Source organism: Lagenorhynchus albirostris, chromosome 17, assembly GCF_949774975.1.
Source record: "Lagenorhynchus albirostris chromosome 17, mLagAlb1.1, whole genome shotgun sequence".
Classification (NCBI taxonomy): Eukaryota; Metazoa; Chordata; class Mammalia; order Artiodactyla; family Delphinidae; genus Lagenorhynchus; species Lagenorhynchus albirostris.
Genome location: NC_083111.1, coordinates 24352329 through 24423734, shown reverse-complemented (window position 1 = coordinate 24423734; position 71406 = coordinate 24352329). Strand labels below are relative to the sequence as shown.

General features: G+C 37.7%; 4 protein-coding genes across 13 annotated transcripts in view; all 4 read left to right on the top strand.

The window, feature by feature from the left end:
- The window catches only part of ZFAND1 (zinc finger AN1-type containing 1), a 28260-nt gene extending 5435 nt beyond the window's left edge, over positions 1-22825 (top strand). For 3 of the 8 annotated variants that reach the window (XM_060128175.1, XM_060128172.1, XM_060128179.1), the window contains 5 exons: positions 954-1078; positions 1166-1257; positions 2033-2154; positions 19356-19511; positions 19602-22825. In XM_060128175.1, coding sequence (XP_059984158.1) covers positions 954-1078; positions 1166-1257; positions 2033-2154; positions 19356-19511; positions 19602-19772 — 666 coding nt within the window. In that variant the 3' untranslated portion in view covers positions 19773-22825. The remainder of the gene's footprint in view (positions 1-953; positions 1079-1165; positions 1258-2032; positions 2155-19355; positions 19512-19601) is intronic. The other 5 variants (XM_060128177.1, XM_060128178.1, XR_009536467.1 and 2 more) reach the window with 4 other exon arrangements.
- Positions 22826-23058: 233 nt separating this feature from the next.
- SLC10A5 (solute carrier family 10 member 5) lies at positions 23059-24714 on the top strand. Its single transcript, XM_060127874.1, has one exon. The coding sequence runs from the start codon at positions 23398-23400 to the stop codon at positions 24712-24714; it is 1317 nt and encodes a 438-aa protein (XP_059983857.1). The 5' UTR covers positions 23059-23397.
- A 6651-nt stretch (positions 24715-31365) lies between these two features.
- LOC132507942 (inositol monophosphatase 1-like) lies at positions 31366-40554 on the top strand. Its single transcript, XM_060127723.1, has 6 exons — positions 31366-31431; positions 34431-34493; positions 34873-35006; positions 36832-36936; positions 38130-38175; positions 40429-40554. The coding sequence occupies exons 2-6, from the start codon at positions 34431-34433 to the stop codon at positions 40552-40554; spliced, it is 474 nt and encodes a 157-aa protein (XP_059983706.1). The 5' UTR covers positions 31366-31431.
- Positions 40555-47060: 6506 nt separating this feature from the next.
- Positions 47061-68185, top strand: IMPA1 (inositol monophosphatase 1). Of its 3 annotated transcripts, none has more exons than XM_060128043.1 (9): positions 47061-47128; positions 50128-50190; positions 50570-50703; positions 52529-52633; positions 53827-53872; positions 56126-56234; positions 58349-58457; positions 65499-65650; positions 66517-68185. In XM_060128043.1, the coding sequence occupies exons 2-9, from the start codon at positions 50128-50130 to the stop codon at positions 66630-66632; spliced, it is 834 nt and encodes a 277-aa protein (XP_059984026.1). In that variant the 5' UTR covers positions 47061-47128; the 3' UTR covers positions 66633-68185. The 3 variants fall into 3 exon arrangements, with proteins under 3 accessions (XP_059984026.1, XP_059984025.1, XP_059984027.1); XM_060128042.1 differs by having other exon boundaries at positions 47063-47128; positions 50073-50190; XM_060128044.1 differs by lacking the exon at positions 47061-47128 and adding an exon at positions 47561-47602.
- The last annotated feature ends 3221 nt before the right edge of the window (positions 68186-71406 follow it).

The following is a 71406-nucleotide window of genomic DNA, read 5'->3' as shown; positions in this document are numbered from 1 at the left end:
TAGAAACCTGGCTACTTAATACTCAAAATAGCCTGAGTGATCTGGATTTTTTTATCTCATAAAAGCTCTTTTTCCTCTGATGTAATATTTGCTAGTAATACAGTATTAAATACAAAATAAAGTATATCGTTGTGTGGGACTTCCCTGGTGACACAGTGGTTAAGAATCCACCTGCCAATGCAGGGGACATGGGTTCGAGCCCTGGTCCAGGAAGATTCCCACATGCTGTGGAGCAACTAAGCCCGTGCACCACAACTACTGGACCTGTGCTCTAGAGCCCACGAGCCACAACTATTGAGCCTGCGTGCCACAACTACTGAAGCCCACGCGCCTAGACCCCATGCTCCGCAACAAGAGAAGCCACTGCAATGAGAAACCTGTGCACCGCAACAAAGAGTAGCCCCCGCTTGCCGCAGCTAGAGGAAGCCCGTGCACAGAAATGAAGACCCAACACAGGCAAAAATAAATAAATAAATTTATTTTTTTAAAAAAAGAATAGTATATCATTGTGAAAACTGTCTTTAACCCTCTGTATCATGGAAAAACATATAATTTTAAGTGTTCTTTTACATGTATTTAAGCCTCTAAAACCAGTATAGAAAGTAGATATGACTTGCCATTTGAGGAGTGATGAGCTGATTACCTAAGCATATTATTATGGAGGCATCTTTGTGTAGTATGTTACAAAGTAGAAGACTAAAATTATGGAGAGTAACTGAGTAGTCATTTTAACTTGACTTAGAAGATAAGTACACCACAGTAGGAAAACTCTGGAAATGTAGAGCAGTCAGCACAGTAATCATTTCTTACATGAACAATTTTTATAATCTATGTGAGAATGTGTGAGTTTCTCTTATAAGTTTAAGCAAAAATGATATGGATATCCAGAATAGATTTGTTGATTTGCTTTAAATGTGAAATATAATATCATGTCCCCCATTTTACATTTTCAGGTTACTGTAATTGAGAGACTGAAGTCAGATACACATACATCTTACCCATGCTCATTCAAGGACTGTGCTGAAAGAGAGCTTGTGCCAGTTATGTGTCCTTATTGTGAGAAGAATTTTTGCCTGAGGTGATCACTGAGACCATTCAAACTCTGTATATCTGTTTAAGTCATATGCAAATACATGAACTAGTGTCACTCTTCTGTTGCTCATAGACATCGTCATCAGTCAGATCATGAATGTGAAGAACTGGAAATCCCTAAGTCTCGTATGGCTGCCACTCAGAAACTTGTTAAAGACATTATTGGCAAGTATCTAGAAAGCTTGTTTTGTTCTTTCCCTACTGCTCTATACTCTATATGAGTTCCAGAGCCCTGCTTCTCGTGTCCGCTTGCCAGTTATGGAAGGTGTTGTTAGCAACCCTGATGGTTATAACTTGCTATAGATTTTGATGACATTCTTGTGATAGTATTTCTCACAAGGCTTTCCAATGAAAATTTGGAAATTCTATGGAAATATCCTACCAGATGTTCTCTTTTGCTGGACCATTTATATAAGCTGGTTAACCATCTTGGCTAAAAATTGTATTCATGAGGCTGAAGTAGTGGTTTACATTCTTTAAAGACCAGAGTTTAAGCCCAGTCAGCTGTCCTATGAATGCTGCTGATATTCTGACATATGAGGAAAGAATGTATCTGTGATTTAGACCAGTCTGTCTGCTACCATGTTAGTTCAGCTGAATTTTCATTTTATATTAAGGGTATTACTTTAAAGTAAATTAAATTAATCAAATTAAAATCTTCTGTAACCAAATCTTAAAGTTCTCTCTAGAAGTATTAGTGATTGCTCTGGATTAAATAGATTTAAGCTGGAAAGAGGCACATAACTTGTTTTTGATGTGGAAATCACTTAGGTCAACTCAGTGGTATTTTTCCATTGATCATACCTATAAAATGAATGTGGTCTCTATATATCTCTATAATATGTAATTCATGTACATTTCAGGGCCATAGTTAATAAAAATAAAACTCTGGAAAATGTAAAAGTTCTTATTTGCTTGTATGCTTACACTTATTTCTTAGATTCCAAGAGAGGAGAGACAGCAAGTAAACGACGGAAAGGTGCAAAAAATAGTGAAACAGCTGCAAAGGTAGCATTGATGAAATTAAAGATGCATGCTAATGGAGATAAATCATTGCCACAGGTTGGTCTTAGAGATTTTAGAAAACAAAATGTTCTAAACATAGTTAGAGCTCCCTTTTTACTCTTCCCTCTCATTAAGTATGAGAAACTTATATGTATCATTTCTACTATTACATGGCATCAGTCTGCATAAATAATACATAGTTTTTATGAGTTTTTCACTTTATAGAAACAGCAGTAAACCATATGTATCCTTCTTCAACTTTTTTCTTTTACCCTTGGTATCATTTTTTAAAACTTTATCCATGCTGATACGTTGAGTCTTGTTCATTCATTTTGATAGCTCACATTTTTCTGTAGTGTGAATATCCATTTATCCATTCTTTTAGTGAACACAATTCAGATTTCTTGTCCAAGTTGTTTGCTATTATAAACTGTTCAAAAGTGAACATCCATGTGTATACTTGTAGGAACATTTCTCTAGGGCAGCTTCTTTAAAACTCCATATTGCCAATTACATTTTCTATAACAGTTCAGTACATATGTACATACATACATACCTTAACACAGTTTCAGTAAGTAACTGATGTGTATGTGTATACCTTATGTGTATGTGTATTTTCTGATATTTTTTATTCTACTTTAAAGATTGTTGATTTTGTATCCCCTGAAGGATTGAGACCATCAAATTGAAAAATGCTACTCTAGGGAACATACCTAGAAATAGAAAAGCTGGATCATGGGGTTTGCTCATCTTCAGCTTTACTAGATATTTTCAGCCTTTTTTTTTTTTTAATAGATATTTATTGGAGTATAAGTGCTTCACAATACCGAGTTAGTTTCTGTTACACAACAAAGCGAATCAGCCATATGCATACACATGTCCCCATATCCCCTCCCTGTTGAGCCTCCTTCCGATCCTCCCTATCCCACCCCTCTAGGTCATTGCAAAGCACGGAGCCAATCTCCCTGTGCTATGCTGCTGCTTCCCACCAGCCAACTATTTTACATTTGGTAGTGTATATATGTCAATGCTACTCTCACTTCACCCCAGCTTCGCCGTCCCACCCCGTGTCATTCAGTCCATACTCTATGTCTGCCTCTTTATTCCTGCCCTGCAACTAGGTTCATCAGTACCATTTATTTTTTAGAGCCCATATATATGTGTTAGCATACGGTATTTGTTTATCTCTTTCTGACTTACTTCGCTCTGTATGACAGACTCTGGGTCCATCCACCTCACTACACATAGCTCAATTTTGTTTCTTTTTATGGCTGAGTAATATTCCATTGTATATATGTGCCACATCTTCTTTATCCATTCATCTATCGATGGACATTTAGGTTGGTTCCATGTCCTGGCTATTGTAAATAGTGCTTCAATGAACATTGTGGTACATGTCTCTTTTTGAATTATGGTTTTCACAGGGTATATGCCTAGTAGTGGGATTGCTGGGTCATATGGTAGTTCTATTTTTAGTTTTTTAAGGAACCTGCATACTGTTTTCCATAGTGGTTGAATCAGTTTACATTCTCACCAGCAGTGTAGGAGGGTTCCCTTTTCACCACACTCTTTCCAGCATTTATTGTTTCTAGCTTTTTTGATAATGGCCATTCTGACCAGTGTGAGGTGATATCTCATTGTAGTTTTAATTTGCATTTCTCTAATAATTAGTGATGTTGAGCATCTTTCTATGTGCCTCTTGGCCATCTGTATGTCTTCCTTGGTGAAATGTCTATTTAGGTCTTCCACCCATTTTTTAACTGGATTGTTTGTTTTTTTGATATTGAGCTCCATGAGCTGTTTGTATATTTTGGAGATTAATCCTTTGTCTGTTGATTCATTTGCAAATATGTTCTCCCATTCTGAGGGTTGCCTTTTGTCTTCTTGTTGGTTTCCTTTGCTGTGCAAAAGCTTTTAGCATTTAAGTTTAATTAAGTCCCATTTGTTTATTTTTGTTTTTATTTCTTTTACTCTAGGAGATGGGTCAAAAAAGATCTTGCTGTGGTTTATGTCAGTGTCTTTCCTATGTTTTCCTCTAAAGTTTTATAGTGTCTGGCCTTACATTTAAGTCTTTAATCCAATTGGAGTTTATTTTTGTGTATAGTGTTAGGGAGTGTTCTAATTTCATTCTTTTACATGTAGCTGTCCAGTTTTCCCAGCACCACTTACTGAGAGGCTGTCTTTTCTCCATTGTATGTTCTTGCCTCCTTTGTCGTAAATTAGATGCGCATATGTGCGTGGGTTTATCTCTGGGCATTCTATCCTGTACTACTCATGTAAATTTCTGTTTTTGTGCCAGTACCATACTGTGTTGATTACTGTAACTTCGTGGTATAGTTTGAAGTCAGGGAGCCTGATTCCTCCAACTCCGTTTCTCTTTTTCAGGATTGCTTTGGCTCTTCAGGGTCTTTTGTGTTTCCATACGAATTGTAAGATTTTTTGTTCTAATTCTGTGAAGAATACCATTGGTAGTTTGATAGGGGTTGCATTGAATCTGTAGATTGCTTTGGATACTATAGTCATTTTCACAATAGTGATTCTTCCAATCCAAGAACATGGTATGTTTCTCCATCTGTTTATGTCATCTTTGATTTCCTTCATCAGTGTTTTATAGTTTTCTGAGTACAGGTCTTTCGTCTCCTTAAGCAGGTTTATTCCTAAGTATTTTATTCTTTTTGCGCAATGGTAAATAGCAGTGTTTCCTTACTTTCTCTGTCTGATTTTTTATTGTTGGTGTATAAGAATGCCAGAGATTTCTGTGCATTAATTTTGTATCCTGCAACCTTTCCAAATTCATTGATTAGTTCTAGTAGTTTTCTGGTGGCATCTTTAGGATTTTCTATGTATAGTATCATGTCATCGGCAAATAGTGACAGTTTTACTTCTTCTTTTCCAATTTGTATTCCTTTTATTTCTTTTTCTTCTCTGATTGCTGTGGCTAGGACTTCCAAAACTATGTTAAATAAGAGTAGAGAGAGTGGACATCTTTGTCTTGTTCCTGATCCTAGTGGGAATGCTTTCAGTTTTTCACCATTGAGTATGATGTTTGCTGTGGGTTTGTCATATATGGCCTTTATTATGTTGAGGTAGTTTCCCTCTATGCCCATTTTCTGCAGGGTTTTTATCATAAATGGGTGTTGAATTTTGTCTAAAGCTTTTTCTGCATCTATTGAGATGATCATATGGTTTTTATTCCTTAATTTGTTAATGTGGTATATCACATTGCATGATTTGCATATATTGAAGAATCCTTGCATCCTTGGGATAAATCCCACTTGATCATGGTGTATGATCCTTTTAATGTGCTGTTGGATTCTGTTTGCTAGTATTTTGTTCAGGATTTTTGCATCTATATTCATCAGTGATATTGGTCTATAATTTTCTTTTTTTGTGATATCTTTTTCTGGTTTTGGTATTAGGGTGATGGTGCTTCATAGAATGAATTTGGAAGTGTTTCTCCCTCTGTAAAATTTTGGAAGAGTTTGAGAAGGATGGGTGTTATTAGCTCTTCTCTAAATGTTTGATAGAATTTGCCTGTGAAGCCATCTGGTCCTGGACTTTTCTTTGTTGGAAGATTTTTTTAAAAAATTTATTTATTTTATTGATTTATTTTTTGGCTGCGTTGGGTCTTCGTTACTGTGCGCAGGCTTTCTCTAGTTGAGGTGAGTGGGGGCTACTTTTCGTTGCGGTGCACAGGCTTCTCGTTTTGGTGGCTTCTCTTGTTGCAGAGTACAGGCTCTAGGCATGCGGGCTTCAGTAGTTGCAGCACGCAGCCTCAGTAGTTGTGGCTCGCAGGCTCTAGAGCACAGGCTCAGTAGTTGTGGCACACAGGCTTAGTTGCTCTGTGGCATGTGGGATCTTCCTGGACCAGGGTTCAAACCCGTGTCCCCTGCATTGGCAGGCGGATTCTTAGCCACTGCTCCGCCAGAGAAGCCCTGTTGGAAGATTTTTAATTATGGTTTCAATTTCATTACTCGTGATAGGTCTGTTTATATTTTCTAATTCTTTCTGGTTCAGTCTTCGAAAATTGTACCTTTCCAAGAATTTGTCCATTTCTTCGTGGTTGTCCATTTTATTGGCGTATAGTTGTTTGTTGTAGTCTCTTATAATCCTTTGTATTTCTGCATTGTCATTTCTTCTTTTTCATTTCTAATTTTATTTATTTGCTTCCTCTCCCTGGCTAAGGGCTTATCAATTTTGTTTATCTTCTCAAAGAACCAGCTTTTAGTTTTATTGATCTTTGCTGTTGTTTTCTTTGTTTCTATTTCATTTACTTCTGCTCTGATCTTTATGATTTCTTTCTTTCTACTGACTTTAGGTTTTCTTTGTTCTGCTTTCTTTAGTTGTTTTAAGTGTAGGGTTAGATTGTTTATTTGAGATTTTTCTTGTTTCTTGAGGTGAGATTGAATTGCTATAAACTTCCCTCTTAGAACTGCTTTTGCTGCGTTCCATAGGTTTTGGGTCATTGTGTTTTCATTGTCATTTGTTTCTATGTATTTTTTTATTTCTTCTTCAGTGATCTCTTGGATATTTAGTAGCACAGTGTTTAGCCTCCATGTATTTGTGTTTTTTACAGTTTTTTTTGCTATAATTGATTTCCAGTGTCATAACATTGTAGTCAGAAAAGATGCTTGATATGATTCCAATTTTCTTAAATTTTCTGTGGCTTGATTTGTGATCCAAGATGTGATCTATCCTGGAGAATATTCCATGTGCACTCGAGAAGAAAGTGTATTCTGCCACTTTTGAGTGGAATGTTCTGTAAATATCAATTAGATCCATCTGGTCTATTGTGTCATTTAAAGCTTGTGTTTCCTTATTTATTTTCTGTTTGGGTGATCTGTCCACTGGTGTAAGTGGGGTGTTGAAGTCCCATACTGTCGTTGTGTTACTGTCAATTTCTCCTTTCATGGTTGTTAGCATTTGCCTTTGTATTGAGGTGCTTCTATGTTGGGTGTGTAAACATTTATAATTGTTATATCTTCATCTTGGATTGATCCTTTGATCATTAGGTAGTGTGCCTCCTTATCTCTTGTAACAGTCTTTATTTTAAGGTCTATTTTATCTGATATGAATATTGCTACTCCAACTTTCTTTTGAATTCCATTTACATGGAATATCTTTTTCCATCCCTTCACTTTCAGTCTGTATGTGTCCCTAGGTCTGAAGTGGGTCTCTTGTAGACACCATATATATGGGTCTTGTTTTTGCATCCATTCAGCCAGTCTGTCTTTTGGTTGGGGCATTTAATCCATTTACATTTAAGGTTCTTATCAATATGTATTTACCTATTATCATTTTCTTAATTGTTTTGGGTTTGTTTTTCTGGGTCCTTTTCTTCTCTTGTGTTTCCCACTTAGGGAAGTTCCTTTAGCATTTGTTGTAAAGCTGGTTTGGTGGTGCTGAATTCTCTTAACTTTTGTTTGTCTGAAAAGCTTTTGACTTCCCCATCGAATCTGAATGAGATCCTTGCCGGGTAGAGTAATCTTTGTTGTAGGTTTTTCTCTTTCATCATTTTAATTATATTCTGCCACTCCCTTCTGGCCTGCAGAGTTTCCACTGAAAACTCAGCTGATAACCTTACGGGGATTCCTTTGTATGTTATTTTTTGTTTTTCCCTTGCTACTTTTAATATTTTTTCTTTGAATTTAATTTTTGTTAGTTTGATTAATATGTGTCTTGGTGTGTTTTTCCTAGGGTTTATCCTATATGGGACTCTCTGTGCTTCCTGGACTTGGGTGACTATTTCATTTCCCATGTTAGGGAATTTTTCCACTGTAGTCTCCTCGAATACTTTCTCAGACCCTTTCTTTTTCTCTTTGTCTTCTGGGGCCCCTATAATTTGAGTGTTGATGTGTTTAGTATTGTCCCAGAAGTCTCTGAGATTGTCTTCAATTCTTTTCATTCTTTTTTCTTTATTCTGCTCCTTGGCAGTTATCTTCACCATTTTGTCTTCCAGCTCACTTATTTGTTCTTCTGCCTCTGTTATTCTGTTATTGATTCCTTCCAGCGTATTTTTCATTTCAGTTATTGTGTTATTCATCTCTGTTTGTTTGTTCTTTAGTTCTTCTAGATCTTTGTTAAGCATTTCTTGTATTTTCTCAATCCGTGCTTCCATTCTATTTCCGAGATTCTGGATCATCTTTATTATCATTACTCTGAATTCTTTTTCAGGTAGATTGCCTGATTTTTCTTCATTTATTTGGTCTTGTAGGTTTTTACCTTGCTCCTTCATCTGTGACATATTTTTTTGCCATCTCATGCTTTTTTTTTTAATGAGTGGGATTGTGTTCCAGTTTTACTGGTTGTTTGGCCTGAGGCTTCCAAGACTGGAGTTTGTAGGCTATTGGGTAGAGCTGGGTCTTGGTGCTGAGATGAGGAACTCTGTGAGCCCTCACTCTGATGAATATTCCCTGAGGTCTGACGTTCTCTGTTAGTCCAGTGGTCCAGACTCGGAGCTCCCACTGTAGGATCTTCTGCCCAACCCCGTGCTCACAAATCAAGATCCCATAAGCCACGTGTGGTGGCAAAAAAAAGAGAACAATAACAAAGTAAAAAATAAAATTAGATTAGGAAACTAACAGATATGTTAGAAAGAATGTAAAAATAAAAATATAGATGAATCAACAACTGGAAGGTACATCAGTACTACAGTAGTAAAAAAGAGGAGGGAAAAGAAAAAAAAAGAAAAAAAGAAGGAGGGGGGAAGGCCTTGGCTGTGGAGAGTGGGACCTAAGCAAGGATGAGGTTTGGGTGGTGGGCGCGGCCAATGCTCAGATCCCACGGGCTGGAAAAGGCCCTGGGGGCTGTGGGGGTGGGGCTTAGGCTCAAGGAACAGAAGGGGCTCAGGCGTGCCTCCCACTCCTGGGCTCAGAGAGCAGGGGACCTCACCTGGGAGCCTAGCAGGCTTCCTGGGCTCGAGTGGGAAGAACAGACGCCCTCCTTTCCTCTCCTGCTCCTCTGGTCTGGGGTCTGGGAGGACCTCTACTGCCTGCCTCTCCTGATCTCCCTGGCCTCCTTCCTATGCCCCCAAGGACCCACGCAGCCTGTAGTGGGCTTGGAGAGCAGGGGATCGGCCTGGGAGCTCAGCAGGCAAGTGGGCGGGGCAGTCGCCCTCTGTTCCTCTGCTGCTCCTCCTGGAGGGCCCCTTCCGCCTGCCTCCCCTGATCTCCCTGGCCTCCCTCCTATACCCTCAAGGACCCACGTGGCCTGTAGTGGGGTTTGGAGGGTGGGGGACCGGCCTGGGAGTTCAGAGGCTCCCTGTGCCCGAGTGGGCAGGACAATTGCCCTCTGCTCCTCTCCCGCTCCTCCTGGATGGCCTCTCCCGCCTGCCACTCCTGATCTCCCCAGCGTCCCTCCTATGCCCCCAGGACCCTCATGGCCTGGATGGGGCTTTGTGTGTGTGTGGGTGGGGAACAGCTTGGGAGCTCAGCAGGCTCCCCGGCCCCATGGGCCAGGCGATCGCCCTCTGCTCCTCTCCCTCTCTTCCCAGAGAGTCTCTCCCACCTGCCTCTCCTGATTTTCCCAGGCTCAAGGGTGCTGGTCTTGTCTGGCCTCCACTTCTCCTCCTTCCTCTGTCCCCCTACATCCTACCGGTTCACTCTGCGTTTCCTCCCATCTCCTTGGGGGTTAAAGTCCCCCACCAGTGGCTGACAGGTGCCCTAGTTGTGGGGAGATGCTAACTCCACATCTTCACGCACTGCCATCTTGCCTTCTCTCCTCCTTGTCAACTTTTTATTTTAAGTAGTTGTACAAATTTATCTCCTTCTTTTAGTGTCTGAGAGTTTCAGTGTTTCTTGCCACCGTAGGGTATTATTCATTGTTACCAATCTGATAGATGTGAAATGATACTTCAGTGAGGTTTAAAGTTGAATTTCCCTGTGACTAGTGAGGTTCAGCTACTTTGCATATGTTTATTGGATATTGGGCTTTCTTTTGTGAATTATTTGTTCATATCCTTTGCCCATGTTTTCTGTTGGGTTGTGGAACTTTTAGAAAGGTTTATAAAAGTCTATATATTCTGAATTCTAATCTTTTTTTGATTAAGTATGTTACACAAATCTTCTCTCAGTCTGTAGCTTGTCTTCACTTTGCTTTTGATCTCTTTAGCAATTCAGACTTTCTAAATTTTAATACACTCAAATTTATTAATGATTTCATTAAGATTGTACTTTTAAAAATGTTATTTTCTTACATTTTCCTTTAAAAGTTTTATTTTATATTTTTGTTTAGCTCTTTATTCCATCTGGAATTTAATTGTAAGTAAGTAGAGGTAGAGATTTCTTCCTTCCCCTCCCCACCCAATGGGTTACCTATCGTTGTAACATAAGATATTGAAGCGTTCATCCTTGTAATGACATTTCTGTCATACACCAGATTCTTTTGTATATGTGGGACTAGTCTGGGGATCTCAGTTCAGTTCCTTTGGTCTGTTTGTCTCTCTTTGCATTAATTTAAACTGTCTTAATTATAATAGCTTTATAATAAGTAGGACAATCCTCTCCACCTCATTCTTTGCTTTCAACTGTGTCTATTCTTGGCCATTTATTCTTTTGTAAAAATTTCAGGATCACTTTGTCCTGTTCTGTTAAATGGTGATTTTGATAGAAATTGTGCTGAATTTAAAATTAGAGACAGTTGACATCTTTAAAATTTCACTCTTCCCATTCATCTCCATGGTCTATCCAACTTAATTTAGGTCTTCTTTTATGTCTTTAAGGAACATCCTATAATGCTTACCATACATATTTTATATATCTTTTCTTAGGTTTGTTCTTAGGCTCTTCATAATTTTTGCTGCCATTGTAAATGGTAATTTTTTTAAATTAACATTTTTCTAATTGTTTATTCCTGGTTGTTTTATAATGCCCTTCCATCCAGCAAATAGACTCTAATAGTTCCCATAGTTTATAGATTTCCTGGCTTGTTTTCTGTGCAGTCACATCTGCAAATGACAATTTTGTGAGTTGTTTTTTTTTTGTTTTTGTTTTTGTTTTTTTTCAAATTTGCTTTTCTCTTGCTCTTCCACCTTCTCATTATTATTGTTTGTGTTAGTGCATTGGCTGAAATTGCCACAACAATGTTGAATAATATGAGTGATAGCAGGCATTTTCATCATATTTCTGACTTTTAATGCAAATTATTCTAAAGTTTTGTCATTAAATATTATATTTGCTGTAGATTTTTGATAGTAGCCTTCCTTAGGTTAACAATATTTTTCTATTCCTAGTTTGCTAGGAATGTATATCAAGAATAGATATTAAATTTTGCTGTAATTTTTTTTCCTCCATCTAGTAAGATGATTATGTTGAGTTTTTTTTCCTTATCAATGTGGTAAATTACATTGATCAATTTTTTTTGTTGTGAATCACCCACATATTCTGGGATAAACCAGTTCACTCTGGTATATAATTCTTTTAAAATGTGCTGCTAATCTGATTTACTAATACGTTATTTAGTGTTTTGTCTTCACATTAGTAGCCAACAAATAAAATTAGTTGAGTAGCTTTCCCTCTTCTATTCTTTGAAATATTTGGGTATTATTTGTTCTTGAAGGTTTGGTAATGGTTGTTATAACTTTCAGATTTGTTGCCTTTTTTTTTTTTTTTTTTTTTTTGTGATACACGGGCCTCTCACTGTTGTGGCCTCTCCAGTTGCGGAGCACAGGCTCCGGACGTGCAGGCTCAGCGGCCATGGCTCATGGGCCCAGCCGCTCTGCAGCATATGGAATCTTCCCGGACCGGGGCACAAACCCGTGTGCCCTGCATCGGCAGGTGGACTCTCAACCACTGCACCACCAGGGAAGCCCTGTTGCCTTTTTTTGAGGGGAGAATTTTGAATACTATTTTAATGTATTAAATAGTTCTTGGCTTATTTGGGTGTACTCTTATGTCTTCTGAAATATATTTTGGTAAATAACATCTTTCTTAAAAATTTGTTTGATGTAGATCTTTCAGTTTATTGTTATAAAATTGTTCAACTTATTTTCTTATGTTCCCAAATCTCTATTGTGTCTTTCATTAGTCATTCTTAATATTTTTCATTCGTACTTTTCTTTGATTTCCCCTTGAACAGTCTTGCTAGAGGTTTGTGTTTACTTTTTAAATTTATATTTTAGTTTCTTCAAAGAATCATGTTTTGGTTTTATTGACCTCTCTATTGTTTCTTTGCTTTCTGCTTCGCTAATTTTGCTCTTATTATTTTTTTTCTGCTTTGTTTACAGTCTCTCTGATGTTCTTTTTCTAACTTCTCACACTGAATAATGAACTTGCTTATTTCAACCTACTTGTTAGGTGTATTTTTTTTTTTGGTAACTTTATTTTGATACAGTTTCAAACCGAAAAGTTGCAAGAATAGTACAAAGAATATTTTCATATTTGTTACCCAAATATACCAGTTATTTACATTTTGTCCTGTTTGTTATTTCATTTGCATTCCCTCTCTGTCTGTATGTATATGTGTGTGCATGCTTACTAATTTTTGTTTGGCTTGATGTATCAGTTTCTGAAACAGATGGTATCAAAATCCCACTGTGGCTGTGGTTTTGTCAGGTTTTTTATTCCTGTAACTCTAATAGTTTTGCTGAGTTGTATATTATCAGATACATTGAATTTCTTCATCATTATGTCTTCTTTATGAATTTTGCCTTAAATCCAGTTTTGAATTATAATAATATTGTTTCATTACCTTTCTTTTGATGAATAGTTAACTATTATGTCTTTATCCCTTTATATTCAACTTTTCTTGTTGTTTTATTTTTAGGGTGTTTCTTGTAAGCAGCATGTAGCTGGACTTTGTTTTTTTAATCCAATTTGATAGTATCTTTCTTTTATAGGTGAGTTGAACCCAATTATATTTATTATGATCACATGTATTTGAATGTATTTCTTCCATCTTATGTTTTTTGCTCATCATCCTTTTCCTTTTATTATTTATTTCTCTCCAGTCATTTTTTGTATCGACTGAATTTTCTGTATTCCCTTTCATTCTGCTGGTTTAGAAACCATTGATTATAGTCTTCTTCTTTGCATATCCTTAATATTTCTTTTTTGAAAACTTCTTTATTTGTTTTTAAAATTATAAAGAAACATACTTTCAACAAGGGTAACTTAAAAAAATTGTATAAAGGAAAAAAACTAAACACACCCTCCTGTACTCATGTCCATCTCTGAGGATGGTTTTGCCCCCTTGGGGACATCTGACAATGTCTAGAGACATTTTTGGTTGTCACAACTGGGCATGGGGGTGCTGCTGGTATCTAGTGGGTAGAGGCCAGGGATGCTGCTAAATGTCCCACAGTGTACTAAATGTCCCACAGTGTACAGGACAGCACCCACAGGAAAGAATTTTCTGGTCTAAAATGTCAATAGTGACATAGTTGAGAAGACCTGCTCTAAAGTCTCCAAAAATATTATTCACATTACTTTGCAATTCTTTTATTACTTAAAACATAATAGCAAAAACTTCTATAGCACTAACTTTGTTCCAGGCCCTCTTCTATCACATTTAATCCTCGCAACAGGCTTGTGAAATATGTACTATTATCTCTGCCTAATAGACAAGAAAACTGAGGCACAAAAAGGTTAAGTAACTTGGTAGTAACACAGCTAGTAAGTGGAGAGCTGCAAATTGAAACCAGGGAGACTGCCTCAGAAACCATGTTCTCAACACACCTAACACTTTATCTTGGAGCATGCAGGTCTATAGATAGAACTTCTTCCCCTGTATCATTAATATTTGTGTGTGTTTATACATATATGTACTGACACATATTATTTATATATATATATAATACGCACCCATGTATATATGTGCATATACATGTGTATAATTTTACATAAATGAAAATGGCTATTGGTATATGCATACAAAGACATAAAGAGTGTTTTAGGGTCATTATTTCATAAAAATGGCATGATATTCCTTTAGTTAGCACTTTTTTTGGAATACGTGCTATATATCAGGTTCTGGGGATACAACAGTAGGTAAAACAAACCTGGGGATACAACAGTAGGTAAAACAAAGTCCCTGCCCATATGAAGTTTATATTCCAGTAGGATGAGACCGCTATTAAATATATACTACAATTTCAGACAGTGATTAAGCCTATGGATAAAAATAAAGCCCACTTCAGGTAGGTAAGATATCCTTTTATCTCTATATATTCTTCTTATGAATGCCTAACAGAAATTCCCCCAAGGGAACTGGTATGGTTCTAAATCATTTTCTTTAAAAGCTTGGATAATTTTCCAAGTGGTGTGGATCTACTGTGACTTATATCACCATTTTCCTATTGATGAACATTCACTTCCATTTCCAGTTTTGGCAACTGTGCTAAGAAGTTTCCTATTTCTGTGAGATAAATTCCCTGGAGTGTGTTTTCTGGGTCAAAGGGTATGTGTATTTTAAATCTTAATAGATGTTGCCAAGCTGCTTTACAAAGTTGAAACAATTTACATTTCTACCATCAGTAATTATAATAGTCATCTTTTATTGACTGATTGCACTATGCCAAGCATTGTTTTGTGGCTCTAGATTTTTATCTCCCTTAGTATTCATGACTGTCATGTGATATATTATTATCCTCATTTCACAGATTAGTAATCTGAAGTGAAGTGCTGTTAATATCACTCACGTGGTCAGAGCCTGCCATTCTACCCTGTTTATTATTATACTGCCTCTTGTGGCCATACATGAGAGTACCTTTCCCCTCCAGTGGTTTCCAGTAGCTGTTTATCTTTTAAAATGTATTCCAGTCTAATGGCTGTGAAAAGATATTTCCTGATTGCTTTACTTTGCATTTCCTTGACCACTGTTCAGTTTGAGCATCTTTTGTTATATTCATTGGCCATGTATGATTGCTCTTCCTTGAATTGCCCATGCATATCCTTTGATCATTTTTCTTTTAGGTTGTTATTTTTATTTCATTTATATTTTGTTTGGTCAACTATGGAACCTCTTGGAGTAGAATGGATATTAATCCTTTATCTATAATCAATCCGCTTTGGAATCTTTTTTCAAAATCTGTCAGACATCTTGATTTTACTTAGGTATCTCATTGACATATCAGGGTTCTAAATTTTTCTAAGGTCTGTCTTTCATTTCTGTTTTCTTAGGGTTTTCATTTTTTTATCTGTCTTTAATAGATCTGGAATTTGATTTTAGCATATGATATGAGCTAAGGACCCAATTTTATTTTCTTCTAGTTGATTAGCTAGTTTCTGCGAACCAATTAAAGAATTCATCTTTGTCCTATTGAATTGAAATACCAAATATCACCTTCATGATAAGTTTAAAATTTATTTTTACTAGATCAGTTTTTGGATTTCCTATTCTATTCCATTCATCTATTTCTTATTCATATGTTAATACCAAGTTGATTTGATATAATAACTTTATAGAATGTTCTAATATATGATAATGTAAGTCCCATCCATATTTTTCCATAGTTTTTCTTAGCAGTTTTTTTTTTTTGCTTTATTCATCCATATGAACCTTGTGATTATTATATACAATTTTTTTTTTAATCTTTCGGGATTTTCATGGTTGTCATAATGGGACAAGGTTGTAAGTGACAGACTCCAGCAGATACTGTTAAAGAATATAGCCTCTTTAAAGGTCAAAATGTAGAAACTGAAAGAAATCATTATAAAAAGCAAGAGAGAACACAACATGGTTTTAGGCAAAAATGTGGCTTCTCATATCTTTCAAAGTTTCCCACAAGGATGTTGGCTGTGAATAATAGTGCCTACAGGAAGTGAGAAATCTGCCATTTATGAGAAGCCTGATTTGCCATTCTCAGGAGGATTTTATTACCCACTTGGCCTCTTCCTTTTGATTCTGGGGATTCTGGCTCCTTCCCTACCCACAAGGTGCAAGTAACTGAGGCAAAACCTCCTTGATACATTATCAAGTGATTTCTGTGAAGTTGGGTGAAGTAAAATTCAACTTCCCTGCAGCATCTATTAACAAGTCCTGACTGAGGATCATTCCTGAAGGATTCTCTGAATTTGCATTATATGATATAAATTAATTTTGAGAGAAATGACATTTTTATGACATCATCTTCCTATCTAAGAACTTTACGTCTTCTCTTTTAGATCACATTTTATTGCCTTCTGTAACATTTTATATTTTTCTTCATTTAAGTCTTATTACTCCTTGCTTATTTTCATCTCTAATTATCTTATGGGTTTTCTTTTCTTTGTGAATAGAATATTTCCCTTTACCTCTATTCCTAGTACTTATTGTTAATATAGAAGAAAAAGGTCTTGAATTCTGTATATTCATCTTATTCAATCACATCGCCAAATTCTTCTATTTATTTTAGAAGTTTTTTTTTTTTTTTTTTGCCTTTGACTTCCTAGATATACAATCACATCCCATTGACAAGTGGCTTAGTTTTTATTTTTCAATAATTATATTACTTATTTCATTTTCTTGTATTATATTATCTATAATCTTCAATATAATGTTTTGTAATAATAGTGATAATAAGCATGTGCTTACCTTGAAAATTTTTAACATGTATAATTAAATACCAATTCTTCTCTCAAAATCTAAAGTTACATGGTATTGTATCCTCTTGAATAAGACAAAGAGTTTGACATGGCTTTATGCGGTTGAATATCTTCCATCCCATCATCTTTGTTCACACAGGATTATTTTTAAGTCACTTGCTATTTAAATTTACCAATATATTTTTTGTTTCTTTTTTCCTTAAGACTCACTTTTATTTTGGCTAAAGTCCATTCTTTAGTAGTTCATTCATTAAGAGTCTTTGTTGGTAAACTCTTTCAGTCTTTTGTTTGTCAGAAACTGCCCTAATTTTCCCTCACTTGAACTGGATTATCTGTTAGATTCTCTCAACCCTGAATATACTATTCATTGGCTTCTTTTGTCTATTGTTCAGGAAACTTGTGCTGTAGATCTTATTCTTGTTGCTTTTTGGGTAATTTTTCTTTCTTTTTTTTTGTGTGTGTAGCTTTTAAGATTTTATCTATGATATTTTCCAGTTTCAGTGCAATGTTGCTAGGTGTGGATTTGTTTTAATTACACAGCTTGACCCTTGAGATAGATTTTAAAATCTGACTTATCTCTTACTCTTGGAAAATTATTATTTTCTTTCTGAATATTACTTACTTCTCTTCTGAAACTCTTACTAGACATATTTTAGAGATTTGTAATTTCTATCTTTATGTCTATTTGTGCTGCCTTCTAGATGACTGCTTCAATTCATCTTCCAATCAATTAAACCTTTTTATTGAAGATTATAGAAATTTAGTGTGCTTGAATTTCTTATTTCAGAAACTGTATTCTTAGGTTTTTATATTTCTAATTGGATCTTCATAGATTTTCCTGTTTCATTTCTGCCTGTTTCGGTTTTACAATTTTCTGTTCCATTTTTATGAATATTATTCTTTATCTCCTTGTACATTCTAAATAACTTTTATAAATGTCTTTTTCAAGTTTATTTAGTTTCACCTGCCCAGAATAAGTTAACCTTTAATTTGTTTTGAAATTTCGGCATACAGCTTCTGCATGTTCGTGTTGAGTAGGAGTTTCTTTCTGTGTCTCTCTTACTGTTTTCACTCCACCTCTCCCTGCTAGCAGTCTCACATTTTCTTCCACAGGCCCACCTACCCATGACCTCTATTCCAAACCCAAGTTTGAGATTGACACTTTGTGCTTCTGTTCTATGAAGAGTTACAGATTATTACAGATCCATTTACTGAGCTGGAAGGCTTTGGCTTTGTTCACTGTCAAGAGGTTATATCTGTGCTTTTCTGCCTCCCTGTATATCGGTTTTTGTAAGCAACAGCCTACATCAACATTCAACAGTAACTTCTTAAGCCTCCTTTCCTGGAGTGCACGTCCCACACAAGCTCCTGCTTTCAATCAGTGAGCTGGACGTAGGTGCCCCATCACCATGTGACACTGTTATTTCCTGTTAACCCAAAAGCTCTTCCTCTTCTGGAGCCCTGAAAGCCTGTGGCTCAGCCTGCCTACTGTCACTTTGCCTTTCTGTTTCATTTTTGGATCCTCAGACTTATTTATTTTTTTACTTTTAGGTGAGGGTATATCTTTTTAAATTTCTCTTTCAGATTAATGCTCTTGTTGCTGTGTTTTTGGAGCAAGGACTACGAGGTTATAGAGTTGGCCCAAAGCTTGAATTTCCAATGATTTCTTATTTTTCTTTTAATACTTGTTCTCTGTAATAATGCACTCCACTGGTCTCTAACAAATCTAAATTCCTTAGTGCTGAGATAGAAATTGTGTTGAATCTATTATTTCTTAGAATAATTGTGATCTTTCCCTACAACTTAGGGATCCTCCAGTTATGCTGAAATATTTACTGTAGCAGGAATTGGTCTGTAAAGCCAGCACTTCTTTAAAGCGATTTTAGGAAGAAGGGAAAATCAGAAGCCAATACCTTTGCTCCTCTTCTTGTTTTCTACATTTGTTAATTTTGCAAGAAAGTACAATATAAAGGAAGCATACAGGGTATAGAATACTGGAGGAACCATCTCCAGATTTCTGAATCTTTCTCTTTTGTTGATATGGTGCTTGTCTAACTTTTTTTTTTTTTTTCGTTTCTTTGTTTTCGAAAGCCCTGCTGTCTCTAAATATGTAGTGAGGTCTTTCAGGTGAAAAGAAATGTTATATGTCTCAGGAATCTTTTAATTGTAAGTGACAGAAACTTGACAGAAACCAACTAGCTTACTCAAAGCAATTTTTCTTTTTCTCACATAATGGGGAGTGCTGCACTGATCTGGTCTCAAGGTATGACTGAATTCCAGGACTCAAATGCTGTTGAAAGAGGCCATCTCTTTCCTTGACTTCTCTTTCTGGGAGTTAGACTCACTGTTTTTCATTTGAGGAAACTTTTCCACATTAGTTCAGGAATGGCTGAGAGGCATGGAGGATAGCTGCAGGCAACCTCAGGTTTAATTCAGCAAGACTTAAAAAAAACTCTGGAAAAATATTGCTCCTCCCTGCCCCCAGGTTTTGAATGTAAAATCCCAGGAAATGTAGGTCACATGCCTATTTTTTCATAGATCATCCTGACTAGGGTCTTAGATCCTCTGCCCATGCATTTAGGTGGATGCTGGGGTTCTATGATTGTATTCCCACTAGAAGTTGTATCATTAGAGGGTAATCCTTCTCTGACCAGGAGAAGAGAGGAAGAAATGTCACCAGACAAAAACAGATGTCCATTTCATGTATATAATCTGTATTTTAACTTTTTATTTTTACAGACGGAAAGAATTTACTTTCAGGTTTTCTTACCTAAGGGGAGCAAAGAGAAGAGTAAGCCAATGTTCTTTCGCCAGCAGTGGAGCATTGGAAGGGTCATAGACTTTGCAGCTTCTTTAGCCAGTCTTAAAAATGACAATAACAAATTAACATCTAAGGTAACAACAGGTTATAACTTTTTCCCTAAAAGTTTTAGAATACTCTATAAAGCACGTTTATTACATTATGATGTATCTCTCTCTTAACAGAAATTGAGATTATGTCACAGTACCTCAGGAGAAGCCTTACCTTTGGATCATATTTTGGAAACCTGGATTGCTAAGGAGGATTGTCCTTTATACAATGGTGGAAGTATTATCTTGGAATATCTGAATGATGAAGAACAGTTTTTAACCAATGTTGATTCTTACTTGGAATAGTCATTCAGGGAGTCAAGCTAGAAATCATGAGGAAAATTCATTGTTAATCAAATTCTTCTACTACAAATACTATGTATTTTTTATTTTTAAAACTTGCTTTTTATTTCATATTATGTCATAATTTACATTATCAGTCTTCTATTAAATTGGATTTGAATTTTTGTGTTTTCAGGTTTAACTATGAACTGACATTTAGCAAATTCTCTTATCTAATTAACTTTTATTAGGTTATGCTATAATAACAACAACAAAGATATATTTCTCATTTGGTTAATGTCGGCTTTGATTGGCTGTGACTCTGCTCCATGTTGTCTTTACTCCACAATCTAATATGAAGGAATGACCCCTTTTGGGGACATTGCCATTCTTATGGCAGAAGAAAGAGATGGCTCTTAGAAGATAACATGTATCACTTTTGCTTTACGCAAGACACATGACCAAGCCTACCATCATGGAGCCTTAGTATCCACCTACATCATGATGTATAAATTGATGTGTATACATGAATCATAGAAACTTAGAGGTCATCTCACTCACTCTTCAAAGTTTGTGGATGAGGAGTCTCAGACCTAGGAAGGGAAAATTATTTTCTTGTTGTCACCTAAGTGCTTTGGGGCATATCTCTGATTTAAAAACTCCCTCCAGTAGGATTCACCATTTTATCTGTATCATATAGTACAGATAAGAAGAAAGATGGGATAGCTAAACTACATTACAAGTCCTTTATATATATACCAAAGCAAAACACATGCCAAAAGTAACTACATTTTACCAACACATTAAAATTAATGCTCCTGACTGATGTATTCTATCTATACTCAGCAAAGTACTACTATATAGAAGAAATAGAAGTTATTTCTGTTTGTTATTTGTCCCTTTCCTACTTTGCGATAGACAGGGATAGTGGCTTTAGGTTTAATTAAAGGAATAAACTCACAGTGTTTATTTCATCTCTAATTCTTTCTTCATATTATTTTCATGCAGTGAATGGAGATAACTTCTGACTTCTATCAGCTGCTTATACATTCATTTATTAACCTAGTTATTCAAGTACCTACTAAATGTAAGGATTTGATTCTAACTGCCGTGGTGGATGCAATGAAGAGATGTATACGTACTTAAAACTATAATACAAAGCAGCGTGGCAAGTGCCAAAGAATATATAGTAAGTATAGCTATGTTCTAATAGCTCTTTTATCAGAAACCATAAGACCAGAAGTAGAAATAATATTTAAATATATTCCCAGATACCAGACAGTTTTAATACAAATACCTTAGCATCTGCATAATTACTTGCACAGGGTAGATGACCAACACATGTCCCATGAATTGAACTGAAGCTAAATATACCGGAAAAAATACCAATGCGGGTTGAAAAGAAGGGAAGTAAGGCGAGCAGAGATTGAGCTACACTTGAGACTAAAGAAGAGGTCCTGTCAATGATTAGAAAAGAGACAAAGCAGCATGGAGGGAAGGACTTATGTCATCTGGTCCCAGATAGTGGAGCAAACTAGTCTGTAAGAGACACAGGTGCCAGCATTCTTGGAGGCTCTATGGACGGGAGATCCGGCCTGAGAAGTCTCCTAAAGAGAACAAGATTGTGGGCACGAGAGGAAGTCCCCCCAGTGTCTCGTTTCCAAATTAACTCTGAAATCAGACATCTTTCTCAGGCTTTCTTTTAGGGCTTTCAGTTGAGTCCGCTTAATATAATTCTAGGGTTGGCTGTCCCCACCCCTCCTTAGACTCTTTCTACCTGCTCACAGGCGACTAGAATTACAAGCAGAAAACCCACAAGTAGAAAAATGTTTTAAATTCAGATAAATATCTAACTACAGTATGATACAAATGAGCTTAAGCTTCATATAATCAGCCAGTAAATACACATGAATAATAAATTACTAGATTTTTCCCAGATTTGTCAGATTTTATTCCAGGCAGTTTTCAGATAAGAAGTCTTGGAGAACCTGAAGAAGGGTAAAGGCTACAGATGGAAGGATCTGAGGAAAGTAAAATTTACATTCCTCACCTCTTTGACCTGGGTGACAAAAATTGTGAATTAAGATATTTGGTCACATAACTGTAAAGATAGCTTTGGTTTCATAAAGTTCTTGTCTTATGTTTGTTTTTTGTCTTTTTAAACCAGGGAAGTTCTCTGGGAACTTAACTGAAATATCACAGAAGCGTTAGTTCCAGTCCCTATTTTCAACATTGGTATAGTGTATTTTGTTTTTCTCAGTGTGGTACATGGAAATAAAATTGATGGACTATAAAGTCTATTGTATTTGAAAGATTAACCTACATAAGTCAAAATTTCAAAAACTTGTAAAAATATCCAATAAAAATTGCTTTGACAATTTTTGAGGAGCAAACATCTTATGATCTAAAATACTTAATGTGTAACTGCCATTGTTGCATCTGACACAGATTGTGTCATGATTACAGGAAGGATCTGCTGAAATGATTATATTATCAGAGACTACTAGATCTGTAGGCTCAGTAGTAGATAACTGTAGTGGGGTTTTTTTGTTGTTGTTGTTTTTTTTTTTTTTTTTCTTTTTCTGCTTAGCATCAGAAGCCCCTCCTCTTGTTTGGGAAACAGAAAGCATTTGTGAATCTGTGGGTTGAAGTTCAAAAAGCCTGACTCTTTTCCTTATTCCTTCCTTATTCCAAGACAGGCATATGACCTAAGTTGGGTCAATTGAATATCCTTGCCATAGCTGTGAGTAAGGAGTCGTGTTACTAGGAAGGAATAAAAGATTCGAATTAGTCAGTGGGCTTCGATTGCCCCATTGTGTCAGGGTCCAAGTGTCCAGCAGCAGTGGTCCCTTAACCAGGCTGTACCTTTGGCTGTGGATCTGGCTATGTGCTCTCCCTAGGTTGCCAAGCTATCTGGTAACCATCCAGGAATTTTTTTTTCTACCTAAGGACACCACAAACCGTTTCAGTTTTTGCCTAACTGATACCATCACTGTTTAGAGTCATGGGAAAACCCTAACTAGCCTAAGGATGCTGCAAGGCCAATGTATGGGCTCTGCAGTTTCCTAAGTAATGATAAAGAGCCTCCAAGGCCAAGCTCCAGGAGGGAAGAGTCACCTAGCTTGATTACTGGTATACTCAGCTCCTAGCTCGGGGCCCTAGACCGCATATTAGTAAATTTTTATTTGATTCTGACCTGAATGAATAAAATAGTAACACCCACCTCTAGGCCTCCTCAACGTCTATTTAAAATTTTTGGATCCTGTCTGCTTTTAGTGCAGATTTTCCTTAGGAAGGAACAGAACTCAAAACAAGATGACACTAAGGTTTTAAAATCAAATAAGTAGGAGGCTGTTTTTCCAGTGGCAGAAATGAAGTCAGGAGTAAAGATTAGGTTTCTGCTGTGATAAATTGAACCTGTTAAATGCTATGACTTTGACATTTCGTAATTGTAGGTTAAACCGTTACGTCACTCATTAGATAGCTCTGTATTTGTTTGAAAAGTACAAGAGTCCCTCCTACTGGACTTTGATCTAGCAGAAACAACTGTTACCTAACAACCTCAGACCATCACTGGAACACCTGTATGAAGAACGTTCTTTAGTTTATTTAAATGGTTTTGCATATGTAATTTATTTAAGCCTTCAAAATGATTAGAAAACCTTTCATGGTCCTGCTTTTGTCGTCTGTGACTCTTGGGGAGGCAAGGACATCGTTTCTCAGTTTTCTGAACATAGAAAAGACTGAAATACTATTTTTCACAAAGACTGAAGAAACTGTCGTTGTAAGGTCAAGTTACAGAGGTCAACAGCCAAACTCCAGCTACCTCTTTGTGCAACTAGAAGATCCTAAAATGCTCCAAGTGGTGAATGTGACTAAGACCTTATCAGATGTTACCAACTTTACCATAAACCTGGTGACAGATGAAGACGGGGAGACAAATCTGACCGTTCAATTGTGGGATTCTGAAGGTAGGCAAGAAAGACTCATTGAAGAAATAAAGAATGTCAAAGTCAGAGTGCTCAAACAAAGACAAGACAGTCTTTTCCAGACATCAAACCTTATTGATAGAAATATCCTTATGCTTTTTCTGCCAATGATACTGTTAAATAAATGTGCGTTTGGTTGTAAGATTGAATTACAGGTGTTTCATACAATATGGAAGAGACCTTTGCCAATAATTCTTGGGGCAGTTATACAGTTTTTTCTTATGCCATTTTGCGGATTCCTTTTGACGCAGATTTTGGCATTGCCTGAAGCACAGGCTTTTGGATTTGTAATGACCTGTACCTGCCCAGGAGGGGGTGGGGGCTATCTGTTCGCTCTGCTTCTAGAAGGAGATGTCACTTTGGCCATTTTGATGACTTGCACATCAACATTATTGGCCGTGATAATGATGCCTGCCAATTCGTACATATACAGTAGGATGTTAGGGTTATCAGGTACTTTGCATATTCCTGTTTCTAAAATTATGTCAACACTCCTTTTCGTACTTATACCTGTATCAGTGGGAATAATCATCAAGCGTAGACTACCTGAAAAAGCAAACTTCCTGGAGAGGATCATTAGGCCTCTGAGTTTTATTTTAATGTTTGTAGGGATTTATTTGACTTTCAGAATGGGATTAATGTTTCTAAAAACAGTGAACCTAGAGGTGCTTCTATTGGGTGTCTTAGTTCCTGCTTTGGGTTTGTCGTTTGGGTACTTTTTTGCTAAAATGTCTATGCTGCCTCTTCCTGTTTGTAAAACTGTTGCTATCGAAGGAGGGGTACTGAATAGTTTCTTAGCCCTTGCTATTATTCAGCTTTCTTTTTCACGGTCCAATGCAGACTTGGCTTCTGTGGCTCCTTTCACAGTGGCCATGTGTTCTGGATGTGAAATTTTACTGATCCTTCTGTTCTACAAGGCTAAGAAAAGATGTATCCTTATCATAGAAGAGAAAAGAAAGAAAAATCCCCCGGTCTAACAGTTAAAGCTTTACTGAATTTTCCTACTCTGAATGAGGTACTGTGGGAGATTCAAAGAATATCTGAAATGATGCCTGCTCTCAACTCACTTATGATCTGATTGAAAACTTGACATTAGGGGAGAAATATATACATACATATAATCATATGTGCTAAACACCCAATGAATAGTACAGACAGTTAAATGTACAGGAATTCGGAGGAAGGAGACTACTTTTCAACTGTGTTGGCTTGGAAATGTTCTATAGAGTTGGATTTGAATATAATACTTTATTATGGTCTCTTGAACAGGAAAGAACAATAAAAAAAAAAAAGTCCTCCTATAGTGATTATGATGTATCCCAAGTATTTATGGAAGGGCTGCCCTTCCATAATAGGCATTTGGTAAATGCTCACACAGTGAATGAATATGTAAATTCATATTTGGAATCAATGTCTTAAACTAAATATAGCATTTCTGCTCTCATAATTGTACTTCCTCCTGTCGTCCACGTCTCCCACTAAAGACGTTACCATTTACCCTGAAGCACAGGGTCATCTCTTCCCCCTCTTCTCCTTTCTTCCCTCTTCTTTTTACAGGCAATTTCCTGTAATATCTTTTTATCAGTCTCCTCTCTATTCCCAGTACTACCACTTTTGTTCTGCCCTAGATTGCTGCTTCCCTAAACCTTTCTTACCTGGCTTTTGCCCTCTCTGTCCACTCTCCAAGCACTGGCAGATTAATCTTCCTAAAATCTAACTTTGATCATGTGCTTTCCCTGCTACAAAACTTTTTGCCTCTTGAATAAAGTCTATATTCCTTAGTGAGGCATTTTGTACACTCTGCTCACTGACTTCACCCTAGTGTTCCAGTTTTATCTCCCCTCCCACTTCTTTACACGTAGTCTTTGCTCCAATCAACAGATAACTTGATAACTCATGACTCTGCCTTTGTTCACACTGTCCCTGAAACCTGAGGGGACCACGTCATCTCTGTCTATATTTTGATCACTCTCACAGACCTGGCTCAAATACCACCCTTGCCATGAAGCTTTGACTCATCCCCCTTAGCTACCGGGAACTAAAATTTCCTCTAAATTCTCATCACAATTTTTTATGCTCATAGTACTTAGCCAACCTGGCTTGCATTACAGCTATTTGTGTTCCTATCGTATCCTCCCTATTTTGCTATAAATCCTTGAACATGCAAATTATAAACATAATATAATATGTAAACAATATAACAATATTAACAGTACAATATAATAGTATGAACAGTATAATATAATAATATAAACAATAGAATACCATAACTATTCATTTTGATACTCCCCATAATATGTAGCATATTTCCTGTGTGCTTATTCAAATAAGTGTTGAAGCACAGACTAGGGCCCAAATGAATAGTATGTTCGTTTTTATACCACTGTTGAGTTTTCAAAAGCAATTTTTAGTATCTAGTTCCAGTTTGCACTTCTCTGCAAAGAAAGTGAGGGCATCAAGAAAGAGAAATATCACTCTAAATAATTCTGCTTCCCACATTTCCCAGGCCTTTAGTTATAGGCAAATTACTTAGCCATCCTGTAGTACCATTTCCTTACATAAGAAATGGAGATAATAGTGTAACTCCATCAAATTGTCATAGGAATTAAATGAGATCATATTGACAATGTACTTAGAACAGAGTACATGCTCAGCAAGTGTTAGCTGCTATAATTATTTTACCAGACTTTAAACTTTTGACAGTGATATATCTACTGTTGGTTTGAAATACTAATCTGATAACTCTGCATAAAGCCTAAAACTTCGAGCATTTTCCTATTAGTGTTATTCACCATCTTACTCATAGTATTAGGGAATTTTTGTTCAGTTTGCCAGCTGATAAGACAACCAAAGTTCTTTTTTTCTTATTTCACCAAATCCAGTATGTTAATACCAAGATTCATCAAAGCGCTGGTTTGGCATGGTGATGGATGGTTATTATTCATTTTATAAAATGTTAATTGCCTACATGAAATACTTTACTACTGCCTCCTTTAAATGGAAATCTCCACTTAGGGGCTTAAAATATAATTAAGCTTGCATAAATTTGATTTATGTACATTTTCATGAACATATTTTACTGATTGGGAGACCAGAAACTGCCTTTCTAGTTGCTCTTTATCCTTAACTTTGTGGTCTCGAACAAGACACTTCTCTGCAGTTCAGTTTTCAAATCTGTAAAATGAAGAGATTCAACTGAGGTTTAAGATCTTGCTTAACTCCTAAGCCTGTAATTCTGGCATAAAACTCTGGGACATTAACACCACAGGCAGGGCAATGGGTTCAGGTTGACAAGAATAACCACTCACAGTTGCTGTTTTCTACTTAAAGCAACAACCAAAATATAAGTTTCTTGAGGGCAGGGACCACATATTATTCTTGGAATTCCCTACAGTTTTTAACCAATACTTTTAATTGAGTTGGTGCTCATAAAACATTAAATTAATTAATCATTAATATCTATAGAAGTCAATATCATATACTCTAGGGCCAGATTATGCTGGGGTCTGCAATTTCAGCTCTGTCACCAACTGGGTGACATTGGTCAAGTTACTTAATCTCTCTATGCCTAAATTCATGTGGAAAGTGGGGATAACGATAGTACCTACCTCATGATATTGTTGTGAAGATTAAATGAGTTAGTATTAATAAGGTCCTCAGAATAATGCCTAACACATAGTAAACTCTATAATTATTATGGTTACTCTCTGTATGTTTGATCTTGCACCTTAAAAGCAGATGAATGTGTACAAATGGAATGTATTTTATTTATCTTATAGATGTATCATGGAAGATTGAGATTTTTATGTAGGAAAATTTGTCTAATTTGGTTGGGGATGAAGTTATTCAAGCTATTTATTTATTGTTTAAGAATGAGAGGCATAAAGCAGGCTAACTAATTGCTTGAGTTCATACCAACCATTTGTCCAACAATAATCAGTATCAAGGCTGCAAAGAACAAAAGGCTTTATCTGAAGTCTTAAGAATTGCAATTCAGGAGACACAGATTTGGGACTTCCCTTGTAGTCCAGTGGTTAAGACTCCACACTGAAGGGGGCCTGGGTTCAATCCCTGGTCAGGAAATAAGATCCCACATGCCGTGCAACATGGCCCCCCCCAAAAAAAAAATTTATTTTAAAATTAAAAAAAAAAGAGAGAGAGAGACAGGAGACACAGATTCGGGTAAAACTGAAAGAGTATTGCAGGGGGGAGAAAGGAGCTTATGCAGGCAAAAGCCACAAGATTGTTCAAGAATTATGACTGACCCTGATTCAAGAAAGGAAATATTTGTCCTGAAGGCTCTCATGAGTTATTTTAGGGTAAGGGTCCAAAAAATATCTTGAGTTTCTGGAACATTGGGTAGATGTTCTGGATGCATGTGTTAAGGTAATAAGTGGTCAAAAGTTTCATTTTGTCTGAGACATGCATAAGTCACACTTCCTTGATGGCCTCCTGGCTGGCTCCATTTTAGAGAGCTCTCTTAGCAATACCAACTCCATTTTGATTTTCCTTTCACACGTTTTACACAGCCATGATTGGTTAGACAAAAGATCCAGAGGTAGAGGGATAAGCCATTTTTTAAAAAATAAACTTTCATTCCAACCTTTAATAGAGATGATTCTATGATACATTTTTTTCCAGAACTAAAAACTCTGTCTGTAATTCCAACCTATGTTATGTCAAAACGTGAAATCTTGTTAGGTATCCTGAAGATTCCACCCATAAGGAACCTGCATTTTGTGTTTATAAATTTTTGTCATTTTTAATCAAAGTCCACTGAATAATTAACTATTAATTAAGAAGGTCTTGGTAGGTGGAATCTGTATGTGTTTTTTTTGTTTTTAGTGAAAGGAGTTGCCATTTAAAAGAAGTCAGCTCCAGGGACTAAATAAAGTTAGCAAGATACCCAAGATTGCAGGGGAAGAAATCAGCATGAAGGGTGCTCTTTATTATGCAAATACAAGGCACCTATCACTCATGTAGGTGATGACCAGAGCACTCTGTGGCTTGACAAAGGCCATCCTTCCCAGAACCCCTCCACGAATAGTCAGGTGTCTGGGGAGGTGTCAGGGGCATTGGATCTGGCCTGTCTTCCATTTTGAGGTTTAGCATAATTGGAACCTCTGTCATGGATGTAAGTCCGTTGGTAGGAAAGGATATCAAAGGCCCCCAAGAGGGAACTCCCCATTAGGGAAGTCTGGAACAGTGATCTGATCACCACGCCGGGGAGCAGATTTTGTCCTGGTATAGTGTGTGGCTAAGGCTGGAACCTGACCCCTCTGTAACCCCAAACCACCTTGGCACAGCAGACAGTCTTTGGGGTTGGGAACACCAGCTGCAGATGTGACTATAGCTTTAACAATTGCCCTTTTGGGAAGCCAAGATCAATGCACTAGGTACCAAGGTCTCTGCAGCCATCTGAATCACTCGCAGCACTGGACAAAAATCTTTTGGATTGTGTGGGACCAGTTTGCAACACTGCCAAAACCAGATCGGAGCACTAGACCTCCCTGTGTACTAGAGGATTCTTCATTTTACTTTCAGTCAGGCATTTGAAAGCAGAACAACCTCCTTGGACTGAAAAATCCCTGAGTTACTTGAGGACAATTGTAAAGTAGCAGCTGAGGCTCCTAGAAAAAGATTGTACTTCTTGCTCACTAGAGGTAGGAAGCTTGAAATGGTTTTAATTTGAAGGAATGAGATATTCTATCTACTCTTCGATTACACCGATTTTAGCAGCTTTGTTTATTTAAACGAGACTTAAAGAGGACTCAAATGACATTTCTGCAAATGCCTGGAAAATTTTATTTGGTTAAAAACCAACACTTGTCACCACAGAGTTGGCAAGATTTTTATTTTAAGATGATTGACAATGAAGAACCAAAAAACTAATTTCTAAAGTTTTTTGTTAAATTTTTTTTAATCAAGAAGACAAAAGCATCATTTGCTAGACAAATTGAGGTGTTCAAATCAGATACTTAGAAGGAGACAAAGTTCTGGCTTTTTGTGAGGTTTGGTCCCAGACTTCATGTCATTCATTTTTGAGAACTCTCATTTGCAACACATTGGTGACAATATCCTGTCTTTTTTTTTTTTTTTTTTGCGGTACGCGGGCCTCTCACTGTTGCGGCCTCTCCCGTTGCGGAGCACAGGCTTCGGACGCGCAGGCTCAGCGGCCATGGCTCACGGGCCCAGCCGCTCCGCGGCATGTGGGATCTTCCCGGACCGGGGCACGAACCCGCGTCCCCTGCATCGGCAGGCGGACTCTGAACCACTGCGCCACCAGGGAAACCCGAAGCGGAACTCTTTTAAGGACCATAGACTAGTCCTTGTATTTCATGTGATGCAAGCTTATCATACTATGTATTCCCTGAATATGGACTTTGGAGTCAGTGTGTTCTACTCTTTGCTCTTGCTGTGTGACTTGAGGATAAATAACTTCCCCTGAGCCTCAGTTTCCTCGTCCATATGATGAAGCTGATCATATCTTCTCATGGAACTGTTGCAACCTTTAAGTAAAATAATGCATATGGAAACAAAAGTGCCTGAAGCATGGTAAGTCCTCACTACATGGTTACCAAATGAATTATTGAGAATAGGGGCAGTTGGTTCTGGCCAATAAATGTCTGTCTGTCTACCTATCATAGGTTTACTATAGTGTATATTGTTGAGGAGGAAGAAAACTTTCCTCTAGGAAACCTTCTAAGTTCTTCTGGCTGGTCTAAGAATTAAATTGATATGAGACAGATTTAACAGGAGAAAATCAAATTTAATTTTATACATATGAGAATCCTCCACACATAAAGGGGCCAGAGACCCCACGTGCATGAGAGGGTCAGAGGCAGAAAAGTAAAATGAGGACTACATGCCATCCTGAGCTAAGGAAATGAGATGGGGGCCTGGGGCTTCCAAGGACAGGAGGATGATAAGAAAAGCAGATGTTTGGTAATTAGATATTTGCCCTACCATATAGATGGGGCCCTTTAGATAAAGCATATCTCCAGTAATAACTCTTTTCTGAGAAAAATTTCCAGTTTAAATTCTTCTAGGTAGTTAAGGGAGGGAGAGTATTTTCTCTTTCACTCACCAGGTCTCAGTTGCCTTTAGCTCAAAATAATCCTCATGCAAAAATGGAACATTTTGGGGACGCTCCCTTATGAACCCCTACAATATGTATATAGTGTAGGTTTACCCAGCACAGTTTTAACAAATAAAAGTTGCAAAGCTAGACTCGTATCTCCAGTTTGTGTTTTGCCAAAAGGGTAGTATGGAATAAAAGACTGGGACAAAGAAAGGGAAACAGGAAAATTGGAAGGAATGGAAGACATAAGGGATGGGCAAAATAGAGGAAAGGAATTTTTTTTAAATTACAGAAGAATGTACAGGCAGGAGAAAGAAAGAAGAACCACAGACGAAAAAGAAGAGGTCAGACTTGGAAGGACCAGGCGGAGGGGGACGGGTCAGGAAGCGATCACCAGCGCAGCTTGGGTCTGGGGGTGGGGCAGGGAGTTGGGGGTTGGAGGGCTATGCTCCGTTGTGGGGCGGGGCCAGAAGAAGCCGAACCCCGTGGGCGGGGCTGCAGGGGCGGGACTTCCTGTCGGAGGCGTTACCAGCCTGACCCTCCTCTCTCTCCGGAAGAGGCCAGCGTTGGATGCGGCTGGTATCTTAGCGAGCCTCAAGCCCTTCACCCAGAGGTGAGACCTTCCTTCCTGCGATCCCGCACCAGCCCTTGGGCGGGGTCGTCGGGCGCTGCGGACGCGGGCGGCTGGAGTGGGTGGGCTCGGTCAGCGGTGCGGGGTGGCGCCCAGCGACAGAGGCCGCAGTTGGGGCGCCTTCACCCCTGATGTTTTGTCTTGAGCCACGGCTGAGTGACACCAGGAACGGTCCCTGCGTGTGTAGCGGTTTCGCCCCCGGGATCTCGCTGAACCTTTGCGGCAGCTTGTGTAGAATAATTCCCTCTTTTTCACTTTACCGATTCCAAAGAAGCTCAGAGAGACCTGGCATACGTCCAGGGGCGTGTAGTCCCGGTGTAAGCCCCTGATCCCGTGCTGTCCGCAGTCCCGCTGCTGGGGACAGGTGGCAGGAAGGTGGCATGGCTCCCACCGCAGGGAAGGTGGGAACCAGGACAGAAAAAGTTGAAAATGTTTCATGTGTTTGTCTTTGAGAAAGTGAAGGTGAACAAAATGTGTTCCTTTTTGAGATATACTCAAAACTGGTTGGAAAGATAAGGCATGCACGCAAATGACCGAAATGTAAGGAAACATTCCTGAGTGCCCTAAGAGTGATGTACAAAGTTTTATGGGGTCTTCCAGGCTTGGGTGTCCTCTGAGCTTCTCATAGCATGTTCCCTCCTAAGGAATGTCATTCAGACTCAGGACTCAGTTGTTGCCTACTCAGGTGACTTGCATATTTAAATCTGCAGGCCATACCTCTCCTCTGAGGTCAGGATGCATACAGTCCGCTGCCTAATTGACATCTTCTTTTGGTTTCACAAAGGTTCCTCATTCTCTACTCATTAAACTTTTGTTCTCCCGACCTCCTACCCAGATCCCAAATTTGACTCTTCTATTGCTCCGTGTTTCAGTAAATGTCACCATTATCCATTCAGTTGCCAAAGTGAGATATCTGGGCATCATTAAACTCTTCCTCTCCCTCATACTCCATATCCAATCTATTGCTAAGTGCCCTCAGCTTTACCTCCCAAAGCAAATATCCCCACTGTCTACTCTTCCCTCCACCCTCTAATCCATTCTGTTCCACATTGTAGTGATTCCTCATGGCTCTCAAATCAAAATCTTACCTCTAAGGCCTCGCTAGGGATGAGCCCTACTATACCCCGGCCTCACCCCTCCCCCATTTCTCTTGATCTGTGAGCTGTCACACTTAGGCCTTTCAGTTGCTCTTCACATACCAGGAGTCCTGCAGTTGAGTTAGTTAATACCTATTCTCTTGTCCGTCAAATCTTGGTTGAACCATGTTCTTAGGGAAACCGTATCTGGTACCTAAGACCAGGTCAGAGTTCCCCTGTTACATGCTTCTCATTGCACTTCTGCGTAGCGTTTATTGCATTTGTGATGTTGCATGTGGTCTGTGATTTTTTTTTTTTGATTAATACCTGACTACCCACTAGAGAGTAAGTGTGAACTCTGCCTGTTTTTCCTCACTGTGATGCATTGCACAGCATATAATAGATATTCAGCACATAGCTCTTGAATGGTTAAACAGATTATGACTTCTGGGTGGAGAATCCCTAGAAGAAAGGGTAGCTTTTGAAGTGAGCCTGGAAAAATTGGTAGGAGATATCAGTGCTGTTAGTACAGGGAGATATGAATGGCTTAAGCAAAGTTTCTGGCTAGAAAGCAGATTCATAGTGAGAACATCTAGTTCTGTTTAAGCCTAGAAGAAAGAAATGGGAGTAAGTAAGAATGAAAAAATAAAGTTTGGAAACAATTCTTGAAGTGCTCTAAGCAGTTACTCCTATAACTCAAAAAGTGGCTTCCTTTTAAAATTATTTAAACGCTCATATCAAGAAGAAGCAGCAACTAGCAGAAACAGCTCAAAGTATCTGTCCTTTGTCCTCCCTTCCCTTCCCCTCCCTCTCTTCCCCTCCCCATTCCTATACTGTGAGCACCATGATTGGGATTTCCGACCAGTCTTCAAGGTGAAACTCTGTGTAAGTTATTCTCAAATATAAAGATGACAAAATTAGGGTTGTTTTATAAATGATCCACATTTTTCTGAGTCTGACAGCTTGAAAAGCTTCACTGTCCTGGGTGCAGGTTTGAGAGTGTGGTCAAGCCAGTGGTGAGTTAGTTTAGTCTTCTCTTCAGAAGTAAGTGGAAAGCTGGACAGTTCAGAAGACAAAAATGTGTTGTTTTTTTTCCTCTCTGAAACTTGGGGAAATTCCTTTTTTACTTTATTGTTATTTTTTTAGTCCTGGAATTTTCTTTCCTCAGAATGTTATGATAGAAAGAGCAGTGGACTTTAAATTCAGAATTGAGTTCGAATTCTGACTGGGTCATCTGTCTAATAAAGCAAGTTATTTATAATCACTGAGCTTTAAGTTTTCATCTTTACAACCTCATTAAAAATAAATTTGCATGTATAAAGTACTGAACTACCTGACATTCAATTAGTACATGTGCCTTCTACCCCTTCCCTTCAGAGCTTCTTTAATTTCTATCTGTGGCTAGTGGAATGCACGGATGCCAAAACTGCAGATACTGAAAACTATCTGTGTTCCCTGTGTTCTTTCTCTAATTTTCACTTTATTCTTAACCCAAACATGCACCTGTCTTTTAAGATATTTCTTGTGTCCTTTCTTCTCCATTCCCTAGACCAATGCTGTTTTTTAAAATGTTGTATGGTATGGGCACTTTGGGAGACACTTTTATAGAATAAAATTTTATAGAATAAAATAATTTTATAGAATAAAATAAAATTTTATAGAATAAAATTTTTGTTATGAAAATGTTTCTACAATAGAAGTGAAGTAATTTAGATAAAAAGTGTTTCTTAATGGACCTGTGAGTGAATACTGAAAAAAACTGAACTCTAGAATCAGGTAGAGGGTGAATCCTGAATAAAAGTATGTTGCAAATTGAGCTGTTTTTGTGACCTAACTATTCTATGATTAAGATTTTTAGAGATTTGTAACTGCTGTATCTTTGTACGTGTTAAATCTGTTCCGAAGATGGCTGATCCTTGGCAGGAATGCATGGATTATGCAGTAACCCTAGCCAGACAAGCTGGAGAGGTATGAACTGAAATCTTTTCAGCCATGATGTGTTGGATGTGGACAGCGTGTGGTTGCCTTGTTAAACAAAACATATACTTTGATTAATCTGTATCTGTTTTCATTTTATTGAACTTTAGTGGAGTGATAGTTTAATTTTGTGTCATTAAACTTTTTGTGATGACAGTTGTGAATCTAAAATAGGATGTAAGATTCTGTGATTTTATACCTAGAAGGTCATAACCCCTAAGGATTTATTTTATTTACACTGTGGTAAGAAATATTTAAGAATATCATTTAAGACAGATTGAATGTTTCAAACCATTTCTGTATTTCATCTTTTAGTTTGATTTAAAATGACTTATGCTTTTCCTATTTGCTTACCAAAAAATCTTTTTAGATGGCTCGTGAAGCCCTAAAAAACGAAATGAATATTATGATCAAAAGTTCTCCAGTTGATTTGGTAACTGCTACTGACCAAAAAGTTGAAAAAATGCTTATCTCTTCCATAAAGGAAAAGTATCCATCTCACAGGTATTTCTTATTTCAATTTCTTGTGATAAAAATGAAATCTAGGTTGGAGTCAATAGTACTAGACAGAAATTTTGATTTTAGACTCAGTAATTGACTATACTTAATTTAAGCTGAACGGGAATTTATTTGGAGGGTGTTGGGCAGCTCAGGAGCCCTGAGAGCAGGGCTCAGGTGGGAACCAGGGAGGAAGGCAGAGCTGGTTAGGATTGGGTTAGGGTTAGGGTTAGGGTTAGGGTTAGGGTTAGGAGCCATTGCCTCAGATGCTGCTGGTAGCCTCACTCCTGACCCTGCTCACTTTGGATATCTTTACCCCATTAGCTCAAGATTACAAATCCTGGGCAAGAACATCTGCTAGCTGAACTGAGATTGTTTGCCTAAGCTCACACTTCCAGGGAGCAGTGAACAGGGGCTATTTGGATTCCTTTATAGTAAGAGGAGTGTTTGGATGCTGACGTGTTTGGAAGTTGACGTGACAAGTGGCTGGCATAGACAAGATTTAAAAGTTCAGTTTTATTCTCTATATTGCAAACTTTTTTAGGTGCTAAAGTCATGGTAGCTTTAAGGAGTTTGAGAGAAAATACTAAAATCAGGGCTTTCTTTATAGGCACAGAAATATAACCAAAATATTGTCATCATTTTAAGGGTTTAACATTGTCATTCTCTACTTCTTCGTGATCATGCCATTGGCCATTCCTGGTATTTTAGTCACTGAGGAGAAAAAAAATGTTTAAAGCTAAATATATGTCTTCTCAATGAAAAGGTTTATAGCCAAGAGAAAAAGAGATACAAGAAAATTATGATAATGATTATTAGGACTGTTCAGTATTGAATAAAGGACATAAATAAAAAAGAAAGTAGCAACGGAAAGAAGAAGTCCAGTGAACTCAGACACCATTTACAGAATTCACCTGAGATTTACTGTGTAGCGTGTTTTAGGAAAGCATGTAGACACAGTAATTTTGGTGGGTGATTTGCTTTCTCATTGACTTATTTAATGTTCTGTATATTATCTATTGCTGTATAGCAAGTTACCCTAAAAACTTAGCAGCTCTAGACATCAAACATTTATTATCTTAGAGTTTTCTAGGGTCAGGAATGTGGTAGTAGCTGGGCTGTGTTGTTCTTGCCAGGGTCGCGTAACGTTATAGTCAAACTGTGGGTCACCTCAGGCTCAACTGGGGCTGAAGGGGCCATTCACTTATGTGATTGTTGGTGACTTCAGTTCCTCATGGGTTGTCTGCGGCAGCTCCGCTCAGTTCCTTACCATCTGGGCCTCTCCACAGAGCAGCTGATAACATGGTGGCCGGCTTCCCCCAGAGCAACAGAGGGAAGGGGAGGGAGGAAGAAATAGAGTGAATAAGATGGAAACCTCAGTGCCATTTTGTGAATGAGTCTTCCAAGTTGCACGTTGTCACTTCCACTTTGTTCTATTGGTTAGAAACGAGTCACTAAGTCCAAATTCACACTCAAGGCAAAGGGTGTTAGGCTCTACCTCTTGAAGAGAGGAGTATGAGAGAATCTGTGGACTTATTTTTAAAACCTCCACATTTCCTTAGTAAGTTCTCAGCAACAAATTCCCTTTTCAGCATGTGTGCCTTCACTTATCCTGGCATTACATTTGAGAATTTCAGATTCTGTTATTTTTCACATGACTTTGTTCTGGGGGAAGTAAAACTTTCTCACTTTCATCAGTCTGCAGGAAAAACAATAGAAAAGTGTAGTGTACGGACTTTTGTTATGTTTTATAGTAGACCCTGGGTAGCTTAAGGTTTGAAAATTGTTGAAAGCAATGTAAAGATTCAGAGTTTGTCATTTTTGTTTTTAGTTTCATTGGTGAGGAATCTGTGGCAGCTGGGGAAAAAAGTATTTTAACTGACAGCCCTACGTGGATCATTGACCCTATTGATGGAACAACTAACTTTGTACATGGGTATGTTTTAAAAATTTTAATATTGTAATTACTGTTACTGTATTAACTGAATGGACTGTTGGATATTTTGTTCACAAACATATATACTTTAGAGAATTATGTAAATTGTAGAGTAGTTTGTAAGTGTATTATGCATAATTTTCATCAGCTATGGAAGAGGTGTTGAAGTATTAATGTTGTAGACTTGTCTTGTGCAGGGAAGTGCCCTGTTTACCATTCTTTTTCTCACTGTTGAAACCACATAAAAATGTATGCAAGCAACATTGCTCCTTTGAGATCAATTAAGGAAATAACTAACTCAATACTGGAGTGTTGTCTATATAGAATGGGTTCAATCCAGGAGAAAAAAACTGTTAAAAAGAGCATGGGTTTTAGGATGTGTGAATTGTGACCTTGAGCAAGTTGCTTAATCTTTCTAGGCCTCAGTTTTTTTTTTTCATTCTATAAAATGGGCACATTAATGGTACCTGCCTCATAGAATTGCTTGTTGATGGGACTCAATGAGTTGTACATTTATATAAGAACTTACTCTAGTGCCTGGCACAAAGTAAGTATATAACTCAGGATATTTAGAAGAAAGCCTGATAGAATTGCCAGTGAGAGTTCAAGTGAGTAGCCTAGTTTGGTGGGATGACACATAGTTGTTATATTTGAAGCTACCATGTAGCTAGCTGTATGTATCTTTACTAATAGAATTGTTAAAGCCATAAAGCTAAGATGTAGAATCGTTTTGTGATGGAATGTTAATGTGGAAAGATGCTCATAATATTATATAACATAGAGAAGATTATAATATATAGTATGATCCCATTTTTGTTAAAATTAAAACTATATTAATGGAATTCTACATTTAAATTGTATGAAATGGCATACAGTGCCAAGTGGCCTTCCCACTTCTGACCCCAGCTTCTCAGGACCCATCTCTGGGGGTGACCATTGTTATCAGCTTCTTGTGAATCCTTTCAGAGATGTCTCATGCCTGTAGAAGCATCCTGTATGTATGCACCTGTATATTCTACCCTCCCCATCCCCTACGATTTACACAAAGGGTTGCATACTGTATACACAGTTCTGGGGGAGGAGGGATAAGACTGTTCATATGAAAAAAATTGTAAGCAGTTTTATTATGAAAACACATGTTTGTTGAAAATAAGTTCTATTTTGATAAATTTATGTGTGTTTTTTTTTTAAAGATTTCCTTTTGTAGCTGTTTCAATTGGCTTTGTTGTTAATAAAAAGGTATGTTGTTTAAATTTATGGTTGGTAAAATGCCTTGCTCTCATTTTCTGAGAAAAGAGTAAATGTGTCTCCATAATAAATTTAGGTTTGTCTCTATTCAATTTATGTAGCTGCATTATTTTGAAATAAACTCCAGAACTGTTAAACTTGTCATGATACTTTTTCCAGTGAAGAAAATGTAATGTTTTCTGAGAAGATTTTATAAGGAAAAAATACACACAAATAACTGAAATATGATTCAGTATTTAATCACCATTATATATATGATAGAGTCAGATAAGATAGGCGTTGATGTAGGGTCTGAAATGCTTAATGGAAGAGGTGTGCTTTGAGCTAGGAATGCTTTAGTAGGCATTGTGAAGGGAAACATCAGGAAGTGGAAGGGGCCAAGCATGGTTAGAAAATGCAGACTATGTTCAGGAACCTGAACACTTGCTGTATCTAAAGCCCAGTAGAGTACAATCTCTACCTGTTGCATTTCCGTGCTGTTTGGGTATTTGATTGATCAAAACACGAATGATGTTTACTAACATCTTACATAACTGTCTTCAAGGGGCTTGCGATATATTTGATCAGCATGTATACAAGAGAGTTAAGAAATCTCTGAAAATAAAAACACAGATTAGTGCAAATGAAATCTTAGGCACAGGATTGTGTTAATCACTGAGAACATTCAAAGGGAGATAGGTGAGCATTTCTCATTTAATCAGCCCTGGGCTGTTGAACTCCCAGTTCAGTGCAAAAGTTACACGTGTGAACAGATAAAGGTAATATGTGGTGGAACTGTGAAAAAAAAAAAATACTATGAGAACATGAAGAGGGTGTAACCAATTCTGCCAGGAGTTGTTTGGGGAAATCTTCATACTAAATGTAATGGGTCTTAGAATTTGGTCATGTGAGTTGGGTCATAGCAAATTAGGGGTTTGCCAGATAAAGAAGAAAAGGAAAGCATTTTAATCAGAAAGAACAGTTTGGAGAAGAGCATGATGTGTGTGGGGAATGGTGAGATGTTCATTGTGGGCAAACCTCTGGAAATGGCAGGAGCAGAACCAATGAGGTGAGTTAGTTGTGGTCTTGCCATGAGGCACCGTGGCCTGTCCATGTCAGAACATTTAGATTTTGTTTTTAGGTGGTAGGAAACCAGTAGAGGTTTTTAAGTGCAGAGTGACAGATAATTCCAGCAATGTAGAGGTCACACCAGAGGGGCAGGTGATTCTGAACTCAGATGGAGGTGGGGAGAATGGCTCAGGAAATGCCAAAAATCAGGAAGTGTTTTCAAGATAAAATTGGAAGGAAGTGACTAATGGGGAAGGAATGAGGCGTGAGTGATCAGGTAGTGAGTGAGTTTGACCTCCTCAATTGAGGTTTCTGCAAGCCTAGGTTCTGAAGCACAGCTACTGACCTGTTAAGATGGGGTTGGTGGGAGCCACAGTTAGAGAGGTAGTTGAATTTGTGGACTGGAAAGAACAAACCTGTAAGAATCGAGAGAGCTAAAAGGGAAATGGAAGAAGAGGAAGAATGAAAAACTCTGGGGAACACAACTTTTAGGGGTTAGGCAGAGAAGAAGGTCATAAGAAACTGTGACACCAAGACAGATCAGTGAGTATAGTAGGAGGTCTAGGAGAATACTGCCAGGAACACGGAGTATGAGACTAACTGGTGATGGTCAGCAGTCTCCAAATCTTCAGAAGACGCATTTGGTCAGCAAGAGTGCATTGATGATCTCTTTGCAAGGAGTTTCAGGAGGTGCGTGATCAGGGAAGAAGCCAAATTGTAGTGTAGTAAGAGAATGGGAGATGCAAAGTCTAGACCACTCTTTGGCAGTGAAGAGAAAAGGAGAAGGTAATGTTTTGAAGGTTTTGTGAGGGAGGAAGAAATTTGGCGAGAAGTCCCGGAATGAAAGTCCAAGAGAGGAGGGATTGGTTGATGGAGCAGTTTTTCAGAGAAGTTTAACAGGAAGAAGGATTCACCCTAGAAAACAGGAGCAACCTGTCTTCATCTGAGGCAGGAAGGAGAGAGGTCAAGGTGGGTGCCCTTAAATTTAGAAATGGATGAGACAGGAGTCAAGTGTTTAGGTCTGATGACTTCTTTCCTCTGACTAAGCTGGGAATTAGCATTTTAAATACCCATGGTTTAGCCATTTGAAAACATTATTAGTATACCAGATTTTCTTGTTACTTTCTTAGAAAAAGTATGGATGACATGAGAAAGAATACTCAGGTTTGGTAAAGGAAACTTGTTTTCCTTCTGCAGATGGAATTTGGAATTGTATACAGTTGCATGGAGGATAAGATGTATACTGGCCGGAAAGGAAAAGGTGCCTTTTGTAATGGTCAAAAACTACAGGTTTCACGCCAAGAAGGTTGGTTTATCCTCTAATTTTTGGTGTGATTGATATTATGTATTCGTATGCTACTGTTTTTGAATGTTAACCTGTAGAGCTCTCCAAGTGTTAACTGATTGATAAATTGTGTCTGTTTTCTCTGTACTTTTTAATTGTGACCACAATTCTGGATGTAGTAGTGGAAGCAGGGGAAGCAAGTGCGATGGAGCAGAAGACACTTGAGGCTTGCGTTTTGTCAGGGGCTGGGGAGGAAGATGAGTAAGAATGACTCTGCCCTCATGGCCTTCATGTTTTATTGCTTCAGCCACTGCATCTCAAATTCTTTGTAGAATTCCTTTGTTCTGATGCTATTGGGCCCAGTTATTAGTAAATTGAGGGGGAAAAGGCACTTCAAGTTGGGAATCATTAAAAATGAGGCATAAAACTATTATATATAGGATGCATAAACAACAAAGTTCTACTGTATAGCACAGGGAACTATATTCAGTATCCTGTGATAAGCCATAATGGAAAAAAATATGAAAAAGAATACATATATATGTATAACTGAATCACTTTGCTGTATAGCAGAAACTAACCCAACATTCAGTTATACATATATATATTCTTTTTCGTATTCTTTTCCATTATGCTTTATCACAAGATATTGAATATAGTTCCCTGTGCTGTACAGTAAGCCTTGTTGTTTATGCATTCTGTGTATAATAGTTTGCATCTGCTAGTCCCAAACTCCCAATCCTTCCATCCCCCTTGGCAACCACAAGTCTGTTCTCTATATCTGAGTCTGTTTCTGTTTTGTAGATATGTTCATTTGTGTGATATTTTAGATTCCACATATAAGTGATATCATGTGGTATCTTTCTCTTTCTGATTTACTTCGTTTAGTATCATAATCTCTAGGTCCATCCATGTAGCTGCAAATGGCATTATTTCATTCTTTTTTATGGCTGAGTAATATTCCATTGTATGTATATACCACATCTTCTTTATCCATTAATCTGTTGATGGACATTTAGGTTGTTTCTGCATCTTGGCTATTGTAAATAGTGCTGCCATGAACATAGGGATGCATGTATCTTTTCAAATTATAGTTTTATCTGGATATATGCCCAGGAGTGGGATTGCTGGATCATACAGCAACTCCATTTTTAGTTTTTTGAGGAACCTCCATACTGTTTTCCATAATGGCTGCACCACTTTACATTCCTGCCAACAGTGCTACCATTTAATTTTAATTTTTGTCTTTTTCAAATCTATATATAAATTATTTAATTTCTAGATTCCACTTTTTTTTTTTTTTTTTGCGGTACACAGGTCTCTCACTGTTGTGGCCTCTCCCGTTGCGGAGCACAGGCTCCAGACGCGCAGGCTCAAGAAAGAGAAATATCACTCTAAATAATTCTGCTTCCCACATTTCCCAGGCCTTTAGTTATAGGCAAATTACTTAGCCATCCTGTAGTACCATTTCCTTACATAAGAAATGGAGATAATAGTGTAACTCCATCAAATTGTCATAGGAATTAAATGAGATCATATTGACAATGTACTTAGAACAGAGTACATGCTCAGCAAGTGTTAGCTGCTATAATTATTTTACCAGACTTTAAACTTTTGACAGTGATATATCTACTGTTGGTTTGAAATACTAATCTGATAACTCTGCATAAAGCCTAAAACTTCGAGCATTTTCCTATTAGTGTTATTCACCATCTTACTCATAGTATTAGGGAATTTTTGTTCAGTTTGCCAGCTGATAAGACAACCAAAGTTCTTTTTTTCTTATTTCACCAAATCCAGTATGTTAATACCAAGATTCATCAAAGCGCTGGTTTGGCATGGTGATGGATGGTTATTATTCATTTTATAAAATGTTAATTGCCTACATGAAATACTTTACTACTGCCTCCTTTAAATGGAAATCTCCACTTAGGGGCTTAAAATATAATTAAGCTTGCATAAATTTGATTTATGTACATTTTCATGAACATATTTTACTGATTGGGAGACCAGAAACTGCCTTTCTAGTTGCTCTTTATCCTTAACTTTGTGGTCTCGAACAAGACACTTCTCTGCAGTTCAGTTTTCAAATCTGTAAAATGAAGAGATTCAACTGAGGTTTAAGATCTTGCTTAACTCCTAAGCCTGTAATTCTGGCATAAAACTCTGGGACATTAACACCACAGGCAGGGCAATGGGTTCAGGTTGACAAGAATAACCACTCACAGTTGCTGTTTTCTACTTAAAGCAACAACCAAAATATAAGTTTCTTGAGGGCAGGGACCACATATTATTCTTGGAATTCCCTACAGTTTTTAACCAATACTTTTAATTGAGTTGGTGCTCATAAAACATTAAATTAATTAATCATTAATATCTATAGAAGTCAATATCATATACTCTAGGGCCAGATTATGCTGGGGTCTGCAATTTCAGCTCTGTCACCAACTGGGTGACATTGGTCAAGTTACTTAATCTCTCTATGCCTAAATTCATGTGGAAAGTGGGGATAACGATAGTACCTACCTCATGATATTGTTGTGAAGATTAAATGAGTTAGTATTAATAAGGTCCTCAGAATAATGCCTAACACATAGTAAACTCTATAATTATTATGGTTACTCTCTGTATGTTTGATCTTGCACCTTAAAAGCAGATGAATGTGTACAAATGGAATGTATTTTATTTATCTTATAGATGTATCATGGAAGATTGAGATTTTTATGTAGGAAAATTTGTCTAATTTGGTTGGGGATGAAGTTATTCAAGCTATTTATTTATTGTTTAAGAATGAGAGGCATAAAGCAGGCTAACTAATTGCTTGAGTTCATACCAACCATTTGTCCAACAATAATCAGTATCAAGGCTGCAAAGAACAAAAGGCTTTATCTGAAGTCTTAAGAATTGCAATTCAGGAGACACAGATTTGGGACTTCCCTTGTAGTCCAGTGGTTAAGACTCCACACTGAAGGGGGCCTGGGTTCAATCCCTGGTCAGGAAATAAGATCCCACATGCCGTGCAACATGGCCCCCCCCAAAAAAAAAATTTATTTTAAAATTAAAAAAAAAAGAGAGAGAGAGACAGGAGACACAGATTCGGGTAAAACTGAAAGAGTATTGCAGGGGGGAGAAAGGAGCTTATGCAGGCAAAAGCCACAAGATTGTTCAAGAATTATGACTGACCCTGATTCAAGAAAGGAAATATTTGTCCTGAAGGCTCTCATGAGTTATTTTAGGGTAAGGGTCCAAAAAATATCTTGAGTTTCTGGAACATTGGGTAGATGTTCTGGATGCATGTGTTAAGGTAATAAGTGGTCAAAAGTTTCATTTTGTCTGAGACATGCATAAGTCACACTTCCTTGATGGCCTCCTGGCTGGCTCCATTTTAGAGAGCTCTCTTAGCAATACCAACTCCATTTTGATTTTCCTTTCACACGTTTTACACAGCCATGATTGGTTAGACAAAAGATCCAGAGGTAGAGGGATAAGCCATTTTTTAAAAAATAAACTTTCATTCCAACCTTTAATAGAGATGATTCTATGATACATTTTTTTCCAGAACTAAAAACTCTGTCTGTAATTCCAACCTATGTTATGTCAAAACGTGAAATCTTGTTAGGTATCCTGAAGATTCCACCCATAAGGAACCTGCATTTTGTGTTTATAAATTTTTGTCATTTTTAATCAAAGTCCACTGAATAATTAACTATTAATTAAGAAGGTCTTGGTAGGTGGAATCTGTATGTGTTTTTTTTGTTTTTAGTGAAAGGAGTTGCCATTTAAAAGAAGTCAGCTCCAGGGACTAAATAAAGTTAGCAAGATACCCAAGATTGCAGGGGAAGAAATCAGCATGAAGGGTGCTCTTTATTATGCAAATACAAGGCACCTATCACTCATGTAGGTGATGACCAGAGCACTCTGTGGCTTGACAAAGGCCATCCTTCCCAGAACCCCTCCACGAATAGTCAGGTGTCTGGGGAGGTGTCAGGGGCATTGGATCTGGCCTGTCTTCCATTTTGAGGTTTAGCATAATTGGAACCTCTGTCATGGATGTAAGTCCGTTGGTAGGAAAGGATATCAAAGGCCCCCAAGAGGGAACTCCCCATTAGGGAAGTCTGGAACAGTGATCTGATCACCACGCCGGGGAGCAGATTTTGTCCTGGTATAGTGTGTGGCTAAGGCTGGAACCTGACCCCTCTGTAACCCCAAACCACCTTGGCACAGCAGACAGTCTTTGGGGTTGGGAACACCAGCTGCAGATGTGACTATAGCTTTAACAATTGCCCTTTTGGGAAGCCAAGATCAATGCACTAGGTACCAAGGTCTCTGCAGCCATCTGAATCACTCGCAGCACTGGACAAAAATCTTTTGGATTGTGTGGGACCAGTTTGCAACACTGCCAAAACCAGATCGGAGCACTAGACCTCCCTGTGTACTAGAGGATTCTTCATTTTACTTTCAGTCAGGCATTTGAAAGCAGAACAACCTCCTTGGACTGAAAAATCCCTGAGTTACTTGAGGACAATTGTAAAGTAGCAGCTGAGGCTCCTAGAAAAAGATTGTACTTCTTGCTCACTAGAGGTAGGAAGCTTGAAATGGTTTTAATTTGAAGGAATGAGATATTCTATCTACTCTTCGATTACACCGATTTTAGCAGCTTTGTTTATTTAAACGAGACTTAAAGAGGACTCAAATGACATTTCTGCAAATGCCTGGAAAATTTTATTTGGTTAAAAACCAACACTTGTCACCACAGAGTTGGCAAGATTTTTATTTTAAGATGATTGACAATGAAGAACCAAAAAACTAATTTCTAAAGTTTTTTGTTAAATTTTTTTTAATCAAGAAGACAAAAGCATCATTTGCTAGACAAATTGAGGTGTTCAAATCAGATACTTAGAAGGAGACAAAGTTCTGGCTTTTTGTGAGGTTTGGTCCCAGACTTCATGTCATTCATTTTTGAGAACTCTCATTTGCAACACATTGGTGACAATATCCTGTCTTTTTTTTTTTTTTTTTTGCGGTACGCGGGCCTCTCACTGTTGCGGCCTCTCCCGTTGCGGAGCACAGGCTTCGGACGCGCAGGCTCAGCGGCCATGGCTCACGGGCCCAGCCGCTCCGCGGCATGTGGGATCTTCCCGGACCGGGGCACGAACCCGCGTCCCCTGCATCGGCAGGCGGACTCTGAACCACTGCGCCACCAGGGAAACCCGAAGCGGAACTCTTTTAAGGACCATAGACTAGTCCTTGTATTTCATGTGATGCAAGCTTATCATACTATGTATTCCCTGAATATGGACTTTGGAGTCAGTGTGTTCTACTCTTTGCTCTTGCTGTGTGACTTGAGGATAAATAACTTCCCCTGAGCCTCAGTTTCCTCGTCCATATGATGAAGCTGATCATATCTTCTCATGGAACTGTTGCAACCTTTAAGTAAAATAATGCATATGGAAACAAAAGTGCCTGAAGCATGGTAAGTCCTCACTACATGGTTACCAAATGAATTATTGAGAATAGGGGCAGTTGGTTCTGGCCAATAAATGTCTGTCTGTCTACCTATCATAGGTTTACTATAGTGTATATTGTTGAGGAGGAAGAAAACTTTCCTCTAGGAAACCTTCTAAGTTCTTCTGGCTGGTCTAAGAATTAAATTGATATGAGACAGATTTAACAGGAGAAAATCAAATTTAATTTTATACATATGAGAATCCTCCACACATAAAGGGGCCAGAGACCCCACGTGCATGAGAGGGTCAGAGGCAGAAAAGTAAAATGAGGACTACATGCCATCCTGAGCTAAGGAAATGAGATGGGGGCCTGGGGCTTCCAAGGACAGGAGGATGATAAGAAAAGCAGATGTTTGGTAATTAGATATTTGCCCTACCATATAGATGGGGCCCTTTAGATAAAGCATATCTCCAGTAATAACTCTTTTCTGAGAAAAATTTCCAGTTTAAATTCTTCTAGGTAGTTAAGGGAGGGAGAGTATTTTCTCTTTCACTCACCAGGTCTCAGTTGCCTTTAGCTCAAAATAATCCTCATGCAAAAATGGAACATTTTGGGGACGCTCCCTTATGAACCCCTACAATATGTATATAGTGTAGGTTTACCCAGCACAGTTTTAACAAATAAAAGTTGCAAAGCTAGACTCGTATCTCCAGTTTGTGTTTTGCCAAAAGGGTAGTATGGAATAAAAGACTGGGACAAAGAAAGGGAAACAGGAAAATTGGAAGGAATGGAAGACATAAGGGATGGGCAAAATAGAGGAAAGGAATTTTTTTTAAATTACAGAAGAATGTACAGGCAGGAGAAAGAAAGAAGAACCACAGACGAAAAAGAAGAGGTCAGACTTGGAAGGACCAGGCGGAGGGGGACGGGTCAGGAAGCGATCACCAGCGCAGCTTGGGTCTGGGGGTGGGGCAGGGAGTTGGGGGTTGGAGGGCTATGCTCCGTTGTGGGGCGGGGCCAGAAGAAGCCGAACCCCGTGGGCGGGGCTGCAGGGGCGGGACTTCCTGTCGGAGGCGTTACCAGCCTGACCCTCCTCTCTCTCCGGAAGAGGCCAGCGTTGGATGCGGCTGGTATCTTAGCGAGCCTCAAGCCCTTCACCCAGAGGTGAGACCTTCCTTCCTGCGATCCCGCACCAGCCCTTGGGCGGGGTCGTCGGGCGCTGCGGACGCGGGCGGCTGGAGTGGGTGGGCTCGGTCAGCGGTGCGGGGTGGCGCCCAGCGACAGAGGCCGCAGTTGGGGCGCCTTCACCCCTGATGTTTTGTCTTGAGCCACGGCTGAGTGACACCAGGAACGGTCCCTGCGTGTGTAGCGGTTTCGCCCCCGGGATCTCGCTGAACCTTTGCGGCAGCTTGTGTAGAATAATTCCCTCTTTTTCACTTTACCGATTCCAAAGAAGCTCAGAGAGACCTGGCATACGTCCAGGGGCGTGTAGTCCCGGTGTAAGCCCCTGATCCCGTGCTGTCCGCAGTCCCGCTGCTGGGGACAGGTGGCAGGAAGGTGGCATGGCTCCCACCGCAGGGAAGGTGGGAACCAGGACAGAAAAAGTTGAAAATGTTTCATGTGTTTGTCTTTGAGAAAGTGAAGGTGAACAAAATGTGTTCCTTTTTGAGATATACTCAAAACTGGTTGGAAAGATAAGGCATGCACGCAAATGACCGAAATGTAAGGAAACATTCCTGAGTGCCCTAAGAGTGATGTACAAAGTTTTATGGGGTCTTCCAGGCTTGGGTGTCCTCTGAGCTTCTCATAGCATGTTCCCTCCTAAGGAATGTCATTCAGACTCAGGACTCAGTTGTTGCCTACTCAGGTGACTTGCATATTTAAATCTGCAGGCCATACCTCTCCTCTGAGGTCAGGATGCATACAGTCCGCTGCCTAATTGACATCTTCTTTTGGTTTCACAAAGGTTCCTCATTCTCTACTCATTAAACTTTTGTTCTCCCGACCTCCTACCCAGATCCCAAATTTGACTCTTCTATTGCTCCGTGTTTCAGTAAATGTCACCATTATCCATTCAGTTGCCAAAGTGAGATATCTGGGCATCATTAAACTCTTCCTCTCCCTCATACTCCATATCCAATCTATTGCTAAGTGCCCTCAGCTTTACCTCCCAAAGCAAATATCCCCACTGTCTACTCTTCCCTCCACCCTCTAATCCATTCTGTTCCACATTGTAGTGATTCCTCATGGCTCTCAAATCAAAATCTTACCTCTAAGGCCTCGCTAGGGATGAGCCCTACTATACCCCGGCCTCACCCCTCCCCCATTTCTCTTGATCTGTGAGCTGTCACACTTAGGCCTTTCAGTTGCTCTTCACATACCAGGAGTCCTGCAGTTGAGTTAGTTAATACCTATTCTCTTGTCCGTCAAATCTTGGTTGAACCATGTTCTTAGGGAAACCGTATCTGGTACCTAAGACCAGGTCAGAGTTCCCCTGTTACATGCTTCTCATTGCACTTCTGCGTAGCGTTTATTGCATTTGTGATGTTGCATGTGGTCTGTGATTTTTTTTTTTTGATTAATACCTGACTACCCACTAGAGAGTAAGTGTGAACTCTGCCTGTTTTTCCTCACTGTGATGCATTGCACAGCATATAATAGATATTCAGCACATAGCTCTTGAATGGTTAAACAGATTATGACTTCTGGGTGGAGAATCCCTAGAAGAAAGGGTAGCTTTTGAAGTGAGCCTGGAAAAATTGGTAGGAGATATCAGTGCTGTTAGTACAGGGAGATATGAATGGCTTAAGCAAAGTTTCTGGCTAGAAAGCAGATTCATAGTGAGAACATCTAGTTCTGTTTAAGCCTAGAAGAAAGAAATGGGAGTAAGTAAGAATGAAAAAATAAAGTTTGGAAACAATTCTTGAAGTGCTCTAAGCAGTTACTCCTATAACTCAAAAAGTGGCTTCCTTTTAAAATTATTTAAACGCTCATATCAAGAAGAAGCAGCAACTAGCAGAAACAGCTCAAAGTATCTGTCCTTTGTCCTCCCTTCCCTTCCCCTCCCTCTCTTCCCCTCCCCATTCCTATACTGTGAGCACCATGATTGGGATTTCCGACCAGTCTTCAAGGTGAAACTCTGTGTAAGTTATTCTCAAATATAAAGATGACAAAATTAGGGTTGTTTTATAAATGATCCACATTTTTCTGAGTCTGACAGCTTGAAAAGCTTCACTGTCCTGGGTGCAGGTTTGAGAGTGTGGTCAAGCCAGTGGTGAGTTAGTTTAGTCTTCTCTTCAGAAGTAAGTGGAAAGCTGGACAGTTCAGAAGACAAAAATGTGTTGTTTTTTTTCCTCTCTGAAACTTGGGGAAATTCCTTTTTTACTTTATTGTTATTTTTTTAGTCCTGGAATTTTCTTTCCTCAGAATGTTATGATAGAAAGAGCAGTGGACTTTAAATTCAGAATTGAGTTCGAATTCTGACTGGGTCATCTGTCTAATAAAGCAAGTTATTTATAATCACTGAGCTTTAAGTTTTCATCTTTACAACCTCATTAAAAATAAATTTGCATGTATAAAGTACTGAACTACCTGACATTCAATTAGTACATGTGCCTTCTACCCCTTCCCTTCAGAGCTTCTTTAATTTCTATCTGTGGCTAGTGGAATGCACGGATGCCAAAACTGCAGATACTGAAAACTATCTGTGTTCCCTGTGTTCTTTCTCTAATTTTCACTTTATTCTTAACCCAAACATGCACCTGTCTTTTAAGATATTTCTTGTGTCCTTTCTTCTCCATTCCCTAGACCAATGCTGTTTTTTAAAATGTTGTATGGTATGGGCACTTTGGGAGACACTTTTATAGAATAAAATTTTATAGAATAAAATAATTTTATAGAATAAAATAAAATTTTATAGAATAAAATTTTTGTTATGAAAATGTTTCTACAATAGAAGTGAAGTAATTTAGATAAAAAGTGTTTCTTAATGGACCTGTGAGTGAATACTGAAAAAAACTGAACTCTAGAATCAGGTAGAGGGTGAATCCTGAATAAAAGTATGTTGCAAATTGAGCTGTTTTTGTGACCTAACTATTCTATGATTAAGATTTTTAGAGATTTGTAACTGCTGTATCTTTGTACGTGTTAAATCTGTTCCGAAGATGGCTGATCCTTGGCAGGAATGCATGGATTATGCAGTAACCCTAGCCAGACAAGCTGGAGAGGTATGAACTGAAATCTTTTCAGCCATGATGTGTTGGATGTGGACAGCGTGTGGTTGCCTTGTTAAACAAAACATATACTTTGATTAATCTGTATCTGTTTTCATTTTATTGAACTTTAGTGGAGTGATAGTTTAATTTTGTGTCATTAAACTTTTTGTGATGACAGTTGTGAATCTAAAATAGGATGTAAGATTCTGTGATTTTATACCTAGAAGGTCATAACCCCTAAGGATTTATTTTATTTACACTGTGGTAAGAAATATTTAAGAATATCATTTAAGACAGATTGAATGTTTCAAACCATTTCTGTATTTCATCTTTTAGTTTGATTTAAAATGACTTATGCTTTTCCTATTTGCTTACCAAAAAATCTTTTTAGATGGCTCGTGAAGCCCTAAAAAACGAAATGAATATTATGATCAAAAGTTCTCCAGTTGATTTGGTAACTGCTACTGACCAAAAAGTTGAAAAAATGCTTATCTCTTCCATAAAGGAAAAGTATCCATCTCACAGGTATTTCTTATTTCAATTTCTTGTGATAAAAATGAAATCTAGGTTGGAGTCAATAGTACTAGACAGAAATTTTGATTTTAGACTCAGTAATTGACTATACTTAATTTAAGCTGAACGGGAATTTATTTGGAGGGTGTTGGGCAGCTCAGGAGCCCTGAGAGCAGGGCTCAGGTGGGAACCAGGGAGGAAGGCAGAGCTGGTTAGGATTGGGTTAGGGTTAGGGTTAGGGTTAGGGTTAGGGTTAGGAGCCATTGCCTCAGATGCTGCTGGTAGCCTCACTCCTGACCCTGCTCACTTTGGATATCTTTACCCCATTAGCTCAAGATTACAAATCCTGGGCAAGAACATCTGCTAGCTGAACTGAGATTGTTTGCCTAAGCTCACACTTCCAGGGAGCAGTGAACAGGGGCTATTTGGATTCCTTTATAGTAAGAGGAGTGTTTGGATGCTGACGTGTTTGGAAGTTGACGTGACAAGTGGCTGGCATAGACAAGATTTAAAAGTTCAGTTTTATTCTCTATATTGCAAACTTTTTTAGGTGCTAAAGTCATGGTAGCTTTAAGGAGTTTGAGAGAAAATACTAAAATCAGGGCTTTCTTTATAGGCACAGAAATATAACCAAAATATTGTCATCATTTTAAGGGTTTAACATTGTCATTCTCTACTTCTTCGTGATCATGCCATTGGCCATTCCTGGTATTTTAGTCACTGAGGAGAAAAAAAATGTTTAAAGCTAAATATATGTCTTCTCAATGAAAAGGTTTATAGCCAAGAGAAAAAGAGATACAAGAAAATTATGATAATGATTATTAGGACTGTTCAGTATTGAATAAAGGACATAAATAAAAAAGAAAGTAGCAACGGAAAGAAGAAGTCCAGTGAACTCAGACACCATTTACAGAATTCACCTGAGATTTACTGTGTAGCGTGTTTTAGGAAAGCATGTAGACACAGTAATTTTGGTGGGTGATTTGCTTTCTCATTGACTTATTTAATGTTCTGTATATTATCTATTGCTGTATAGCAAGTTACCCTAAAAACTTAGCAGCTCTAGACATCAAACATTTATTATCTTAGAGTTTTCTAGGGTCAGGAATGTGGTAGTAGCTGGGCTGTGTTGTTCTTGCCAGGGTCGCGTAACGTTATAGTCAAACTGTGGGTCACCTCAGGCTCAACTGGGGCTGAAGGGGCCATTCACTTATGTGATTGTTGGTGACTTCAGTTCCTCATGGGTTGTCTGCGGCAGCTCCGCTCAGTTCCTTACCATCTGGGCCTCTCCACAGAGCAGCTGATAACATGGTGGCCGGCTTCCCCCAGAGCAACAGAGGGAAGGGGAGGGAGGAAGAAATAGAGTGAATAAGATGGAAACCTCAGTGCCATTTTGTGAATGAGTCTTCCAAGTTGCACGTTGTCACTTCCACTTTGTTCTATTGGTTAGAAACGAGTCACTAAGTCCAAATTCACACTCAAGGCAAAGGGTGTTAGGCTCTACCTCTTGAAGAGAGGAGTATGAGAGAATCTGTGGACTTATTTTTAAAACCTCCACATTTCCTTAGTAAGTTCTCAGCAACAAATTCCCTTTTCAGCATGTGTGCCTTCACTTATCCTGGCATTACATTTGAGAATTTCAGATTCTGTTATTTTTCACATGACTTTGTTCTGGGGGAAGTAAAACTTTCTCACTTTCATCAGTCTGCAGGAAAAACAATAGAAAAGTGTAGTGTACGGACTTTTGTTATGTTTTATAGTAGACCCTGGGTAGCTTAAGGTTTGAAAATTGTTGAAAGCAATGTAAAGATTCAGAGTTTGTCATTTTTGTTTTTAGTTTCATTGGTGAGGAATCTGTGGCAGCTGGGGAAAAAAGTATTTTAACTGACAGCCCTACGTGGATCATTGACCCTATTGATGGAACAACTAACTTTGTACATGGGTATGTTTTAAAAATTTTAATATTGTAATTACTGTTACTGTATTAACTGAATGGACTGTTGGATATTTTGTTCACAAACATATATACTTTAGAGAATTATGTAAATTGTAGAGTAGTTTGTAAGTGTATTATGCATAATTTTCATCAGCTATGGAAGAGGTGTTGAAGTATTAATGTTGTAGACTTGTCTTGTGCAGGGAAGTGCCCTGTTTACCATTCTTTTTCTCACTGTTGAAACCACATAAAAATGTATGCAAGCAACATTGCTCCTTTGAGATCAATTAAGGAAATAACTAACTCAATACTGGAGTGTTGTCTATATAGAATGGGTTCAATCCAGGAGAAAAAAACTGTTAAAAAGAGCATGGGTTTTAGGATGTGTGAATTGTGACCTTGAGCAAGTTGCTTAATCTTTCTAGGCCTCAGTTTTTTTTTTTCATTCTATAAAATGGGCACATTAATGGTACCTGCCTCATAGAATTGCTTGTTGATGGGACTCAATGAGTTGTACATTTATATAAGAACTTACTCTAGTGCCTGGCACAAAGTAAGTATATAACTCAGGATATTTAGAAGAAAGCCTGATAGAATTGCCAGTGAGAGTTCAAGTGAGTAGCCTAGTTTGGTGGGATGACACATAGTTGTTATATTTGAAGCTACCATGTAGCTAGCTGTATGTATCTTTACTAATAGAATTGTTAAAGCCATAAAGCTAAGATGTAGAATCGTTTTGTGATGGAATGTTAATGTGGAAAGATGCTCATAATATTATATAACATAGAGAAGATTATAATATATAGTATGATCCCATTTTTGTTAAAATTAAAACTATATTAATGGAATTCTACATTTAAATTGTATGAAATGGCATACAGTGCCAAGTGGCCTTCCCACTTCTGACCCCAGCTTCTCAGGACCCATCTCTGGGGGTGACCATTGTTATCAGCTTCTTGTGAATCCTTTCAGAGATGTCTCATGCCTGTAGAAGCATCCTGTATGTATGCACCTGTATATTCTACCCTCCCCATCCCCTACGATTTACACAAAGGGTTGCATACTGTATACACAGTTCTGGGGGAGGAGGGATAAGACTGTTCATATGAAAAAAATTGTAAGCAGTTTTATTATGAAAACACATGTTTGTTGAAAATAAGTTCTATTTTGATAAATTTATGTGTGTTTTTTTTTTAAAGATTTCCTTTTGTAGCTGTTTCAATTGGCTTTGTTGTTAATAAAAAGGTATGTTGTTTAAATTTATGGTTGGTAAAATGCCTTGCTCTCATTTTCTGAGAAAAGAGTAAATGTGTCTCCATAATAAATTTAGGTTTGTCTCTATTCAATTTATGTAGCTGCATTATTTTGAAATAAACTCCAGAACTGTTAAACTTGTCATGATACTTTTTCCAGTGAAGAAAATGTAATGTTTTCTGAGAAGATTTTATAAGGAAAAAATACACACAAATAACTGAAATATGATTCAGTATTTAATCACCATTATATATATGATAGAGTCAGATAAGATAGGCGTTGATGTAGGGTCTGAAATGCTTAATGGAAGAGGTGTGCTTTGAGCTAGGAATGCTTTAGTAGGCATTGTGAAGGGAAACATCAGGAAGTGGAAGGGGCCAAGCATGGTTAGAAAATGCAGACTATGTTCAGGAACCTGAACACTTGCTGTATCTAAAGCCCAGTAGAGTACAATCTCTACCTGTTGCATTTCCGTGCTGTTTGGGTATTTGATTGATCAAAACACGAATGATGTTTACTAACATCTTACATAACTGTCTTCAAGGGGCTTGCGATATATTTGATCAGCATGTATACAAGAGAGTTAAGAAATCTCTGAAAATAAAAACACAGATTAGTGCAAATGAAATCTTAGGCACAGGATTGTGTTAATCACTGAGAACATTCAAAGGGAGATAGGTGAGCATTTCTCATTTAATCAGCCCTGGGCTGTTGAACTCCCAGTTCAGTGCAAAAGTTACACGTGTGAACAGATAAAGGTAATATGTGGTGGAACTGTGAAAAAAAAAAAATACTATGAGAACATGAAGAGGGTGTAACCAATTCTGCCAGGAGTTGTTTGGGGAAATCTTCATACTAAATGTAATGGGTCTTAGAATTTGGTCATGTGAGTTGGGTCATAGCAAATTAGGGGTTTGCCAGATAAAGAAGAAAAGGAAAGCATTTTAATCAGAAAGAACAGTTTGGAGAAGAGCATGATGTGTGTGGGGAATGGTGAGATGTTCATTGTGGGCAAACCTCTGGAAATGGCAGGAGCAGAACCAATGAGGTGAGTTAGTTGTGGTCTTGCCATGAGGCACCGTGGCCTGTCCATGTCAGAACATTTAGATTTTGTTTTTAGGTGGTAGGAAACCAGTAGAGGTTTTTAAGTGCAGAGTGACAGATAATTCCAGCAATGTAGAGGTCACACCAGAGGGGCAGGTGATTCTGAACTCAGATGGAGGTGGGGAGAATGGCTCAGGAAATGCCAAAAATCAGGAAGTGTTTTCAAGATAAAATTGGAAGGAAGTGACTAATGGGGAAGGAATGAGGCGTGAGTGATCAGGTAGTGAGTGAGTTTGACCTCCTCAATTGAGGTTTCTGCAAGCCTAGGTTCTGAAGCACAGCTACTGACCTGTTAAGATGGGGTTGGTGGGAGCCACAGTTAGAGAGGTAGTTGAATTTGTGGACTGGAAAGAACAAACCTGTAAGAATCGAGAGAGCTAAAAGGGAAATGGAAGAAGAGGAAGAATGAAAAACTCTGGGGAACACAACTTTTAGGGGTTAGGCAGAGAAGAAGGTCATAAGAAACTGTGACACCAAGACAGATCAGTGAGTATAGTAGGAGGTCTAGGAGAATACTGCCAGGAACACGGAGTATGAGACTAACTGGTGATGGTCAGCAGTCTCCAAATCTTCAGAAGACGCATTTGGTCAGCAAGAGTGCATTGATGATCTCTTTGCAAGGAGTTTCAGGAGGTGCGTGATCAGGGAAGAAGCCAAATTGTAGTGTAGTAAGAGAATGGGAGATGCAAAGTCTAGACCACTCTTTGGCAGTGAAGAGAAAAGGAGAAGGTAATGTTTTGAAGGTTTTGTGAGGGAGGAAGAAATTTGGCGAGAAGTCCCGGAATGAAAGTCCAAGAGAGGAGGGATTGGTTGATGGAGCAGTTTTTCAGAGAAGTTTAACAGGAAGAAGGATTCACCCTAGAAAACAGGAGCAACCTGTCTTCATCTGAGGCAGGAAGGAGAGAGGTCAAGGTGGGTGCCCTTAAATTTAGAAATGGATGAGACAGGAGTCAAGTGTTTAGGTCTGATGACTTCTTTCCTCTGACTAAGCTGGGAATTAGCATTTTAAATACCCATGGTTTAGCCATTTGAAAACATTATTAGTATACCAGATTTTCTTGTTACTTTCTTAGAAAAAGTATGGATGACATGAGAAAGAATACTCAGGTTTGGTAAAGGAAACTTGTTTTCCTTCTGCAGATGGAATTTGGAATTGTATACAGTTGCATGGAGGATAAGATGTATACTGGCCGGAAAGGAAAAGGTGCCTTTTGTAATGGTCAAAAACTACAGGTTTCACGCCAAGAAGGTTGGTTTATCCTCTAATTTTTGGTGTGATTGATATTATGTATTCGTATGCTACTGTTTTTGAATGTTAACCTGTAGAGCTCTCCAAGTGTTAACTGATTGATAAATTGTGTCTGTTTTCTCTGTACTTTTTAATTGTGACCACAATTCTGGATGTAGTAGTGGAAGCAGGGGAAGCAAGTGCGATGGAGCAGAAGACACTTGAGGCTTGCGTTTTGTCAGGGGCTGGGGAGGAAGATGAGTAAGAATGACTCTGCCCTCATGGCCTTCATGTTTTATTGCTTCAGCCACTGCATCTCAAATTCTTTGTAGAATTCCTTTGTTCTGATGCTATTGGGCCCAGTTATTAGTAAATTGAGGGGGAAAAGGCACTTCAAGTTGGGAATCATTAAAAATGAGGCATAAAACTATTATATATAGGATGCATAAACAACAAAGTTCTACTGTATAGCACAGGGAACTATATTCAGTATCCTGTGATAAGCCATAATGGAAAAAAATATGAAAAAGAATACATATATATGTATAACTGAATCACTTTGCTGTATAGCAGAAACTAACCCAACATTCAGTTATACATATATATATTCTTTTTCGTATTCTTTTCCATTATGCTTTATCACAAGATATTGAATATAGTTCCCTGTGCTGTACAGTAAGCCTTGTTGTTTATGCATTCTGTGTATAATAGTTTGCATCTGCTAGTCCCAAACTCCCAATCCTTCCATCCCCCTTGGCAACCACAAGTCTGTTCTCTATATCTGAGTCTGTTTCTGTTTTGTAGATATGTTCATTTGTGTGATATTTTAGATTCCACATATAAGTGATATCATGTGGTATCTTTCTCTTTCTGATTTACTTCGTTTAGTATCATAATCTCTAGGTCCATCCATGTAGCTGCAAATGGCATTATTTCATTCTTTTTTATGGCTGAGTAATATTCCATTGTATGTATATACCACATCTTCTTTATCCATTAATCTGTTGATGGACATTTAGGTTGTTTCTGCATCTTGGCTATTGTAAATAGTGCTGCCATGAACATAGGGATGCATGTATCTTTTCAAATTATAGTTTTATCTGGATATATGCCCAGGAGTGGGATTGCTGGATCATACAGCAACTCCATTTTTAGTTTTTTGAGGAACCTCCATACTGTTTTCCATAATGGCTGCACCACTTTACATTCCTGCCAACAGTGCTACCATTTAATTTTAATTTTTGTCTTTTTCAAATCTATATATAAATTATTTAATTTCTAGATTCCACTTTTTTTTTTTTTTTTTGCGGTACACAGGTCTCTCACTGTTGTGGCCTCTCCCGTTGCGGAGCACAGGCTCCAGACGCGCAGGCTCAGAGGCCATGGCTCACGGACCTAGCCGCTCCATGGCATGTGGGATCTTACTGGACCGGGGCACGAACCCGTGTCCCCTGCATTGGCAGGCGGACTCTCAACCACTGCGCCACCAGGGAAGACCCCTAGATTCCACTAAAAAAAAAAATATGTGGGCTTCCCTGGTGGCGCAGTGGTTGAGAATCTGCCTGCCAATGCAGGGGACACAGGTTCGAGCCCTGGTCTGGGAAGATCCCACATGCCGCGGAGCAACTAGGCCCGTGAGCCACAACTACTGAGCCTGCGCGTCTGGAGCTTGTGCTCCACAATAAGAGAGGCTGCGACAGTGAGAGGCCCGTGCACCGCGATGAAGAGTGGCCCCCAGTCGCCGCAACTAGAGAAAGCCCACACACAGAAACTTAGACCTAACACAGCCAAAAATAAATAAATAAATTTATAAAAAAAAAAAATATGTAAGGCGTTTGCTCGTTTCCCACTAAATGTGTCATGCATGCAGGCAGGTTGATTATATTCTGTACTTTTGGGGGGGTGGTGTAAGGAGCTAGACTCCTTTTGATGATTATAAAAATGATGATAAAATAACTAAAAGAGATAATAAATTGATAAGTATTTTAATATTTAAAGCCTTAGAAAGAAACAAATATGATACAACTAGAAAGAGGAATAAAAATGTCCAATTTGTTCTGAGTTACAAGTGTCAATTTTTTTATCAGAATTCTTATTAATAAACTCTAATGATTATTTAAAACATTTTCTTTTAGATGTTACCAAATCACTCTTGGTGACAGAGTTGGGCTCTTCCAGAACACCAGAGACTGTGAGAATTATTCTTTCTAATATGGAAAGGCTTCTTTGCCTTCCCATCCATGGGTAAGCTCTTTTCACTTTTTCCCAAAATTTGAACATTCTATGTTAATATTATAGATAATTTGACATTCTAAGGAATGAATTTTTCTTTAGAAATGAAATTTTTAATTAATAGACATGGGATCAGTACCGTAATTCTAATTTTATAATGTAATTTTTAAAACTTTTATTTGAAAATAATTTCAAATTTAACAAAATTTTCGGAAATAAAAAACTACAAGAAACAGGAGTATACGCTTTATCCAGATTCACCTATTGTTAACATTGTACCCGTTTGCTTTATCATTTTATCATTCCTTCTTTTCTCTGTGTCTGTCTCTCTCTCTCTCTCTCTCTGTGTATGTGTGTGTGTGTGTTTGTGTATACTCCTTTCTTTCCCTGAACTATTTCATGGTAAATTATTTAGATCATGGCTCTTTACCCCTAAATACTTCAGTTTGTTATTTCCTAAGAATAAGGATACTCTCTTCCATAACCACAGTACAATTATTGACTTCATGAATTTGCTCTTTATCTAGTCTACCATCCATACATATATAGCTTTGTCAGTTGATCTAATAATGTCTTTTATAGCATTTTTCTTCCTCCAGTGCAAGATTCAGTCTAGTGTCAGTATTATGTTTAGTTGCCATGTCTCTTTGGCCACCTTTAATCCAGAACATTTCCACAGCCTAAGTAATTACCCACTTCCTCTAAGTTTTCAAGTTATTTGCATGGAGGTATACAAGGTAGAATCTTATAGTTTATTTCTGGCCTCTCTGTATCAGTAGTTATTTCCCCCTTATCATTTCTTATTTTGTATATTTGTGCTTTCTTCTTCTTTTTAAAAAGTCTTGATTAAGTTACTTGGTGGTTTGTCTATTTTATGTTTTTTCAAAGAACCAGGATTTTGCTTATTAATCTGGTCTGCTGTTTTTCTCCTCTGCTTTATTATTTTCATCATTGTGCTTTCTTTTTGTTCATTTTGTTGTTTCCTTTATTTTTCCTTTTTAAGTAGAGAATTTATTTTTATGCTTTGATTTTTATTGATGTAAGTATTTAGGCTATGAATTTTTATCTGATTACTGCTTTAAGTGTATCCCATAGATTCTGATGTGTTTTCATTTCAATTAATTTTCACAAAATTTGTTACTTCTGTTTGTATTTCCCTTTTCACCCAAGAGTTGTGTTCTTAAATTTCCACGAGGAAATGACTTTTTTTGCTTTTTTAATTTCATTTTTAATTTGTAGTTTTATTACATTGTAATAAATATATATATGGAACTTTATGTTTTCTTTGTGCCCTGTATATGATCAGTTTTTGTGGAACTTCCATATGCACTGAAACAAAAGTACATTCTGTATTGTACTTCGATGTTTGAACTTGAAACCTGCTTTGACATCAGAATTGTGCCTGGTAAATCTTTGTCCACTCTTATTTTTAGTCCTTTTGAATCACTGAGTTTTAAGTGCATCTCTTGAATACAGCATAGAGTGGAGTTTTGCTTTATAATCAATTTGAAAATCTTTTTTCTTTCCATAAAAAAGGTAGGCTTACTCATTTACTGATATGACCGTTTTGTTTGGTCTCAATTCTGTTGTATTATCTTACACTGTAATTACTTTGTATATTATGTTATAGTTACTGTATTTATTTGGTGTATCCCCTCTGCTTTTTTTCTTTTTAGAAATAGAAATTTGTGAAAGGTTCAGTTTTATTCTTGTGGGTTTCTTTTATATTAAAACTCTTTATAATGCTCTTAATATTCTCTTTTCTTACTTGACCATTTACTCTCTGTAAAGGCTCCAGAACGTTTTGGCTTCCGCCTGTTACCTATATGACATTCAGTGATTTTACTCTACTTTCCCCTTTTTCTCTCCCTTTTCATCCAGTTTTTTAAGTTGCATTCTTTCTACTTTGTCAGATGTATTATTATTACATATTCTTTCACCCACGGTCCCATCCTGTGGTCTTAGTTTTTGACTTTATAAAATGCTCACAGTCCTTCCATGAAGTTTTCCTGGTGTCAAAAGTTCATAAATAACAGAATTAAAACCAGCGAATCACTGAAGTATAATTAGTAAAAGTTTATTGCGCACACACCAAAAAGACAGTTTGCAAACCAGGAACACCCTGACCAAAACATGAAATGAGGCTCAGGCATATATTGTTATAAAGCAGCTTATAAAGTGAGAAAGCAGTGACTATTTATTCTTCACAGTGATTGGCTATAATAGAAATTTTTTAAATGATAGGGAATTGATTAGTGATTACCTCATATCAGCCTTGAGAAACAACTTAAGTTTTGCTTGTCATTTCCAGAAGCATAAGCAAGAAATGACCCAGGTTGAGTTAGTTTTGCAAAATATGCTAAATTAAGCTTTGTTTGCATGACTAAACTGGTTTTGTCTGCTCAGGGAATTTTCAAGGCTGGTCTCTGTTTGTTTTTGATTTAACACCAATCACCTTTAGATTAGATGAAGCTCATCTCTTAGTAGATTCCTTGAGAAGGGCACATGTACACAGTATTCCATGAGATCTGGCACATTGCAAACTGTTTTTCTATGGTCTTGACACGTGAAAGACAGCTTGGCTGGATAGAACATCTTTAGTGAAAGAAAGTATAAAGTACATTTCTTTTTTTTCTTTTATTTTTAGAAATCTATTATTTTTTTATTTACTTACGTTTTGCTTCGTGGGTTTTCTCTAGTTGCGGTGAGTGGGGGCTACTCTTCATTGCGGTGTGTGAGCTTCTCATTGTGGTGGCTTCTCTTGTTGCAGAGCACGGGCTCTAGGTGCACGGGCTTCAGTAGTTGTGGCACATGAGCTCTAGAGCGCAGGCTCAGTAGTTGTGGTGCACAGGCTTAGTTGCTCCAAGGCATGTGGATCTTCCCGGACCACGGATCGAACCCATGTCCCCTGCGTTGGCAGACGGATGCTTAACCACTGCGCCACCAGGGAAGTCCTGAAGTACATTTCTTAAAAATGCTATTACAGGGCTTCCCTGGTGGTGCAGTGGTTAAGAATCTGCCTGCCATTGCAGGGGACACGGGTTTGAGCCCTGATCCAGGAAGATCCCACATGCCATGGAGCAACTAAGCCCGTATGCCACAACTACTGAAGCCCGCGTGCCTGGAGCCCCTGCTCCGCAACAAGAGAAGCCACCGCAATGAGAAGCCTGCGCACCGCAATGAAGAGTAGCCCCACTCGCTGCAACTAGAGGAAGCCCATGCGTGGCAATGAAGACCCAACACAGCCAAAACTAAAATAAGTAAATAAATAAAAAACCCAAATTTAAAAAAAAAAGCTATTATACTGTTGCCTTGCTTTGTATGTTATGAGAAATCTGATGCCAATTTAATCTTCTTGGCTTTTAAATTATTTCATTTTTTACTTGGAGGCTCTGAGAAAAATTTTTTTCTTTTAATCTTCCATGGCTGACACTTTTATAATGGTATATCTTGGAATTGCTCATTCTGGGATGTTTTCTCCCTATAACAGGTAGATTCATATCTTTTTTTTTTTTTTCTGGAAAGTTTTCTTGAGTTTTAGTTTTAAGTATTAGTTCACTTCTGCTGTTTTCATTTTCTTCTTCAGAGACACCAGCAGGAACATTAAATCTTCTTTGTTTCTTCCCTTGCAGCCACTTTCTCTCCGACCCATTTTACTTCTTTCTTTTATCGCTTTTCCTCACTGCCCTTTATTAAGTTTTCATTTGCATCTGTTCTCTTTAGGGGACCTTGCGATTTAGTCTTCTTTTCTGATAGAATTTTGTCTTTTTTGTCCCACTTCTTTCCTGAGTTCAGTCATCTCTTGTTTTATTTTTTCCTTGTTTTATTTTGTTTTGTTCATTTCTGTGCTTAATTTTTTGCAGAGACACTTGATGAGTCAAAAAAAACCCAAACACTTTTATTAGCAATGTCTGATGTTTCACAGTAGATTTGTGTGGATGTGTCTGCTTTTTCTATCTCTGTTCAGTTTGTGATCTGGGTTCCTGGTTTCAGAGCTCCTTATCCTGTCAGTTCTACCCTTCTGTATAGGTTCTGTTATGAATTTCTGCTAAGTGGTGGTGGGGTGAGGATTGGCATGTCTTGTTTCTCTTTCATTTCTCAGGATCTTTAATTTTTTCACTCTTAGCTCCTGCTTTTCCTTCACTTTGTCCCAAGAGATACCACCTCCTTTTATTTTAAATTGAAGTATAATTATACATTAATTATAAATGACATTTATGAGGCAAAGTAAATCATTATGGGTCAATTTCCTTTGTGTAATTTTTGGGGATTTGTTTAATGAAATGCACTGTATTTGTTTACTTTAATGATGTTTTCTGGTATCATGCTTTAGGGAATAATTTCTTCATAAATATAGCTACTAATTTTTGAGGCTCTTTTATATGCTAGGCCCTCTGCTAGGTGCTTTACGTCTGTTGTTTCTAATCATTGCAGCCGTAGCCAAGGTAAGTTGGTATTTCCATTTTGATGACAAGAAAGCTAAAATTTGAAGAAGAAACTTTTTCAAAATTATAGTTTTTAAGCAACTGAGTAGGGGAGCAAACTCAAATCTTTGTGATTCTGAAGATACTCTATACCATCCTAGCTGTATAGGAGGATCAAACAAACATAGAATTCAGGACACATATACAAAATCTAGACCACAGCCTCAATTATTTGGTAATTAATAATATTTAGTAACATTTGTCCATAAAAGAATATGCTTTCTGATCAAAAGACCTCTTGACTGAGAGCCATTGATACACATCAAAAGTAGACAGAAGCATACCCTATATGCTGTGCTGGAAGAACTGCCTATATAGCATTGTTCTTCCAGCCTAGGGTTCTATGTTTGAATAGAATACCAAGAGATAATTTGTGAGCGATCTTGGTATTTTCTTTCTATGACATGAGATGTGAACTATCACATACCCTTGAGAAGAGGAGGAAAATACACCATTATTTATAAACTAAAAAAAGCCACTAAAGTTAATTTGGGTTTATATATTTGGAAAGCAGTCAAACACCTATGGAAGTTTATTGAGGTTGCTAGTTCTTTCTTAAATTTGATATATAGTAAGAATATAGGCAGTAAAATATATTTGAAATCAAGGCATCATGTAATTCTGATCCTTTTTTAAAAAGAAAAATTGCTTTGGCATGAAGGATGTACTCAGGTGCAGTACTTTTTTTATTTTTAAGAAACTAAACAAATACCACATTAGTCATCAATTTCCCATTATTTCTTTTTTTTATCTTAATTTTATTAGGGTATAGTTAATTTACAGTGTTTTGTTAGTTCAAGTGTACAGCAAAGTGATTCAGTTATACATATACATATATTCATCCTCTTTTAGATTCTTTTTTCATATAGGTTATCCCAGAATATTGAGTAGAGTTTCCTGTGCTGTACAGTAGGTCCTTGTTGGTTATCTGTCTTACATATAGTAGTGTGTGTATGTTCATCCCAGTGTTTGTATGTTCATCCCAAGCTCCTGATTTATCCCTCCCCACTGTGTCTCCCCTTTGGTAACCATGGCTTGTTTTCTATATCTGTAAGTCTGTTTCTGTTTTGTAAGTTCATTTGTTTCATTTTTAAAAATTAGATTCCACATATCATATGATATCACTCATATGTGGAATCCCCTTATTTCTTTAAAAATAAATAGTGAAGGAACTCAGTGAACAGACCTGACTGCCTTATTTTTAGAGGTTTAAACAACTAAAAAAGAAGCTTGAGTAAAACCCATTTGAAAGTAGTAACTTACAGACATGATGACCTCTTTTTCTTAAACATTTCAGTGTGTATATTTTTGATAAAAGGGACATTCTTTAACATAACCACAATTACTAAAATCAGGAAATTAAGTTTGATACATTATCTAATATAGTGACTTAATTCATATTTTGAAAGAATTCTAATCCAAGATCCAATCCAGGATCATACACTGCATTTAGGTGCCATTTCTCATCAATTTCTTTTAATCTGGAGCTTAGTCTATCTTTTATGACCTTGACATTTTTGAAAAACATAGGGTAATTATTTTATAGTATGCCTTTTGATTTGAATTTGTTGGGTTTCCTCATGATTAGATTTCGGTTATGCATTTGGGGCAGGAATGCTACAGAAGTACTGTTATTTCCTTCTCAGTGCATTATATCAGGAGGCACATGGTACCTTTTTGTCCCATTATTGAATATTAACTTTGATCACTTGGTAATGATCTTGCTATCTTTCCCATTGTAATTATTGTGTATCTTATAGGGAGATACTTTGATATGTAAATATCATTCATCCACTCATTTTAGCATTTATTTTTTATTTATTTATTTATTTATTTATTTATTTTGCGGTACGCAGGCCTCACACTGCTGTGGCCTCTACCGTTGCGGAGCACAGGCTCCGGACGCACAGGCTCAGCGGCCATGGCTCACGGGCCCAGCCGCTCCGCGGCATGTGGGATCTTCCCAGACCGGGGCACGAACCCTCATCCCCCACATCGGAAGGCAGACTCCCAACCACTGCGCCACCAGGGAAGCCCTAGCGTTTATTGATGATTCTTTCCTGAATCAGTTATTATTATAATGGCTAATAAAGTAATGTCTGTACTTACCTTAACTTGATATATTTCCAAGGAAAAGCTACTGTGAGAAGGCAAACCTGAAATAATCTTTCCAGGCAGGCCTAGATCTAAGCAGAGCCCACCAGTGCTGTTATCTCTTTGGTCACGCGTACTGATGCTCATGCAGTTGGGGATGACCGGGAGTACATTTTCACCCTTCTATAAACTACTTGTATTGTGGGGCTATTGTCCCTGGGTTTAGACCACAATGAATATACATGCATACCATGATAGTAGAATTATAGCATTTTCTTCAGTTTTTTTCCCCAAAATATCCTTGTTTTAAAGTTTATATTACAAATGATTGCTTCATAAGGATTAGTTTTGTCATTTATATAGTGCATCATGACTGTTGCATCAGTCAACACTTAAAAGAAACTGAAGTTAAGGAGGAATGCCTTATTTGAAATAATTTATTTTTCTATCTTATTTTTAAAATGTTATTTGTTAGGATCCGAGGTGTTGGAACAGCAGCTCTTAATATGTGCCTTGTGGCAGCTGGAGTTGCAGATGCATATTATGAAATGGGAATTCACTGCTGGGATGTAGCAGGTGCTGGTGTTATTGTGACTGAAGCTGGTGGAGTACTCTTGGATGTAACAGGTAAAATTATGGGACAGTAAAGCATTTTTCTTTCCATATCTGTTGGACCTTCCTCTATATATGGCTTTTTTCCTTTAATGTTTGTTACATGTTATACCTCAGCTCTTAAGGCAAAAAAAGCCAGTAATTTTCTACACAATCAAAATAACAAACATTGCAAGATAGAGGCAAGGATAAGAAGCTAATGGTAGCATGGGATTAATAATGATAAATGGCTTAGCCTCTTCAAATATGAGTATCAGGAACTCTTGAGAGGCTATAGAAAAAGTCAAGAAGGTCACTGAATCTGAGAATTGTACCAAGAGTTCTCTGAATGGTGACCATGGTGGTAGTTGAACATGGACTTCCTCCACCATCACTTTCTGCCTTGAGCCTAGAGGGGCTACGTATTTCCTCTGCGCTGGTGGTGAGATTTTTAAAAGAGTGAACCTGGGTTAAAATAATTCATCAGTGGCCTGGGAGAAAGGCAGCAAAGTATTAAGGAAATGGGAAGGAGAGTGGTGTGAAAATGCATTGGAGTCGGATTTTCTGTCCATAGATTCCCAAACATTAAAGAGGTAATAAGAGTAATAAAAAGAAGAAATAGAACACACAAAAGGTGAAATAGAGAAAAGATGACATTTTCCAGACTAGTGTGATTGAGATACCAGTTCCCTCCACAACTGGTATTTACTAAAAGAAGGTGCTTAGAAACTCATTTATGTATTATCAGAGCTTAAACATTATGGTTATGTGACAGCATAGATCTTTTTAAAGATAGTCGAAAGTATTAAAATGTTATGATTGACCATAGTACATATTGCTATGCAAGTTTTATAGGAATTACTTTTGTACAGGATATAACCATGTTCCATATTTGATTTTAGGTGGACCATTTGATTTGATGTCACGAAGAATAATTGCTTCAAACAATAAGACATTAGGAGAAAGGATAGCCAAAGAAATTCAGATAATACCTCTTCAAAGAGATGATGAAGATTAATTCTAACAGCTTTACACATTCAATCACAGTTGCATCTCTCCAGGTTTGCTGATGGTGTTACAAAATTCAGGACATCTGTTTCACTTGAATAATATGATTGGTTTAAATTGTCGTCGATGTCCAGATTAAAAATTGCAACTTGTTCTGTATTTTACTAAGAGTAGGTATGCAAGAATGGCTGAAATATTTGTTTCATTGTTTTAAAAAGTTTTTGCGTGTTAAGAATGTACTTTGGAAAAAATATGCAGGCAGTTGATGAGACAGGTATCACATCAGCTGAAATAGTCAATTAGCAATTTAGAGTTTCTAAGTATTTATGAGCCTCTGAAATCTTGACTTAACTATTTATGTGTGTATGCATTCTTAATTAGAAAGTTAACTTTTTGGAAAATTTTTTTTCTTTAGTTCCAAAAGCCATACTTAACTAAATTTGTAAGAAGTATATAATGAGTACTTCCTAGACCAAGGTTTCTTTCTTTGCAGAGAACCGTGTTTTATTAATCAGTGTAGCACCAAACATGGTACCTGTTAAATAGTAGGCAATCCAAAAATAAGCATTGAAAGAATTAATATTTTAAAGGTAGCAATTCCTAGTTGCTACATAAAGTAATGAGCTCATCATTCTGTAATTTTACTTCAGGTTTGGAAGTAGAAATTATCTAGTCATCCTTTTTATATTTCACATTACCATTCCTTTTAACATTTCACATTACCATGCCATTTCAATTAACTGTACCTATACGTCCTGATATATTTCAGTTACTGTACCTCCTGATATCATTTGTTATTGTGGGCATTTCTACAGTTTATATGTTTTTCAAAACACTGCATTGCAGTATTTGTTTGGATTTCTTTAAAGTCCATATATAAAAGAGGAGAAACAGTTTCAGAAAAGCACTTTCATCAGGTATCTGATGTAACTAGATACTATATGACACTTTACTAAACTCAAAATTCATGTTTTCAAGATGATCTGGCTGAGCACAGGAACCTGGCAGATATACTGCATTGTTAATATTGAACTATTTCTTTCTTCCCAATCTCCTTATTTACCTTTGTTGATTCTATTCAGCCTTAAAATATTCCTTAATAGTCTTTGGCTTCTCAAACTCAAAAAGAAAATTGTTCTGGTTCATAGATACTTTTAAAAGAATAACTTATTGCTTAGCCTTGTCCTTTGACACATGAACAGTATTAAGTTTTGTTATAGGCTCATGTGAGCCTTATATTTGATGAAAAGAGAAGTGCTTCTATAAAGTTTTCAAGACAGGATTTTTTTTTTTAATTGTCGTGCACATCTAATACATTAAATATCTATGAACCTAAGATTTGAGTATTATAATTACTGTATTTGTACTGTTGGTCAAATGCATCTCATACTGTATTATTCTAAGACAGGTTGTTTTGCAATTAAATATATTGTGATTAAGAATATGATCATGAATAAAATTTTAACTAAAAAGTATATATATGTTATAGTCAGGGTTTATAGTCTTCCCAAGTGTACACACACAGACACACAGACACACACACACACACACACACACATAAAATATACACACTTGAACACCCCTCCTTTTTAAAATAAAAAATGAGCTCATTCTATCATGTACTTATGTGTGAAGTGTTCTTTGGATTCAATATGAATTACTAGCTATTCCTAGAAATGATTTACAATGTCTGGGTCAGTAGTTTGCCTGTGATATATATCATTTTGACTCAGTTGTCCTTCATTTCAAGATCTAATCTAGAGCCTAAGATACAATGTTTAAAGAAAGAAAAAATAATCATTTCAAATTGTTTCTATTTGCTTCAAGTTCATAACCCCCTATCTTTACCCTGCCTCATTTGGAAAAATTAATTATTTTGTTATCCAATTAATACATACACATAGTTCAAAATTTCAAATAATATACAGAGCTCAGAAGGAAAAGCAACATTTTCCTATCCCATTCCACCTCACCCCTAAGTTGATCTCCCCAAACTCTTTAAGTAGTTTCTTTTGGTATTTACCTCCATCTTAAAAAAAAAAAAAAAAGATAAACATATTCTGTTACATCTTTATTTATTGACTTTATTAATTATCTATTAACTTGCTATTATGGAAGATGAGGATTTTGTACTCTTAACTCCATGAATTACTTTTAGCTCCTCCTTTCTATTCTTCCAGTATAGTGATATCTATTGTTTGTTTTTGTTGTTAAATTTAAATTTATATTCAGTGTTTAACTTAGGACTTTTATTCACTGCTAACTAGTAGTGTGTTATGATGACATTTTCTTTCCTGTGCAACTTTTTGTTCTTTCTGAAGTTGACAGATTTTCCACAGGACTATAAGTGTTTTTTGTTTTCCATTGTTCAACCATAATCAGGTATTCTCTTCTATTAGTACTATTTTCTTTTCCTCTTGAAGATAGATCTTTTGGGACCCTTTTCCTTTTCTTCTAGTCTGATTGGTTCCTGGCTAGATATGCTGCATGGCAGTCCTTCTTGGGCTTCCCTTTGCTTCTAGAAGATAGCAGAGGAGAATATCTTCCTGACCTTCCTAGACAAAGAACTGGTAAATACGACACAAAAAGCATTATGCATAAAGGAAATAATTGATTAATTGGGCTACATTAATATTAGGAACTTCTTCCATCAAAACACACCAGACAGTCAGAGGACGACCCACAGAGTGTAATACATACACCTGACAAAGTATATCCAGCGTATATAAATAACTCCTACATATCAAGTTCCAACAAACCCCGAATGATACCAAGGATTGATAAGGATGTGAAGCACCTGGCCACCTCTATCAGTCCAAAGGTTCTGCCCTTTTTGAAGTGGCCAGTGATGTCCTAATTTAAAGAAGCCAGATCTTTTATGCTATTAATTTACTTGACCTCTCTGTAGTTTTTCATCTCACCCGTTCTCTGTGTTTTTCAAATTACATTTGTCAATTCTCCTCTATCCACTTCTTGTCAGTCTTATTTGCTGACTCTTCTTCCTCTGGTGGAGATACTGTGCTATTAGAGAGCCGTTCTTGGTCCCCGCTTCTATCGAGTCACTCAGGAAACTCATTCATGTCCCTGACTTCAGCTATCACAACCATTCTGCTGAGTCCCAAATCCAGATCTTAACTTAGTGCCCGCATTGCCCTTGTGAGTTCTTACCCTTCATCTCCATCTCCTTGCTGGACGGCCCCTTCTGAATGCCCTCTACTTTTATCAGCCCAACATGTCTCTAACCAAACTAATTAATTTTCTGCTCATAATTTTCTGCTACTGTCCTATATACATTCCCTCCCTACCCCATCCTCTCAAATAAGAATCTGTTATATTTGATGTGTCCTTTCCATTAGTCTTCCATTCCAATTTGTCAAAACCAAGTTTTTCATAATATTCCCCTCTCCCCACCCCCCACCCCCCAATATTCCCATTGAATACTCCAGCCAAACAAACACTTGCTCTTCACTGGACTCCTCTGAGACTTTTCAGATGATATTCTTTCTGCCCAGTATTATTACAGTAATACTGATCACTTTTTATGGTTGTAAAGATACCTCTAAGTCACAGTGATTCCCCTTTCACTGGGAACTGCCCCTGACACTCAGGGCTGTCCCTACTGTTACCATGTCTGTAGGTGATATGGTTCTGCCCCCTGATGAATTCATGAGATGACATCTGACCCAAGCAGGACAAGTGAAATTTACTAGGGAATTGGGCATTTTGAACCCAGTTAGGAATAGGAATAGAACAGAAATTAGGAATGATTCGGAATAACTTATAAAGTTGAGGTCAGTACTGAATATGAAGTCACGTGCTTCTCAGGGAGTGGCTGACCCTCAGGCTGTGCCGGGCATCAACATTAAATCCCACAAATCTTCCAGTTTAAGAAGAATAGAAATAGGCCATAGTCACACGTTCTAATTTCTAGTATTCCATGTTATATATTTATATCCCTTAGGTTGTTTATTCCCTTAAATAACTCATAAAATATCCTTGATAATAAATATTGTTATTAATAGTTAGCATTTGTTGAGCCCAAAGTACCATAAATTATGCTAAGGGCTTTTCATTCATGATCATATTTAATTCTCACAATAACCCCAGGAGAGGTTATTATCCTCATTTTACTGAGGCACATAGATGTTATTAAACCAATTTTCCTGCTCAAGGCCATACAACTAAGTGGTGGAACTCATGTAGAGATACAGCTGAGTCCACAGTCTTAACCCACCACCCAGTGGTCCTCTCCCTGGCTATACGTTAGAATCACCTGGGACATGAGTCTCACGGAGTGAATCTGACTTACTAGGTCTGGAGAGTGGCCTGGCCATCTGTATTTTTAAAAAATTTCCCAGGTGATTCTCAGGGTAGCACGAATTGGGAACTGTTTGCTCCAGCATACTGCTTGCCAGAAGTAACCGATGTTTTAGAAGTAGCCAACTCACCTGCCCACACACTCCCTCAGCTCCACAAACCTCAGAAGGTTTCATGATATAATTTGATGTCTTAAACTTGAAATGTTGCTTTAAGTCATCCCTCTGCCACCGAGTGAGACAGATTTGAAAATTATTGTACCAGCCTTTTTTATTTCCACAAATTAACACTAGATGGCAAACTATACATAGGGAATCATCTTACGTTAAGCATTTTTTATCTCTGAAATATTTGATTTTTTCCTTCAAATAACCTTATTAGCCAATATTTGAGTTTAATAACATCGTATTAAAACCAGGGGGATTTTTTTCATAAATTGAATTACTCTGTATTGTGGATCAACTCAT

What these genes read in the sequence shown, in the direction of transcription:
- SLC10A5 (XM_060127874.1), top strand. Translation starts at nt 23,398, where the DNA reads ATGATTAGAAAACCTTTCATGGTCCTGCTTTTGTCGTCTGTGACTCTT.
- LOC132507942 (XM_060127723.1), top strand. Translation starts at nt 34,431, where the DNA reads ATGGCTGATCCTTGGCAGGAATGCATGGATTATGCAGTAACCCTAGCC. An exon ending in TAGCCAGACAAGCTGGAGAG is followed by an intron (nt 34,494 to 34,872) that starts GTATGAACTGAA and finishes AAATCTTTTTAG; the next exon opens with ATGGCTCGTGAAGCCCTAAA. An exon ending in ACAACTAACTTTGTACATGG is followed by an intron (nt 36,937 to 38,129) that starts GTATGTTTTAAA and finishes TTTTTTTTAAAG; the next exon opens with ATTTCCTTTTGTAGCTGTTT.
- IMPA1 (XM_060128044.1), top strand. Translation starts at nt 47,576, where the DNA reads ATGTTTCATGTGTTTGTCTTTGAGAAA. An exon ending in ACAACTAACTTTGTACATGG is followed by an intron (nt 52,634 to 53,826) that starts GTATGTTTTAAA and finishes TTTTTTTTAAAG; the next exon opens with ATTTCCTTTTGTAGCTGTTT. An exon ending in GCTTTGTTGTTAATAAAAAG is followed by an intron (nt 53,873 to 56,125) that starts GTATGTTGTTTA and finishes TTCCTTCTGCAG; the next exon opens with ATGGAATTTGGAATTGTATA.